At 35.9% G+C, this 72,089-nt stretch overlaps 2 protein-coding genes and 1 long non-coding RNA gene across 5 annotated transcripts; 1 reads left to right on the forward strand and 2 right to left on the reverse strand.

The window, feature by feature from the left end:
• Nucleotides 1–9,551: 9,551 nt before the first annotated feature.
• Nucleotides 9,552–34,277, reverse strand: LOC133833819 (uncharacterized). 3 transcript variants are annotated; one of them, XR_009893144.1, is made up of 5 exons: nucleotides 34,139–34,277; nucleotides 33,954–34,022; nucleotides 33,816–33,863; nucleotides 31,965–32,027; nucleotides 9,552–9,957 (listed from the first exon to the last, which is right to left on the reverse strand). It is a non-coding gene; the product is annotated as an uncharacterized LOC133833819 (long non-coding RNA). The 3 variants fall into 3 exon arrangements; XR_009893143.1 differs by having other exon boundaries at nucleotides 33,816–33,866; XR_009893142.1 differs by lacking the exon at nucleotides 31,965–32,027 and having other exon boundaries at nucleotides 33,816–33,866.
• Nucleotides 34,278–35,207: 930 nt separating this feature from the next.
• LOC133779639 (uncharacterized) lies at nucleotides 35,208–41,429 on the reverse strand. The gene is made up of 6 exons (XM_062219577.1): nucleotides 41,199–41,429; nucleotides 38,056–38,433; nucleotides 37,709–37,997; nucleotides 37,465–37,559; nucleotides 37,116–37,313; nucleotides 35,208–35,438 (listed from the first exon to the last, which is right to left on the reverse strand). The coding sequence occupies exons 1-6, from the start codon at nucleotides 41,427–41,429 to the stop codon at nucleotides 35,208–35,210; spliced, it is 1,422 nt and encodes a 473-aa protein (XP_062075561.1).
• Nucleotides 41,430–51,240: 9,811 nt separating this feature from the next.
• On the forward strand, nucleotides 51,241–54,402 carry LOC133777821 (uncharacterized). The gene is made up of 2 exons (XM_062217569.1): nucleotides 51,241–51,586; nucleotides 53,350–54,402. Exons 1-2 carry the CDS (start codon nucleotides 51,456–51,458, stop codon nucleotides 53,822–53,824), a joined length of 606 nt encoding a protein of 201 aa, XP_062073553.1. The 5' UTR covers nucleotides 51,241–51,455; the 3' UTR covers nucleotides 53,825–54,402.
• The last annotated feature ends 17,687 nt before the right edge of the window (nucleotides 54,403–72,089 follow it).

Consider the following 72,089-nt stretch of genomic DNA (forward strand, 5'->3'; position numbering starts at 1 on the left):
GGCTTGTCATAAATCTTAAAACTAGCAGGTATGGGCAGCCAAGGGTCATCAAGAACTGGACATTATTCCCATCCCCAACTCTCCATCTATAACCCTTTAAAATAATATTTTTCCCCATATGAGACTACCCCAAACTAGCGAAGCTTTAGATCCTTTCTTAGCTTCCAAGATGTCATTATTTGGGAAATAAGAAGCTTTGAAAACCCACCCACATAAAGAGGTGGGAGTCCTCACCAATCTCCAAATCCGTTTTGCTAAGAGAGCTTGATTGAACATTTCAAGATTTTTAAACCCCAACCCCCTTTCTCTTTTGGTTGGCAAAGCACCATTCACTTACACTAATGAATTTTCTTTTTGAACTCTGTCAAACCCCACCAAAATCAAGCAGACATAGTATGAAGGCTCTTCATTAAACTATTTGCTAGCTTGAAGCAACTTATTGTATATATTGGAACAACTTGAATAATTACTTTAATAATGTAATGCCATGGAAAGCCAAGATCGTTACACGGTGTGTTTATAAATGTGTTATTGAAACTATAATGGGACTAGGGTTAAAAGATTTTGGTCTTAAAAGTCACATTTCTTATAAAGAAACATTTCTTGTTTACACGGGATCCCAAAAACAATAGAATTAAAACCATTTACAAAAGATTTACGATCTAAATACAATATTAGCCATACTAAGGCAAAATATACAGTTCAGCGATCCCTGTCTTGATCCACTCCTCGGCCAAGGTGACCGAACAGCTAGCTATGTACATTCAGCCCCGCAGCTCTCCATCTCAGGACTGGTCTAACTTGCCTTTGCTTTTACCTGCACCACGTAGCACCCGTGAGCCAAGGCCCAGCAAGAAAACACAACAACAGAGCATAAGCAATCAACAGCCAATTCAATATCTCATATTTCATAAACATGTTCACAACCATATAAACATTTAGAATAACCAAGTATTCAGCATACAAAACATATCAACTCATATCATATATCAATTTACAAATGATAACTAGGGTTAGCGCCCTCAGGTCGTACCCTCCGTTATCCCACTGACTCTGGCCTGCTTAAACCAAGCTCAGTGAATAATAAGCTGTCCTCGGCTACTAGTGGCCAAGCCGCGCCCTGTGCGCAAATATTGAATACGGCACCCTTAGGCCGCTATCACATGTCCCATGGCGTAATACCATCATTGACATTATACAAATATTGGGAGCTCTTAGTCCCATCACAAACATATAACCGGGTGCAGTTTTCTTACCTTTAGATTCACTAGCTTTGTTCACTTGATTCCTTGAGCACGATCCCTCTCGAGCCCTAGCGCTCACCTAATCACAACCATACATCAAAGTCATCACCAAACCTCAAGTCCAAAACCTAGCCTCGGGACCAATCCTGAGCCCCCGGGAAGTCCTAATTCCACCAAACAGGGTGGTGGAATCAAACCCCGAACCCTTGGTCAAGAACCCTTGTAAATAACCCTAAAATCCCTTTCTGAAGACAGGGTAGCGCTACAGCGCTCATTGGAGGGCGCTACAGCGCTACAAACAGAACCAAAATGCCCTCAGCATGCTTGGCCTAGCACTACAGCGCCCAAAGGCTAGCGCTGTAGCGCTAGTCACAGACTGCCAACACCACATTTTCCCTTCCTGCGATTACCCCAAGCCAAACTTAACCAAAACTTCTCCAAACCTTCACCAAACTCAAAATCAAGCCCACTTACATGTTTAACTCATCCCAAGCATCATAACCACAAAAAATCTAACCACATGCACCTCTAATCCCAAAATTCACCATAGTCACTCCTAGACTTCAGAATTCAGCAGAACACAGTCAAAACTTCAAAGTTTAAAGTTCACAATTTATACCTTTGATGGAAATTCAACCTTAAGTTGCATCTAGACCTCCTTAGCTTGCTCTTCCTCAATCCTTAGCTCCAACTTCCCTAGAATTCCCCACCAATTCAGCTTAGACACCTTAGTTAAAAATCAAAACCAGAACTGAAGAAACTTCAAAGTCTTATCTCAAGTGGAAGGTTTGATCTTGCTAAACCCTTGCCAACTCTTCAAGCCTAACTCAGAAACCTTATGGCTCATCTTGACCTAGCTCTCCTCTGAATCTTGCTCCAAGAACCCTCAAGAAAATGGTGGAAAAATGCCCAAACCGACCTTGCCTTCCTTCCCTTCTTTCTCTTTCTTTTCTTTCCTTCTTTTTCCTTCTTTTCAGACTTCTATTGCATTCTACAAACTCCACTGAGCATAAAGCCTCAGTAATACCTATCTCTAAAAAGCCAAATGACCATAATGCCCTCCCTTTCAATTCTAAATTCTTTAATCCACTTAGGGGCATTTTAGTCATTTTACTCAATTCCCGCTAATTCCTCGAGTGTCTCTAACATTTTCCGCTTACTTTCCGATACCTAATTAATCACCAATTATATTCCTCACTATCAAAATTAACCTTAATATATTCTCTAAATTTCCTTTTATACCCCTAGGCTCGCCCCGAGCCGGGTATAAATCCCCGCCGTGAAAAATTACAGATATATCCACATAAAAATGTGGTCTCAACAGTTATCACATTTATATACAGTTATGCCGTCAATGGGCCAAAATTACAATTATACCCTTTCTACCCTAATTAGGGCCTACATGCATACTAATACACATAGTCATGCATCTCAGGTATTCAAATAGCCATACAACATGCTTTAAATCATTAAATCACATATATTCCTATTATGCCCTCCCGTCACACTAATCAAGGCCCTTAAGCCTCATTAGTAAATTTGGGTCGTTACAAATAAGAACCTCATTTCCCACCATAGAAAAGAGAGAAACTTTCCACCCTTTAAGCTTATTCCACACCTTGTTTCTTATGACTTCGAACAACTTTTTCTTTCTCCTCCCAGCAAAGGGAGGAAGACCAAGATACCTTCCATAGTGTTCCACATCTTGGGCACCTATAATCCTAGCCAGCCTTTGTTATGTTTCCCCATCAACCATGTTCCCCACTAACATCTCAAATTTATGGAAGTTAATAACCTGACCGGACGCAAGGGCATACTTTCCAAAATTCTCCTTAAAACACCTACATTCCTCTTCAGTTGCATTCATAAAAATTAGACTATCATTAGCAAATAAAAGGTGGGAGATAGTTACCTTTATTTTCCCAAAGGCGAGCACATGAAGCTCATTGTCATTCTCGTTGTCATTCTCAACTTGTTGGATCATGCAAGAGAATCCTTCAACACAAAAAAGGACCAAAAAGGGTGAGAGCGAGTCACCTTGTCTTATCCCTCGACTTAGAACCACTATTCCCTTAACCTCCCCATTAACAAGGAAGGAGAACTCCACTGAATATAAAATTGCTTATTTTCTTGATCCAGCCTCGATGGTACCCCAACTTAGTCATTACTTCCTCAATAAATCTCCACTCGACTCTATCATAAGCTTTGGCCATGTAGGGCTTTTGAGCAAGCTTAGAGCCAGGCCTTCGAAGCCAATAATGTCATTATCATGAATATTCCTCCCAGCCACAAAAGCATTCTGAGCCTCTGAAATGGTATCACCCAATGTCAATCTCAACCTATTGGCCATAATTTTATAAACAACATTGAAAATACTGATTGGCCTAAACTCCTCAATCTTTTTTAGGTTTCTCCACTTTAGGTATAAAAGTAATATGTGTATCATTCACACACCCCACATACCTATTATGATTAAGAATGTCCAAGTAGGAAATTGTAACATCCCTCTTAAGTGTCCCCTAGAATTTACGATAAAATAAGGTCGAAAGGCCATCGGTTCCAGGGGCTTTTGTGGGGTTTATCTCCTTCACTGCCCTGTCGATGTCATCTTTAACGAAGTCAGCCAACAACCAATCATTTATCTCATATGAAATTTTCTTCTTAATGCACCCAGTCACTGCCACAATGTCATCACCATTTGGGTTCGAAGTCCGAAAAAGATTGTTGAAGTAGTCCCCAATAATCTTTAGAACTATTATCTCTTCATCTTGCCAACACCCAAAATCATCTTTTAATCCCTTTATTTTATTCTTATTTCTTCTAGTGGAAGCCTTTCCATGGAAGTATTTAGTATCTCTATCCCCCCATTTAAGCCAAAGAGATCTACTCAATTGCCTTCCATATTGTTCATCTTTTTTAGCAAGACAATTGAGTTTGTTCACTTCATTTTTCAGCTTAGCCCAAGCAGAAGGATCATTCATACTAGAAAGGCTTTCAATACGCTTCTTAGAATATGTCATTTCCTTATTTAACTCCCTTTTCCGCAGCCTATTCAAACTACTCAAAACACAAACCACATTGAGCAAGTTTTCTTTTAAGCTTATAAATGTCGTATCCACCCTCATTCTCATGCCAAATTTTATCAACAATTTCCCCACACTTCTGCTCTTCACACCAGGCTTTCTTCAAAATGAAACCTAATATTTCATTTCTTTTTACCACACGTGTTCTCAGTATTTAAGCTTTTCATCTCCAACACTAGGGCCCTATAATCAGACCCCCACCAAGGTAAAACATCCACCTTAGCTATCCGAATATAACTCAACCAAGCAAAATTACATAAAGCTCGATCCAATCTCTCTATGATAGTCCCGTTTTGGTGCTTGTTGTACCAAGTAAGCTCTTCTTTATTATTACCAAAGTCAATCAACTGGCAATCATCAATAGTAGCTTGGAAACGATACATAGTTGTTGCTCCTCTCTCGTTCCAATGATCTTATTGAAATCTCTAACACATAGCCAATGACCACTTGCCATATCCTTTATCCTTCTAAGAAGATCTAATGACAACTGTCGTTTAGCATGATTGAGGTTACTATAGAAACTAGAAAACAACCAAGGGATGAAACCATAACCCGAAATAGAAGCAACTAAATGTCAACTCGACCAAGACAAAACATTAACCACAATTTCATCCATCCATAGGAGAATGAGCCCACCTCCCAATCCTACTCTATCAATAGTCCAAAAATTATTGAAACTTAGCTTGCTAGCCAACTTCACAGCCTAATGTCTAAGTAATTTTGTCTCCATTAAGAATAGAAGATCTGATTTAATGGTATCAACATGGGATTTCAAAACATTGAATGTCCAGGTATTCCCAACTAATGATTTCATTGTGATCGGTAGCCTTGCACAGCAAGGCTCACCGCTTTAGAGTTATCACTTGTGAAAGTACAATCAACATTACTAGAAAAAATGCTTCCCTGAGTTACTACCCACAATCAAACCCCAAATTAGATGCAGACACTTGGGAGAAATGGTTATCTGAGTTGTCGGCTTTCGCTCCCCCAATATTGCTTTCCTTTCTATTTTTGGTAGCCTCTACTCTTGATCTACCTTTAATCGAAACCATTTTCCTTTTCTTTCCCTCCAATTCACCATTCTGATTTGCATTCCCACTCTGACTTCTCACCCACCTCCACCTTCTCACTATCCCCAAATTTGAAAAACTTGTGGGTTTCGCTTTGTATTTGTGAATCTTTCCCTTGGTCAACAACTCCATCGTTTCTAGAATGGATATTCCTTGATATCATGTTGCATCTTCTTTTCTCCTCCCCCCTCCAAAACAATGTCGTTCCCTTTGCTTTTTTCTCATGCCACCTGTATTTGTTGCCACCTCACTCACATTTCCCATATTTCCCATAACATCTATTTTTTCTTTTCCCTTTAAACATTCTTCCTACTGTTTATCATGTTCGCCAATGACTAGCCTCTCTCCTTTCCACAGTCCTTGAGACCTCGTCTCTTCCTCTTCCCTTTGCCCTACCACCGTTGTTCTCCGTTATGACATCTCTTTCCTCTGCTTTTGGTCTTTTGTTTTTTGCATGTGTTCCCTTTCCTTTTCTGTTCGCACTAATTCTAGGATCAAAGCAACTCACAAAGGAGCTATCCATTTTAAGCCAATTCCCATACATTTCAACTTCTTCTCCATTGCACCCCATTGCTATAACTTTGTTTTCAAAACAGTCTTGTTTATCATGTCCCCATCTTTTGCAAGTGTAGCAGAGAAGAGGTTACTTTTCAAACTTAAATTGTGTCCAGTATTTCTTCCCTTCCAATGGCATATGCCTCCCCAAAAGTATCTCTTCTTTATTGGATATCGTATTTTAGCTTTGACTGCACATTTCATAAGCATTCTATGATCTTCACTCAACTTCAGCTCCATAATTTCACCAGCAAAGCTTTCCATACGTTTGGCATTGCTTTTATTGAAAGCTTTCAATGGGAACCCAACCATGTTGACCCAGCAAGGAATCCCATAACCAGGGGTGTTCATATAAACTACAAACCGCAGTTTGGCACCCAAACCACACCACCCAAACCGCACCGCCAAAACCGCCAAAAATCGTGACTGGTGAAACTATTTTTAATGGTTTGGTTTAGCGGACCGTTCAACTTTAAATGGTTTGATCATAGTTTCTAACTCTCCAAGACCAATTAAATCATATCGGACCGTGCATTTGTATAAAAAATAAATTTAGAAATGAGGGTGCAAGGGTTTGAACCTTTACCCTTATGTTGACCACAATTTCGGCCAACAGCGAGTAAACGCAAAAACGATGAAAAATATAATAGCCTTGAAGAGAAAACAAATGACACAGGAAATTTTATAGTGGTTCATCCCCAAAATAATTGGTAATAGCCTAATCCACTTAGTGTTTTCATATATATTAACCTATACTTAAGATCAGATGAACCTGAGTCAATTGAGTTTCTTAAGTATAAGTCATAAATATAGAATTTCTCTCTAGAGAATACAAAATTTCTCTCTATAAATTCTCTCCAAAAGCTTTCCTCCCAAAAGTCCCTCAAATGATGCCATGAGCCTCCTATTTATAGGCTCATGGATCGTTAAAAAAGGTCTCCCATTTTGACTAAGTCTTGAGTTGTTTTAACCAACTCTAATTAAAAAAAATAATACATAAATTAAAATTACAACAACATGAACTATTATTTCGAGATATCTGAGAAAATCCCACGGTAGTTACGGACGATTCTAGCTAAAGTCGTTATTGAGATTCTGTTGGGAATAGTGCCCTTAAAGCACTTTTAGCTCACAAATGTTTTAAATGAAATAAATAATAGAATTGAATTATTATATATAGACTATGTCCGATATTATGTTGATAATATTAAGTAAATATCATAAAATTTCAAAGTTTATCTATGTGGTCTTAATCTCGTATTGGTATGAGAAAATCGAAATTAAGATAATAAACATAAAACAGTTCGCAGAAAAATAAAGTTATGGAATCTTTAGATTAATTACTGCTAGTATGGTTCGCTAGTATTATGAATACAAGTGACCTAGATCTGGGTCACTAGTGTAGTATGACATTTTAGTGAATGTACTTTATATATAGTGATATATAGAACTGGACCAGATGTGATTTGTTAATACTTGTTTAAATAATGTTTCATAGTATTAATCAAACACATCAAACGATTATCATATACATGATGATCTTAATCCTGAGGTTGCTATGAACTCCTATATATGTCATCTGATCCTTTGATTTATGCGTTAAGGTTTGTCAGAATGATCAGGCTAAGAATAATTGTTTTGGAGACTCAATGATATATATGGCTGGGGACGTAGTTTAACATATATGGAATCTATACCTCCTTATAGATTAAATAATGGCTCTTTATTGGGTTGACTTTTGTAACTGAAAAGATTATGAGCGCTCACGTCGCAAACTTGTTGTAACACAACCTTCACTAGTAAAGTCAATGGTACTCTAGGAACAAGATATAGCTCAAAGGGTAAAACGGTAATTTTATTTCCTTTTAATTATGAACCATTAATGGAGGATTAACATTATATGTAATGATTATATCAATTGGCACTTTATTCTTTAATAAAGCACTTAGTAAATATATGTCTATAATTATCAAGAGCTCAATCTCATATTTATAGTGAAGTAATCATGATATTAATAAATATGACTATTTAATCAAAGAGCATTGATTAATAATCTACTATTTATCAAAGAGCTTTTGATTTATTGAATTTTAAAAGATGATGATAATAATGACCATCAATTTGAATTTAAAATTTAAATTTTGAAACATGGTTGTCATATTTCCTTAAAAATATTAATACCTTATTTTATGGAAGATTGATTTTAATTAAATAAATAAATATAAGAAAATTGCAATATCCCTAAAAAGGGAAATAACAGTTCACGCATGACACAGTCCAAGGACTGTGCCATGCGTGTACTACTACACTGATATTGTATCAGTGTTGTTTTTATTTTATTTATTTAATTAATTAATATTTTTAAAATATTTTTTTCAAAATTGGCAAGTTAGATATTTACCTAAATCAATTTCTATCATCATTATGATATTATTATTATATTACTATTATTATTATTAGGAATAATAAGGTAATAGAATAATCTCTCTATATATATGATATAGAATAATAAGAAGAATACAAGATAGAGATATACACAATTCAGAATAGTTCTCAGAATTTTTTGTCAGACAAAATTTTTATCATCTTCTTCTTTATTATAACCATTCTCAGACCATAATCCAAGTTCTCATGTGTTAAGAAATACTTGTGATTCCTAAAATTGCAAACTCATGTTCTCTATGTGCCCACACACATCTTGAGGTGTAGAGAACACTCTAGAAGATCGTGGTTTGAGTGCTCAAAGAATTGGATAGGAACATCGATAAATATACGAAAAGACGCAAGGACACTTGATAGGCTTCAAGAGGTAAATGCTTATGCTCTTGAATAGTCATATGTTTATGTGTTTACATGTTATATATAAATATATTGTACATTTATATATATGTTGCATGATTAAAAATATTATATGTTAATGTGTTCTGTCTGGATGTTTTCTTGTTCATATAATCTGTTTATATGAATGGATAGAAATTTTTTTGTTGTTCTACACAATGAGCCCACCACGCCTATTCCCCTACGTACTTTGTATGTTTTTCCAACAGATTCTTGTACAGCACCCTAATCTACATCTTTGCAAAACGTCTCAAAACTCATAAAAATATAGAAGAAAACCACTTAGCATATGAACTTCAGTGGGGCCTTGATAAAACATGCAAATTGGGCCCGATAGTTTAAAATAAAAATAAGTGTACTCATGAAATGTTTAAAAATAAATAATGTTTAAGTCCCACTAATAGGTTTAGAACATTAAGGTCCATAACATTTCTCTTTAAAATCTGGCACTTAAGTTGATCGTTTATTCGTTCATAGGATACCGCCAGGCCATACACACTCTAACGTCGGAACTCCTCACATCACAGCGCGTGCTAAAGAGAAACCCTATTTTTTACCTATAAGGGGGAAAGTGAGGGGGTGAGCTAAAAGCCCATTAAGGAAGTACAAGCAACATACAAGGAAAACACAATAAGAACATATCCATATCGTAAAGCTCATAACATACATCATATCCATACATCATCATACATCATAATTAAACGTCATCATCATACATCATAATCAAACATCATGATATCTCATAATCAAACATCATCATCATACATCATATTCTTTGTGATCATGACACCTCTATTGTCTATGTCACTTCTTGAGTGTAATGACCCACTAATCTAGACTTTTGGACCATTAACGAAACTATACATACAATCCTTAATAGAACTTACATTTACGAAAATACCATAATTTTATTAAGTAACTTGTAAAAATAAGAGTTACTTACAAAATAAATACCAAGAAGGATATGGGATCCCATTGTCTTTAAAAACAAAACATGATTTAAAATAAAAAGACATTACATAAATAGTGCGGAAAATACATGTAAAAAAAGACATAAAATGAAACTACATCCTCGAATCAAATAACGCTCGGCTCCTTGGCTCCATTCACCATCGATACACATTCTCTAAGCGTCCACGAATCTTACCGCCTCTTAAAGCTATTTTCCTGCACATAAAACAAAAAGGAATGAGCCTAATGCCCAGTAAGGAAAATCTAACACATAGTCATAAACATAAATTTCGTAATAAACATAAAGATATATCATAACACTTATTACATACACTTATTATAATGGCCATTATTACTTGGGGTCCCATAGACTAAACAAGTCATATGCCCATGGGATTAGTGGGGTCCTACTAGCTAAGTAGGTCATATGCCCATAACCCATTTGGGGTCTTGTTAGTCATATGGGTCATATGCCCAAGCCTAGAAACATACATATTCATAACATATTTATAACATATTTCATAACATAACACATAAGATAACATAAGCATAAAACATATAGATTCTATCCTATTTTCCTTACCAAAGTTACTGGGATATGTGGACTGAGTTGGGACTTTTGGAACACTCCTAAAACCATATATAAAGGGTGAGTAGATTTGAAGAAGAAGAAATGAAAGGAATGGAAAGACTAAACCTTTGAGAAAACATACTTACCAAAACTTATGTGCTCAAGAACTTAGATTTCCTAACCAAGATAAGAATGAGGTTAGGAGACTGAGTAGAAGACTATGAGAAGGAAAATAACATAAAACAAATGAACTAGAGTTTTGGTTTACCTCAAAGACTTGCAAGACCAATCTACACCACAATCGAAATACTATAGAACCTTACTTCCCAAAGTGTTTGATAAGCTTAAGATGATTAAGCTTATGATTTCCCCACCCAAGTGTTTAACTCTCACACTCTCCTAGCACTTGCAGCTTCTGAACTTAGAGTAAAAGGTGAATAATGGCTGGGTACTAGGTCCTATTTATAGAGTTTGGGAATGAAGGAATCTTAATTTTACTTGAATAAAAATAATAGCTTTTTAGGTGAAAATAATTTGAATAATCGTTCAGCAGAGGCTGAAGACTCGTTCAAAAGATGCTGGATTTATGAAGAGGTTGAATGGCTGAAAGGAAAAAGAATTCAAAAACATTTGAATTATGCTGAAGGAGGCGATATATCGCCTGGGCCAGTATGCCCAAGGCGACCGTGCATCGTCTCGTGTTTTCCGTATCTACGTGCTGCGATATATCGCCCCCTATAGCTGCGATATATCAGCACACGCTGATTAATTAAACACGAAATTACACATTTTTAGCTAAGTTTGAATGGAGTAAACAACCTTGACTAAGCCCTCAACGTATTCAAAGCTGCTGACTGACCCTATTGCATTCAAACTTTACTCCTTATTAAATTTAATCCTCCAAAATACTTAATCTTTAATTATCCATTCATAACATGTGCTTAAAATCCTATTGGTTGATATCTAAACCTTATAGTATAATAAATATTATTCTTAATATCAGCTATATAATCAAACCTTAGGTTAAAATTAATATTCTTAAACTATAGGTTAAACTTAGAAAGTCTATAAGTACTACTATGAGTGTCCAAATAATTCCCGGTCTGAACCAAAAATCCACAGTAACAAAGATAATACTATACATACTATAATACTACTAAATAATTAGCTAAGTAAAGTTCTTGGACTCTACATTGAGGTAACCAGTAAAAGCATAAAACTGGAAAGACCTCTGCTATAAGGTAAACAGGAGGCTCTGGTCCATCAATAACCTCGGCGCGTCCGCCCTATGAGTTACGTCATATCCTTAGTAACTCGGGTTACGTCATATCCTTAGTAACCCCTTTGTTGTGTCGCATTCAACACGCTAACAACCATTTGCTTTTTCATACAACACACAAACACATGAAATCCATTTCAAACAACACAAAGGAAAAACACATGTTGTACACACATTCATCGTAGCATTTCATGATAGATTTCAATACTTCATATTTCATGGTCCTTCATCATACAAATTCTGTCTAACTTCCTTACCTCAAGTCTAAGCAAAGCAAAATGGGAAAACTTCACAACGAGCCTATAATCATAATCAAATATTTCTCTTTAGAATCATATGTAAATTCTCGTGCCCAACACATATACCCCATGTGTGCATGGGCCATGCACACATGGTGCAAATTGTCGATTAATTCTAAACATGCACATTTTCACATAAAATCACAAAAGAATAATGTCAATTCTACCTATTATCCATTCATGGTTACAAAGTAAAAATTATATGTTTGAATAATAGGCATGTATTTGAACTTAAAAGTGCATTAGTATGCGACATGCATACGTGGGAGCGTTGTTAAAAAAGTGACGTTTTAAAACGATAATTTCTACATGCTCATTTCTAACCTCTTCAAGAAAAAATTCAGCAACATATTCTTTTTACCATTATTTATTTAAGTCTCAAAGTTGATTAAAATAATTCATTTAACCTCTCTAAATTTCTCATAAAATAATATCTTCATTTATTATTTTAAATTGCTTAGAAACAATAAAACTTGTAATTATTTAGAAATACTTATAAAATTTCATGTTTCATATTCTTCTAAATTAATAAAATTACAAGATTAAGTGTGAAAAATTATAATTTAAAGTGTGGAAAAATATATTTTTACTTGTATTATTAAAGACTTAAATTATGTAAGTGAAAAGTCCATTACTTTTAAACAAAATAATTATTTTAACTTAATAACATAAACTTTCAGCAACTATTTATTTTGTTTAAAAAATCATAAGTGAATTCAAACCAAAATATTTTCTCATTAAAAAAAAATTGCACTTGATAATAATGTGAAAATTCATAGTTCCATTTTAAAAATATCAATTTAACATATACATAACTTAGGGTAAAAATTTATTCAATATACTTACATTATTTATTTTATTTAAAAGACATTTCTTATTTTTAATCAAAATTTCCAGCAACTATTTAATCACTCAAAAATCATAAACTTGGATTAAAAACTATATTTTCTTCATAAAATATATAAAAAAAAAAAACTGTAGGTATTAATTGAGTAAAAAACACAATTTTAAATGTGAAACAAAATACCTTTATATTTACATAAAATCAACAAATTTTTTGAGGCATCACTTATGCATTTAAATTATTGTTTCATCAAATTTACTCACCAACTATACACAAAATCAGCAAGCATAAATCATCATGAAATTCATCTTTAATTCATGCTTCTCAAAAACTCAATCCATAACCTTCATGAAATCACTAATTTATCTTTTATAAAATATTCAAGACAAACTTCTTCATTTGACCAATTAACCAAGCATGTTCCTAATGAGTGTAGGTGACCAAATCAAATAAAATAAAACTACACAACATACATCAACACCCTATAAGCCAAATCCATCAGCATCATCTCATATTTTCTTTTTGCATTTTACAAGATCATGAAAGAAAACTTCACAACCCTAAACATGCCCCTAGGCCGAATCACACATAGGGTCAAACATCAATATATGTCACAAAACTTTTCATGTATTTTAAGAAACTAAAACATTAATTCTACAACAAGAGCATACAACAAGATTGATCATTCAAACTCATCATGCTTTCAAAAGAAAAATAATCATCTCTCAAATCCGTAAGTGTGATTTTCAAAGTTCAAGAGAATACAAGAACCCTAGAACATGTATCTAACATAGAATCATAAAATAACAATAATAAATATAATGTGAACCTCTATACATGCTTGGCCGAAACCCACCATCCAAACTACCAAGATAATCATAATCACCATACATCATATTGAAGTATCCTCAAAGACAACCTCAATTAACACATAGAAAGGATTCAATTAGACATCAAAACATCAAAATCCTTTCAATATAACAACAAATAAAAAACAAGGTTTAGAGATTAACTAAAATCAACTCACAAAGTTGATCCCACTCCCCCCCCCCCCCCCCCCCCCTTTGGCACCTATATAATTCGAACACCACAAGGAGAAGAAAGAAGAACCAATACATAGAATTCAGGAGATGGTATAAACTTAAGAATCAAACCAAATATACAAGACCATACCTATAGAATTCATCCTCTCCTTTTCCTCTTCTTTCTTCTTCTTCTTCTTCTTCTTCCTTTCTCCTTCTCCTTCTCTCTCTAGCTCTCATGCTCTCTCTCTCTCTCTCTCTTTCTCTCTCTATGGTCGACAGTCACCAAGAGCTCAATGCTCTTCTCTTTTCTTTCTTTCACTTTTATCAAACCTAAGGCAATACTAATCCAAATAAGAAAAGGGTAAGTTTCCTAATTGTGTTTATTTTCATTTATTTTGTTTTTTATTTGATTTTTCTCAATTAGGGGAAAAATAAAGAGTGCATAAAGATGACAACTCCTCTTCCCTTTTTAGCTAAAATCACCCAAATTAATAAGAAAATGTAATCCTCCCTTTCCCATTATAGTCACACTCCCACTCCCCTTTTGTAGTGACCCAAATTTGTTGATAAGGCTTGGAGCCTTGATTAGTGTGCCTGGAGGGCAATAATTGTTATACTGTATTAACTTATGTGAATTTAATGAATATGTGGTTAGAATGCATGTTTAGGTGAAATAAATATGCATGTGGGCCCCATTTGGTTATTAGGGGAAAATTGGTAATTAAAGCCCATTAAGGGCATAAATGTAATATATGTGATATTTTTGATATAATGGTAATATATTTGTGATGCACATTCTGAGACGGTCCTAGAGAGCTATTTCGCTAAAAGTCACAGCAGGATTAAATACCCTGCTCGGGAGGAGCCTAGGGGTATTTCGGGAATATTATAAATTTAGTTGGGGACTTTTAATTAAAGGTTAATGGTATTTTAGTAACTTGGGTAACTATAGGTAACCATTGAGTATAGTTACTTTAAGTGAGAAAGTGGTATTTTTGAAAAAGAATAGGAAAGGTCTAGGCTGCCCTTGAGGTTTAGCTAGAAAGAGAGTTAGATGGAAGGACAAATGGGTCCTTTGGCTGGGATTTAGATAACTATGGCTGAGAGAAGGTCATCCACGTTTTCCACACTTAGACAAAATTCAATTCTTGCTGAAAGTTAAAGAGAAGCTAAGAAGCAAGAAGGAAGGAAGGGAAACTCTGAATTTTGTGGGATCAAGAAGGGAGTTAAGGCTAGAGAACTTAGAGGATTGTTCTGCATATTGAGGTAAGGGAATTCTGTGTAATTATGTTGTAGAATTCAGCTAAGAATATCATGGTTTGAGAATTAAATTGTGTGTTTTGTTTGGTGAATTCTTGGGATGAATTGTGGTTAGGTTCAGCTTGAATTTTGTGAATTAAGCTTGGGATTTGATTGGGAAAGCAGCTCAAGGTCGAATCTCCACTTGAGGTAAGGGTTCATGCATCTTTGCTTGGTCGATTGCTGGTGTGGTTTAAGAATTCTGAGGGATGGTTTAAGATGTACAAGTTCTGGTTTAAGTTTTGAAAGGCTTGGTTTAAGTTTCTGAAGTTTTAAACCAAATTGTGAATTGTGGGTTTGATTGTGTGTTTGAGCTTATTGTTGATGTTTTTGAGTTGTTAGATGGTCTATGTGGGGTTTTGAATTGAATTTGGGACTTAGGTAAGTCTTGGTAATGATTTAGGAGTGTTTTGGCTCGGGGAAAACATTTGGAGAAACCCAGATTTCTGGGTTTGTGAAGGGGCGCCGCGGCCCTGTTCTTCTGCGCCGCGGCGCTAGGCTGCATCAGTGGACGGGGGCCCTTCTGGGCGCCGCGGCCCTCATAGGGTGGTACCGCGGCACTAGGCCATTTCTGGGTAAGGGGAAATTTCAGTTTTTAGGCTTTTTCCCAGGGGGCTCGGGGGACGCTTTCGCCACCTTGTGTGGGGATCCGGGAGGTCCCGAGAGCTCGGGATTGGTTCCGGGAGACGCTTTTGAATTGGTTAGTAATGGGGATGCTATTTGTATGTTGTGACTAGGTTCTCGGAGAGGCTCGGATTAGAGGACCGTGCCCGAGGGTTCAGTGCTCAAGAAGCTCGGGACACAGGTAAGAAAGTTGTTGTGCCCATAGAGCAGGGCGAGGCCCCATAGTTGTATTGCAGGGCACGACCCTATATGATTATGTGATGGGTGTAGCCCATTGACTGTGTTAGTATATGTTTTAGTTATGCTGTGAATGCATATATGTGAGTGATCGGCAAGGGTCGGGAGCGGCGGAGGCCGGGAACGGCAAGGGGCCGGGAGCAGCGTTTAGCACGCGGAGTTCGAGTTGTCGGGGTAAGACCCTAAAGGATACCTGGGATGTCCTTACGGTGTAGACCATAACCCAGGGCTTGGTAAAGCGCCTGGGACGGCTTGGCCGTATGTGTTTAGCTTGTTGATGAATTTGTTATATGCTGAGTGGTTTATATGCATATGTTATATATCTTTGTGGAGCTTTCCTGCTGGGCTTCGGCTCACGAGTGCTCTGTGGTGCAGGTAAGGGCAAAGAGAAAGTCAACCGACCATGAGTATGGAGAGTGTGAGGCGGCACGTACATGTCTGGTCTGCCTGGCTGCCACGGCCAGGGGTATTTTTGGAGGTTGTTTGTAAAGAACCATATTTTGTCGTTTAGTCGACTTTATATATATTTTGAGTTGTAAATATTTATAAACAGTATTTTGGGATCCCAAATGTTAAACATTTTGTGATCTTCAGTATATGGAATTATTTTCAAAGTTTAAGACTTTGTTTATGGTTTGATTACACATTTGCCTTAAAACCTCGATTAGCGAGTTAAAAGCACGTTTAAAACTCACTTAGTAACGGCTCTAAGGAAGTAGGGCGTTACACCTTTCCCCTTCTTTTATTTTTTTTACTCTTTTAATTAAATCAAATAAAAATGAAATAATGTGTAGGAAACTTACTGCATGAACACCATGCACATGCACACACCCAATTGCTAAGGTGCATCTCTACTTACCATGCACCTTGGTGCATTCAATCAAAACTTATTTTATTCACAAATTAAATTAACAAATAATAAAACAATTAACAATTATATTTACACAATTTCTACCAAAAAATTCAAAGAATAATAAAAATAATTTATAACACTTAACAATTAAAAATAAAACAAAGCACAAAATTAATAAAATAAAATAAAATTTTGGTGCGCTACAATATACCCTCCTTAAAAGGAATTTCATCCCGAAATTCGTTCTTACCAAATAACTCGGGGTTTCTTTCTCTCATGTCTTCCTCCAACTCCCATGTTGCTTCTCATTCCGTACTATTCTTCCACATGACCTTAACTAATGGAATCCTTTTGGATCTCAGTTCCTTGATTCCTTTTTCGATAACACGCTCGGGCTGTTCATCATAACTCAGGTGTTGCTTCATCTGTAACGGCTCATAACTCAAAACATGAGAGGGATCTAGCAGGTACTTACGAAACATCGAGATGTGAAAGACATTATGCATTTCGGCTAGTGCTGGGGGCAGTGCTAAATGGTACGCAACTTGCCATACTCTGTCCAAAATCTCAAATGGACCTATATATCTTGGGCTCAACTTCCCTTTCTTCCCAAAACGCATAACACCTTTCATTGGCAAGACTCTCATGAACACAAACTTGCCCACTGAAAACTCAATGTCCTTTCTCTTAAGGTCCACATAACTCTTTTGCCAACTTTGAGTGGTAAGCATCCTTTGGCAAATTTTATCGATCGCCTCGCTGGCTTCCCTAACTACCTCAAGACCTAATATCTGCTTCTCCCCAACTTCATCCCAGTCCAAAGGGGATCTACACTTGCGCCCATAAAGCATCTCACAGGGAGCCATCCCAATAGTTGATTGATAACTATTATTACAAGAGAACTCCATCAGGGGTAGGCATCAAGTCCAAGATTCTGAAAAGTCCAAAGCACAACACCTCAACATGTCCTCTAGAATCTGTATAGTCCTCTCAGACTACCCATCGGTCTGGGGATGGAACGCGATACTGAACTTTAACCTTGTTCCCATAGCTTTCTATAATCCCTTCCAAAATTTTGATGTGAACACTGATCCTTGATCAGAAATTATAGTCTTTGGAACCCCATGAAGTCTCACCATCTCACTCACATAAAATTTTGCATATTGGTCCGCCGAGTAGGTGGTCTTAACTGGTAGGAAATGGACGGACTTGGTGAGCCTATCCACTATTACCCAAGCAGAATCATGTTGCTTTGTAGTCCTGGGTAGTCCTACCACAAAATCCATTGCTATATCTTCCCATTTCCATTCCGGAACGTAAAGCGGTTGAAGTAACCCTACTGGCCTTTGGAGTTCCGCCTTGACTTTCTGGAATGTCAAACATCTGGCAACAAACTCAGCAATGTTCTTCTTCATTCCAAGCCACCAATACAATGCCTTAAGGTCTTGATACATCTTTGTAGACCCTAGATGTAAGGAATAGGCTGTTGTATGCACCTCTTTCATAATTATTAGACACACAAATTCTATCCTTATATCGCAGCAATTCACCGTTGGACATAATGAAGTCACTGCTACCACTTTCCTGTACCAAAGCCTCTTGCTTCATTAGGGCTTCATCCACTTTTTGTCCTTCTCTAATTTGTTCCAGTAGGGAGGATTATAACGTGAGGTTTGCTAGGCCCCCTGTTGTGAACTCAATGCCAGCATTTATAATCTCCTTTTGGATAGGCACCTCTATTATGCTCAGAGCTGAGACACTCCTATGTCCCTGCCTACTTAATGCATCTACAACCACATTGGGCTTGCCTGGGTGGTATAGGATTTCGCAATCGTATTCTTTCACTAGCTCTAACCACCTTTGATGTCTCATATTCAGTTCTTTCTGAGTGAAGAAGTATTTCAAACTTTTGTGGTCAGTGTAAATTTTTCACTTATCCCCATAAAGGTAATATCTCCATATCTTTAGTGCGAACACTACCGGTGCTAACTCAAGGACATGGGTGGGATACCATTGCTCATAGTCCTTGAGTTATCTGGAAGCGTAAGCTACCACCTTCCCATCCTGCATCAACACACACCCTAAGTCATTCTTTGATGCGTTGCAATACACCACAAATTTCCCGCCCTCTATGGGAACACAAAGGATAGGTGCAGATATCAACTTGTCCTTCATAGTCTGAAAGCTTTCTTCACATTTCTCGGTCCATGTGAACTTCTGATCTTTGCAAGTCAAGTTGGTCAAGGGTGTGGCAATCTTGAAAAACCCTCGAAAAACTTCCGATAATAACCCACTAACCCTAAGAAGCTTTGAACCTTTGAGGCATTCTTCAGCTAGGGCCAGTCTCTAATGGCCTTGATCTTTGACAGATCCACTGCTATTCCATTCTTGGGCACTATGTGCCCTAGGAAAGTTACTTGTTCCAACCAAAACTCACACTTAGAGAACTTAGCGTACAACTGATGTTCTCATAGTCTTTTTAGGGTCAACCTCAAATGCTCCTCATGCTCCTCCTTAGTCTTTGAGTAGATAAGGATATCATCTATAAACAATACTACAAACTTATCCAAATAGTCCTTAAATACCTTATTCATCATGTCCATAAATGTTGTTGGGGCATTAGTGAGTCCAAGAGACATCACTAGGAACTCATAGTGCCCGTAGCGAGTTCTGAAAGTCATCTTAGGAATGTCTCCCTCCTTTACTTTCAACTGATGATACCCGGATCGCAGATCAATCTTTTAGAATACTGCTACCCCTTGCAGTTGATCAAAAAGGTCATCTATCCTAGGCAAAGGATATTTATTCTTAATGGTGACCTTATTGAATTCTCGGTAATCGATGCACATTCTCATGCTCCCATCCTTCTTTTTCACAAATAGGACTGGTGTAATATCCGCTTTCCCGGAAGGGCAATTTCGTAATTTTTTCCACTATGTGCATTCTTGTCATTTTTTTTTTCATTTGATGGAATATTGGATATGCATGATTTCCAATGGCGATAAAATTCATGGTTTCTTATGTTTAAATATCTCATAAATTATTGTAAAATCCCGGCATGTGCATAATGCCAAATAAATAATTAATGACTCGGATTAAAGTCATTATTTATTTTATGAATATTATTATTATTATTATTATGAGTATAATAATAATATGGTATGAGTTATATTTTTTTTTTATTGTTTTGAGTTATTATATTATTATTATTTAAATGGATTAAATAATAGTAATTATAAGCAATTATGAAATGACTATAATGTCCCTATTTTTGGGATTTGTTGATGGATATTTGAGGACATTTTATGATAAACAATATCTCAAATATCTGATTAAAAATGATATTAGTTATTTTAGTTGTTTAATTTTTTTTTTAAATAAATGAAAAATCTCTAGTTTTGTGGGAATTAGAGGAAGAATCGTTCTACTATCAACAAGTTCTGTTTTACTCATTCACTTATTGTTATATCACGATCAAGAGAGTTCTGAGGGAGAGAAATCGTGGGAAGCAAGCTTAAAGAGAGAAAGAACCGTTATTTTTACAATACCTAGAGAGAGAAAGTATAATTTCGGGTTTGGGAAGCTTAGGGAAATTCTGGGTTGTTTTGATTATTTTAGATACATTATTTATGATCTAAGGAAGGATTTTGATGTGGTAAAAGGATCTAAAGAGTTGTTTTCGAAATCCACCATTTTTCACCATTAAAGTTAGAGTTTTTGCATAATTTCGGATTTGAGAGTGTTTACATGAATTATGGGTGTATGGAGGCGTGTATACAAGCTTCGGGGACTCCAAGGATTGATTTGGACGTGAAGAATCGGAGTTTAAAGGCTTAGAACGCAAAGTGCATTTTTTTGCTCCATTTTTGGCGGTACACCGGACTTGGAGAAGAAGACTTCGGAACAAGGGGTTACGGACATCTTTTTGGGCTGGGGTCTATTGTTTTAAAGTTCTGGACACAAAGGGATCATTTCCCAAGCAAGAGAAGGGTTGGAACGCAGCAAAACTCAACCCTAGAGTCGCCGTCGCCGAAGAAGAAGACAAAACCGGCGATATTTCCGGCGAACCCGATCTGGGTGTTTACTGAGGTGTTTTTTTTTGTTTTTCAATCTTAAAATTTTTTACATTAATTTTAGAGCATTTTCCAACGGGTTTCATATTTTTCTGATTTTTCTTTGAATTATTATGATTTATTGAAGTTTAAATAAAGATTAATTATGAAAAATATTTTTATTGTTCAGAAAAATATGATTTTATGTTTCAATGATATCTGTATGATTTAGAATGGCTTTTTATGTTTGGATTTAAGTTTTGATTGTATTTGATAATTTTCTTCAATTATTTGCTTTTAAATATGTGATTTAAGAAAATAAATGTCAAAAATTATTTAAAGTATTCTAAAAATTCTGAGAATTTTTCTATATAGATTCTAAGGCTCTCTGTAATTTTATTTCGAATTTTTATCATTTATGTAATTTTCATGATTTATTTGGCTTATGTTATATTTTAAATATAAAAAATATTAATGCTACTGTTCTGAACCCTAGATAATTTTTGTGTGTTACTATAGGGTGTAGAAACCGATCTGTATAGTTAGATTATATTTTTAATCAGTTACTAATTTTTCTTTAATTAATTAGTTTTTCTATAAAATTAATTAAGAAAATTAGTTATTTTTCCGAGAAAATTCTAAAATAATTTTATAAGTTTATTTTGGATTTTTAAACAGTTCTGTATGTTAGTTTGATTTTTGGGCTTGGTTGTGTATTTATTTATATTATTTGGGTTTTATTTGAGAAATTGAGGAAAAATAATTTATAAATGTTAAAAATTATTTTTCTGGTCGTATATGAGAATTTGCTGATTATTTAGGGTTTTGGAAAAGTTATTTATTAAATTTTGTTGTCATATGATAATTTTTATAAAATCATTGAGTCTTTAATGTAATTATGATATAAAAGGGTATTTTGGTAATTTTCACATAAAAAGTAATTATATGAATTCATGCGATATGTTAGAAACATCATTGTTTGTGTATGTGACATGATGGTTTGAACCTTTTGTGGAAAATTGTTTTAATTTACGTGTCATGCATGTTAAAATGGCATAGTTAAATTATTTCGATAATTAAGATTTCGAAATAAAACCTTAACGCCTATTTTATTTTTCCTAAATTTTTCGCTGTGTAATTGGACGTCTAGGAGCTAGCGGTCATCGAGGTGACGCAGCGAGTGGTTCGAGACACGTCAGCGGAAAACACACTGTTTAAGGTAAGAAGAGTGGACATCTGCGCATAGGGTGTACGTTATGCATGCAATCTTGTTTTCTTATTTGTTAGTTATGTAATTATATTTGTGACCTTAATTGTTGCATTAGGTTGACTAGCATGAGGATAGTGCTAGGGATTTTAGTTAGTAGACATGCTTAGATGATAGAGTAGGCGTGCTACTAGATTTTAGCTGCTTGTGTGAGTATAGCACTTGCAGGAATTATCTTGGGTGTGTATAACTCAGGATAATAGGATGCCACCGCGGAACTGCCGAGTATGAGTACAGCGTAGGCAGGGCAACGATGTCTCGAGGGAACGGCCGAGTGTGAGTACAACGCAGGCTAGACTAGGTGCCACCGTGGGAATGCCGAGTGTGAGTACAGCGCAGGCAAGGCAGATTACATTTCATGTCCGATCAACATGACTTGTTAGTATTTATGTGTGTGAGTGTAACACACATTATGTTAGTGTGATATAGTGTTTATATATCGTACGATGATTATTATGCTTATGATGTTTAGTTGAAAGTTTATGTTTTCTGGTTTGGGGAGTTATGTCCTGCATAGCTCTTCTTACTGGGCGTTAGCTCACGGGTACTCTGTGTGCAGGTAAAGGCAAAGCAAAGCAGTGAGTGGTGCAGGCTCGAGGCATGGACGGAACATGTTAGAGGCTGGGCTCCAGTTATTTTATGTTTTTAAATTTTCAGACTTGAATGGTTATTTTCTTTATGTTTTTGTTATTAAACCTAGTGTCCAACATTTTTATTTTTAAATAATGAGATCTCATTGTCTGCTTAAATTTTAAATAAATATTTTCTCTTAGTGTTTTAAAGTATTTATTGTTTATTATTTTTAAGTGGACTCCCTAAGTAACGTCTCGGGAAATCGGGGCGTTACAACTGGTGCCCCCATGGAGAATGACTAGGTGTTATGAACCCCTTATCCAACAATTCCTGTAGCTAGATCTTGAGTTGCTTCAACTCTATAGGTGCCATTTGATAGGCTGCTTTAGATATTGGTGTTGTTTCTGGTGCAAGTTTGATCAAGAATTTGATTTCTCTGTTTGGGGGTAAACCTGGTAATTCCTCGGGAAACACTTCCGGAAACTCACAAACGATATGAACATTTTCTGGATTCAACTCTGTTTCCTTGGATTTATCCATCACACTAGCTAGAAATGCCGAACACCCATGCTACATCATATTATGTGCTTCCAGTGCCGATATTATGGGTGTACGAAAACCTGCTACCTCTCTTTTAAAAGAAAAGTGTTCTCCTTCTTCTGGTCTGAACTCAACGGTCTTTTCCCAATAGTCAATCGCCACTCCATGTTTGGATAACCAATCCATCCCGAGTATGGCATCATAGTCTGATATGTGTAATTCTATAATATCTGTCGGGCATTCCCTACCCTCTATTGTTATAGGTGCTGACTGTACCCACCTAGTTTACAACATCATGTCTCCTGACGGTAACATTGTACTAAAACTATGCTCAAATAGTTCACTAGGCATACCCAATTTATCAATCATATTCATAGCAATATAAGAGTGAGCCACTCCAAAATCAATAAGGACTCTACACATCATACCAGAAATAGGGAGTTAACCTGTTACTACAGTGTTACTGTTGGCTGCTTCACTTTGGGTTAAAGCAAAAACCCGTGCTAGCACTAGGTTGTTGTTACTATTTTGTCTCGCTTTCCATTGTGGGCAATCTTTTCTCAGATGTCCTACATTACTGCACTTGTAACATTTGTTGGTGCTGGCCTGACATTCTCCCATATGTTGTCTCGATCATTTAGGATAGTTGGGGTGCTCAACTTTGTTGCTTTGGTGATTCCCACGGTTTTGATCATTATTGCACTGTTGCGGTTGTTATGGTGGTTATGAGTGTTGTGACTGTTGTTATTTGTGGCCGAGGGCTAGGTCTCTTATCAATGCCACTATTCCACCCTTCATTAGCTTTCCTCTTATTTCCCTCATGGAAGCCCTTGTTTCAGTGGGCCTCCCTTCTGGCAGCATTGTTATTCCATATCTGATCCTCCAAGTATTCTGCTTCGAGTGCCTTATCTAGTACTTCAGCATAACTGACCACCTCAGTACTGGTCATCTTATCGTCCCCAGCGATCATTGGCTTGAGTCCTCTCATAAACCTTTGGACTCGCAGGGCTTCAGTTGGTAAAACTTCAAAAGCAAATTTAGCCAACCTATTGAACTTCTGCGCATAGTCAGTGATAGAGAGGTTTCCTTGAACCAAAGTCACGAACTCATCTACCTTTGTTGCCAATACGGCCGCACTGTAGTACTTCTTACGAAATGACTGAACAAAGTCTACCCAAGTCATGGTATTCAGGTCACGAGTCTGTTTAACCGAATCCCACCATATCCTTGCATCAACCTTGAGTAAGTGGGCTGCACATGAAATTCTTTGGTGATCATTCAACTCCATATGATCAAAGATGGCCTCAATTGATCAAAACCAATCCTTTGCCACCATAGGATCAACTTTTCCTTCAAAGGTAGGTGGGGCTTGCTTTCTGAAATGCTCATAAACCCGCTCAAATCCATAAGCCACTGGCAGTGGCGCAAGGGGTGGTATTGGAAGCTCATGCTGTGCCACTGATACTTAAGGCGCTTGGGGCACTTGCCTGGCATGAGCCAACTCCTCAACTTTCTGCCTTAATTGTTCCCTCAACCTTGCTGTCTCTATGACCAAATCCACAGTTGGTGCAACTGGGGCTGCTGGTTGGACTGATGGCATTTCTACATAAGGAGTTGTTGTGGCCCTAGATCTTGTGGAGACACCCTTTCCTCGCCCCCCCCCCCCCCCCTCTTCCATTGCCTCCTCTTCCTCTTGTTGACATTATGAGATTCTAAGGCACCAAAATAAAATCATAAGAGAGGATAAATCGCATAATGGTTTGATAGATATTCGTGAAAAATATCATACATTCCACATCCACACCATGTAGAGTTTGCAAGAGGAAAATTATTAAAGCATAACATTCAAATTTTGTTAAAAAATTATTCCAAAATTCAAACACCTCATAAAGTGTTCAATAACCAAAAAAAAGATAAGTTCTTAAGGGTTCTTAAGAAAAATCTCATCTTATTCGTTACATTTCATTTAAGGAATTATGTGACGAACTCTAGTCCTCAACTGTGGACTCGTCCCCTGAGCTGTAGTCGAAGACGTCCTCCAAAATGTGGAAGTAGTCAAGAGCACTCGTCAATGCCCTCATCCTAGCGCTTACTTTTGGTATGGCATGCACTACCTCTTGACACGCCATCTCTCCTTCCAAATTGTGCACCGTCTCATATTGCTCCTCCATCTCTCAGTCATACTTCTTTACCATAACCGGCTCTATATGACTAAAATCGTAATTATCCATGAGACCGTAGATCGTGTACTCGATGGTGCTAAAGTCTAGGTCGTCCTGAATGAAGTCATGCCATGCCATGGCCAACTAGAGAAGGGCCTTAGGTTATATCGACAGTGCTTCCCTTAACACTCAGTATTGTTCTATGGGCCATAGTAATGCCCTTCTTTTGTTCATACTTCCTTGAATACGATAACAAACTACCACCATCGTTTTCAGCACAACAATCCTCCAATTGTTGTGATCCTTGTTGAGTTAAACCTTAGTTATCGCGCGGATCTCCTTAAGTAATTATTTCTTAGTGGTTCTAATAATAGGAGGCATCTTACTATACTGCAATTACAAAAGTACAAAATTTAAAAGCAAAATGAATAACAATAACATATAAAATAAGTACTTACGATGCGGTGAGGTGAGGTGAGATTTTCACGTCTTTAGCGTGTATGGGGAGGTCCTTGGAAACATGAACGACCGACTCTGATACCATTTGTAAAGCACCCTAATCTACCTCTATGAAAAACATCTCAATACTCATAAAAATATAGAAGAAAACCACTTAACATATGAAATCCAGTGGGGCCTTGATAAAACATGCGAATTAGGCCCAATAATTTAAAATAAAAATAAGTGTACTCATGCAATGTTTAAAAATAAATAAAGTTTAAGTCCCACTAATAGGTTTAGAACATTAAGGTCCATAACATTTTTCTTTAAAATCTGGCGCTTAAGTGGATCGTTTATTCGTTCATAGGATACCCTCTGGCCATACAAACTCTGACATCGGAACTCCTCACATCACAGAGTGTGCCAAAGAGAAACCCTATTTATTACCTAAAATGGGGAAAGTTAGGGGGTGAGCTAAAAGCCCAGTAAAGAAGTACAAGCAACATACAAGGAAAACACAATAAGAACATATCCATATTGTAAACCGCATAACATACATCATATCCATACATCATCATATATCGCAATTAAACATCATCACCATACATCATAATCAAACATCATCATCACACATCATATTCTTTGTGAACATGACACCAATAATGTCTATGTCACTTCTTGAGGTGACTAGTAAAAACATAAAACTAGAAAGACCTCCTCTATAAGGTAAACAGAAGGCTCTAGTCCATAAATAACATTGGCGCGTCCGCCCTACGAGTTACGTCATATCCTTAATAACCCCTTTGTTGTGTCGCGTTCAACATGCTAACAACTATTTGCTTTTTTCATACAACATAACAAACACATGAAATCCTTTTCAAACAACACAAAGGAAAAACACATGTTGCACACACATTCATCGTAGCATTTCATGATAGATTTCACTACTTCATATTTCATGGTCCTTCATCATACATAGCATATCATTATTCTCATAACAGACCATTCTTTCCATTTAGAAATTCTGTCTAACTTCCTTACCTCAGGTCCGAGCAAAGAAAAATGGGAAAAACTTCACAACGAGCCTATAATAATAATCAAATATTTCTCTTTAGAATCACATGTAAATTCCCCTCCCCAACACATATTTCCCATGTGTGCATGGGCCATGCACACATGGTGCAAATTGTCGATTAATTCTAAACATGCACATTTTCACATAAAATTACAAAAGAATAATGCCAATTCTACCTATTATCCATTCATGGTTACAAAGTAAAAATTGTATGTTTGAATAATAGGCATGTATTTGAATGTAAAAGTGCATTAGCATGCGACATGCATACGTGGGAGCGTTGTTAAAAAAGTGACGTTTTAAAACGATAATTTCTACATGCTCATTTCTAACCTTTTCAAGTAAATATTCAGCAACATATTCTTTTTACCATTATTTATTTAAGTCTCAAAGTTGATTAAAATAATTCATTTAACCTCTCTAAATTTCTCATAAAATAATATCTTCATTTATTATTTTAAATTGCTTAGAAACAATAAAACTTGTCATTATTTAGAAATACTTATAAAATTTCATGTTTCCTTTAAAAAATAACATTTTCTTCTAAATTAATAAAATTACAAGATTAAATGTGAAAAATTATAATTTAAATTGTGGGAAAATATATTTTTACTTGTATTATTTAAGACATAAATTATGTAAGTTTAAAGCCCATTACTTTTAAACAAAATAATTACATTAATCTAATAACATAAACTTTCAGCAACTATTTATTTTGTTTAAAAATCATAAGTGAATTTAAACCCAAACATTTTCTCATTTAAAAAAATCTGCACTTAATGATAATGTGAAAATTCATGGTTACATTTTTAAAATATCAATTTAACATATACATAACTTATGGTAAAATTTTATTCAATATACTTACATTATTTATTTCATTTAAAAGATATTTCTTATTTTTAATCAAAACTTCCAGAAACTATTTAATCACTCAAAAATGATAAACTTGGATTAATCCTCAAAGACAACCTCAATCAACACATAGGAATGATTCAATTAGACATCAAAACATCAAAATCTTTTCAATATAACAACAAATCAAAAATAAGGTTTAGAGATCAACTCACAATCAACTACAACCACATGAGGTATACTACTTGTTCGACTTTGGGACTAATCCTTGTCATAAGAACACAGGTTTTTTCTACCTCTTTCATAGGCAACCAAGGATTAAGTACCTTCATGGCATTACCCATAAATCAAATCCTAGAAAATATTGTACAAAGTAATTTCTTACTTCAGATATAAAAGCCAACAATTTGGCTTTTACGCATACGGGACCCTTTCACCAACCTCTCCCGACTAGGGAGATGCATGCTCGGGCAGAGTTTCTTGCAAACATGCGCATTGAAGAGAATGATGTTGAGCAGCTGTTCAACTTGGATAATCTTCGATTAGTAGGGTTGTTGCAAAACAACCAAGACATTGGTGTGGGAAGTACTACTGATGATGTAAATATGACCGACTAGTCAAATGTAGACACTAAAGTAGTAACTTACCAGTTCTCTCTTGAGCCATCTTCCCAGCTACACCGACCGGGTGATCTTGTCATTAGAGAACCTCTTCCTAAGGACCCTCTTCATCCCCCCTTTCCAAAGAGCATTGAACTCCTCAAAGAAGTCAGCTCATCCTCGGAAGAAGATGATGACATTTTTGATGAAATTCTTAACTCAGGTTTTTCTACTAACAGTAACCATAGTTTATCTTTTCCTAGATAACTTTGAAAATGATTGTGATGAAATTCCTTAGAGTCATATGGTCACAGTAGAATTTTTCATTTACTAATACTTAGTTCTCATTTTTGCTGACTGGGAATTTGTTTTACTTCTTTGCAGATCAAGACATGTTCATGCAATTCAACACTCCCTCTACCTAGAAGAGGAAAATTGGTGAAGGTAGCAGCATGAATCCTCCAAGTAAGGTCGCAAGGACTGTCCTGACCGACAAGGGAGGCCATCCAACCAGGCTACTACTCTTCCTCGCTTGACTCCTCCGTCTATTCCACCTCCTTCCTCGAAGAGACCTGCCCGACCAGCTGCCTTAAGTGAGCCCCTTTGCATTGCTGGTGAGTACGGCATAGAGTTGTTCGACCAGAATCTTAACCATGAAAGGACAACTCAGACCTTTGAAAATCTACCTTGATAGAGCGTTGAAGTTGTCCTTAACACAGGCCTTACAGAAGTAATGAGTGTAGGTATCTTATCATAACAAGTGCACACTTTCTTATTGTAACAACCCTCAAAACATACAAGACCTAAACATGCGGAAATCTAAACTTTTACTTTAATTCATTATACCAAAACTCCATATAAAAACAACTTTTAAATAGATCATGTGCGCACACTTTTAGTTTTAGCAAACATAATTACAACTACTCTTTTACATAATTAAAGCAAAACAAATGTCATAAAAGAAATAACAAGCTCCCAACGTTTCTTTTCAAAATTGTGTTCCATCAAAACCTCCCCATATAACCACCCAAAAATACTAATAGGGTTTAGTGCCTTGGTTAGCGTGCCAGGAGGGCATAATTGGATATATGTGTGTTTAATTGGTTAAATGCATGACTGTGTGGCATGCATGATTTATGTGATTATGTGAAAATACTATATGCATGTTTATGAGTATTAGATATGCATGTGGGCCCTATACTGCTTATAAGGGCATATTTGTAATTTTTGCCTGTTAAGGGCATAAATGTGACTATATGTGATTATTGTTTGAGACCACATTATTATGTGGAAATATCTGTAGTATGTGGCTTGAGACTATCCTAGTGAGCAGATTAGCGGAACAGTCACAACAAGGTTTAGTACCTGGCTCGGGAGAGCATAGGGGTATTTTGGGAATTTAGAGAATATTTTGGGATTTATTGAATAATGAATAAGTATTTGGTAATTAATTGGACACGGCGGGATTAATTGGTAAATGGTAGGAACACTTGAGGAATTAGCGAGAATCGGGAAAATGATTGTTTTACCCTTAGAAATCATTAGAGGGCTAAGCAATTCAATGGGCAAATTGGTCTTTTGGGGTTAAGTTAACCTTGACACTTTAGAGTTTACTAGAACTAATAGGAAACTAGAGGAAACCTTTCAGCCCTCTCACTCTCTCATACACGTTTCTACTACAAGGCCTGGCCTCTGTCCAAGGGCGGGTCGCGACCCTTAAGGGCAAGTCACGGTCCTAAAGAGAAAATAAGGGGCAGCCAAGACTTTTAGGCTCAGGGATTCAAACCTAAATGCTCGAGACAAATTCTACTACCCTGTTTAGTAGGATTCGAGGTCCCAGAGGCTAATATTTGTTCCCTAAACATTTATTTGGATTAAAAATTGATAGTTACCCATTGTTTTTGTGACTAGGATTATCGTTAAGGCTTAGGACTGAGGATCGTGCTCGGGACCGCTCTTTATTTATTGCTCGGGATTCGAGGTAAGAAAACTACACCCATGTGGTTGTGAACGGGACTAAGGTTCCCAGTAATTGAACATATGTATTGTGTGATTGTATGGTTGTTATGTATTATATGAAAGTACGGCCTAAGGGTGTTGAGGCTGATGATAAGCGTACTGAATGCAGCTCAGCCTAAGTGAGCCGAGATCAGCTGGATAAACAGTGGGCTCAGCCTAAGGGTGTCGACCCTGAATATTTGTATTACTGATTAAGATGTATGCTTGAAAATACATGTTTACCGTTGTTTAGCTTCATGCTTGTACTCTGCTGAATAACTTAATTAGTTGGATTAAAGTTGATTGTTTACTACTGTTTCTATATGTGTTTGTTGTTATGGTTTTCTTGCTGGGCCTTGGCTCACGGGTGCTACGTGGTGCAGGTAAAGGCAAAGGAAAACTGGACCAACCATGAGTTGGAGAGCTCTGGGGGCGAAGTGTAAATCGTCAACTGTTCGATCGTCACGGCCAAGGGAAAATTATAGGAACAGAGCTCCAAATTGTATTTACCACTTATACCCTATTTTTTGGATCCCATGTATCAAACATTTTTTTTAACCATAACCTGTTAGTTGACTTTAGGATCACACTTATCTTCAAATGACTTGAATAGCAAGTCTCGCACTATTTTAAACACACAGTGTAACGGTCTTGGCTATCCAGGGCGTTACACCCCAGGTCGGGCCACATGTACATATCCACAAGCAGACTCTGGCGCTCACTGCTCCACTTTGCTTTTGTACTTACATACAACATGAAATAACTAGGTAAGCGAAAATGCTTAGTAAGAATAGCCTTGCACACAAATATACTAAACCCAGTAACAGATTTCCCTAAGGTAGTTACCACTACCGATCATAGGGTATTGGATAAATTCCAACCCTATCATACAATCCTCAATAATAGTCATAACAAAAAATCAAGCACATTGGTTCTGCCCAACAACCAATGTTCATACATATCAAAACCACCTGAAATTCAGAAATTTCCCAGAGCATCCAACATAGATAACCATATCGAATAATAACTTTTGTTGTTTCTAACAACCAAGTTCACACTTAACACAATAACCTGTACTTAACAAATTCCCATAACATACATTATATCACTCATATCGTAACATCCTACACTCGGAAGATTCTCATAATATTCTATTATATTTAGCACACATCATGACTAAGCAATTAAATTATCAACAAGGGATCCGGGCCACAACCCGGTTCCAACATTTATGTCCTGGCTCCAACCCAAACTATATTACCATTGTCCTGGCTTCAACCTAGACTATATACTTACCATGTCCTGGATCCAACCCAGACTATATTACCATTGTCCTGGCTTCAACCCGGACTATATACTTACCATGTCCTGGCTCCAACCTGGACTATTTTACCATTGTCTTGGCTCCAACCCAAACTTGTCCTGGCTCCAACCCGTACTATATTATGCTAAGGTTCTGGCTTCAACCCTAACCTACTTACAATTTAGCCACAGAATGCTAGAGCATTGCAAGATTAGGCATTAAGCATACCCTGGTCTTAATGATCCAAACAAAACTAGTGTAATCTACTACTACAAGCATACACTAGTATATTCATGTTGTAGCCAAGAAAGAGAAAAGCTAACTTACTTGGAGTCATTAGTTCCCAGCTAGATCTTTTAACTCCGTTCTCTGTTTTTCCCTTCGCGGTTACTGTAATTAATACAGTGTACTCGGATTAAACTATGGCATACTTGTATAGCTAATATTCTATGATAGCTATATTCAATAAAGTTCTCTTAGAGACTCTATACTAAAAATTTATCTTATACACTTTACAGTGTATAAGACCAGATTCCGCTTTAATCAATTTATGGCTTTCCTGAGAAAAATCATCCTTACTGAAACATGCTCTCTGTGCTGTGCATTTTAATATTCTCTCTTTAGATTACTCTCTCAATCGTATTATGCATATTTTGGTTACTTATAAAAGAAGTTTTAAACAACTCTTAATCTTAGAAAACTACCAACTTTTTACTCAAGTACGGAGTTTACCGTTTTCCATTCATTACCCAAAAATACCGTGTTTCAACCTTTTACAATTTATTATCCGCTAATGATAACACTTTTCGATTTACAGTTTTATAAAACCAAACTCCCATTTTTACAATCTTTAATCCATAACCTAGGATCTCTATTAAGTCATTTTCGAAAAGAAAGGGAAATTGGACCCTGTGTTTAGAAAAAATGAATTCTCACTAACCTTAAGCTAATTTGGGATTTGTTAGATATCCAAAACTTTAGCTATTTTTTAAAACAACTTCATTTCCAATTCTGAATCTAACTTTTTCTCTATTCATTTTAGCGTGATAAAAATCTCGCTTTTAAGCTCATATTCTATGTTAGGTTCTCTAACCACAACCCTTTAAAATCTCGTTCATGTATTATGCGTCATAATGATGGAAACTAGGCGAAATCTCATGTCAAAATTCAATGTAGGTTAGGAGAACTAACCTCCTGAAACTCGTTTTTTGTTAAGGTTCGAAATTACTAATTTTTTCTGTTTTTAGGGAAACTTAGAAAAATTACTACTCTCAAATCGTGACATATTTTAATCTAAAATTTTACCAGGGTCTTGATACATATCTTAAAACTTTTCTCACCAAGTTTCATAATTTTTGGGATGGAAAAACCCATTAAACCATTTAAAGAAATCTGGGCAGTGCCTGCTGCCTAGGAGTTTTTCTCAGATTTTTAGGGTTCTTTGAAAACTTATTTCTCTTACACCGTCGACCAATTCTTTATTAAATTTTACCAGAATCTTTAATCATATATAATTTAGTTTCTCTAATAATTTCATAATTTTTAAGATAGGAGAACCCATCCAAAAATGTAAGACAATCTGGGCAGTGTTTGCTGCCCAGAAATTTCATTTTCAGATTATTAAGGCTAACTTTGAAAAACCATTACTCTTTAACCATTTTTCATTTTCCTCTAAAAAATTTCTGTAATTCTTATACATATTTAAACTAAAATTTTACCAAATTTCATCATTTTTGGCTCAGTAAAATGTGTTCAATTTTCAAAACAATCTCGGCAGTGCATGCTTCCCAAAAAATTTCCAGATTGCATCATGATGCCAAAAAGGTCATAACTTAGGTTTGAAAATACTTTTTTTTTTTAATTTTCCAAAGCCTAAACTCAAGAAATAATCTAGAACTATGAAACCATATAAAATATTTTGACAAAAAGAGGTAGTAGGGTACGATCTAACCAGTTGGAAGTGAGACCATGAAAACTTGGCAGCATGCATTTTTACACATTCTAGCAAAACTAAGCACAACTAGCAAAACCCTAGCCACATCCATGCATGCAAATTAACAAATCAACCAAGCTAACCCTCAAGCATAAAATAAACTTCAAAAACTAACAAAATAACCTATACAACCAGACCTAACATCAATAATAAAAAACAACTCAAAAACTAACCAAAAACGCTACCTTTGTAGTTCTAACTTGGAGATGAGATTCCTTAGCTTCTCAAACTTCCTCCTTGGTTCCACATGAATATTTTTTAAAAAGTGTTAGGGTAGAAGATGGAGATGAGTGGAAAAATTACCAAAACTCTAAAATCCTTACCTTTGTTCTCACTAAAACATCAAAAATCTTCAAACTTTGAGATTCTCCTAGAACCACCTCTCTTGAACCCTAGAATACAAGATCCATGCCATGCATGGCCATTAGATCTCATGCATGCATATCCACCCCTTAGGGTTTCAGATTTGAAGAAGAAGGGAAACAAAGTGACAAGGTTTCGAACTTACTTGTACACTAGTCTTCCTTGAGCTTCTCTTTCCTTCAATGGAGAGTGAGTGCCTAAGCTTGAGGAGATGAAGGAAATGCAGCCATGGAGGTTTGGGGAGCTCTCGGTTTTGGGGAGAGAGAATGGATAGAGTTCTTTTTGTTTTCTTGAGGAAAAAGGAAATTTAAAAAATAATAATAATTGGATGTGTAAGAGGGAAATGATTGGGGTTTAGCCAATAAGTGGGTAAGTCTCTTACTCTTCCTAGGGTAGGTGTCATAGACACTTGAGTACCCTAGGGAATAACCTAGCCGCCCATCACACCCTCTCTCCACCTTTGGAAATGACTGAAATGCCCTTGTTCCTTTTAACTTACTTTTAATGCACTCAAGGGCCCTTTGGTAATTTCACTTTCTAATTTAACAAAATTCTTACCCTATAGTTTTCAAATATCTCCAAGCTAAATTAAATAAATGTGAACAAAAATAAAATTTTGTCACATAACACATAATTTTAGTATTTTATTCAAATTGACCAAAATGCCCTTAGAGGCTTGTGCAAGAATTTCCATTCTTAAGCCCCATAGATTGGAATTTTATCCTCAATCAATTTTTTTTTTAATTTTATTGGCTTGACTATACAATCTCAGTTGCCAAATATTTTTATGCCATAGTATTCCTCATTTTACCTAATCCAAGATTTTTCTGTTATTAGGGTTTGCCCCTCAGTCCAAGACCAATTTTCTTTGCATAGGCCTAAACCCTTTACCAAATTAGCACAACGACTATAAAATTCACGAAATAACATAATTTCACATAATATTATTTATCGAAATAATATGTCACATAATTCTTCACCTGCTCCAACCGGGTACTAACGGTGTTCAAAACACGGGATGTTACAATACCTACAATTTATAGAAGTTTCGTCCCCGAAACTCAAAGCAGATGGGAGTACCGCTCCCGCATCTCGGCTTCCATCTCCCAGGTCGCCTCTTCAATGTCGTGGTTACACCACAACACCTTTACCAAAGGTATTAATTTGTTCCTTAACACCTTATCTTTCCGATCCGAAATTGCGACCGGTTTTTCCTACTGAGGATCTATGCTAAGTTCATCGTAAATTAGCACATGAGTGGGGTCGTTCACGTACTTCCTTAAGGTTGACACATGGAATACATCGTGAATTCTAGAGAACGCGGGCAGAAGGGCTAGTCGGTAAGCCGCCTTTCCAATGCGTTCTAGAACCTCAAACGGTCTTACGTACCTAGGGCTCAACTTGCTCTTTTTCCCGAACCTCATAGCTCCTCTCAGTGGAGCTATCTTTAACAGTACCTTGTCCCCAAATTCAAATTATAAAGGTCTCTATTGACGATCGACATACTTGCGTTGGCGATCTATAAAGGTCTGTAACCTCTGAGGAATCGACGTAATGTCTTCCGTAGCTTGGTCTACCTCTTCTGATCCCAAGAATTTCCTCTCACTAGTCTCATGCCAATGGATTGGGGATCAGAACTTTCTTCCATATAGTGCCTCATATGGAGCCATTTTTAACAATTCATGATACCTATTGTTATAGGTGAACTCAATTAATGGAAGTTTTACACTCCACGAACCTTGAAAATCCAACACGCAAGCTCTCAGCATATCTTCCAAGGTCTGAATTGTTCATTCGCTCTGGCCATCCGTTTGTGGATGGAAGGCAATACTAAACTTAAGTTTAGTTCCCAATTCCATTTTTATTCTTCTCCAAAATGCGAAGGTAAATCGTCCATCACAATCAGACACTATAGAGATGGGAACCCCATGCAATCGCACTATCTCAGCAATGTACAAGTCTGGTAACTTATTCACACCGTGTGTTGTCTTAATGGGTAAGAAATGAGCAGATTTTGTCAATCAATCCACAATAACGCAGATTACATCGTGCCCCTTTGGAGTGCATGGTAACCCGGTAACAAAGTCCATGGTGACCATTTCCCATTTCCACTCAGGGATCTCTAGTGACTGCAATAACCCTACGGGTCGCTGATGCTCCACCTTGGTTTGTTGACACGTCAAACAGTGTGCCACGTACTTCACTACATCTCTCTTCATTCCTACCCACCAAAAGTATCATTTGAGATCTTGATACATCTTAGTGGTTCCCAGATGCATAGCGTAAGGAATATTGTGAGCCTCATAAAAGATTTTTTTCTTGATCTCCTCATCATCAAACACGCATATTCTGCCCTTGAAACCCAACACTCCATCCTTCGAGATGTGAAACCCTGGTCACATGTCTTTCTTAGTCTCATGCACCAGTCGCTGGATCCACGGATCTGCAAGTTGTCCCCCTTGGATCGTTTCCATGATCGTGGGTTGCACGGATAACTTTGCCAATCTTCCCACTACTATCTCCAAATCCAATTTGGATATATCAGTTTGTAGTTCTTGGGGTATTTCTTTCACCAAAATTACATAAGCCATTGGTTGCCGACTCAATGCAACAGCTACTTTATTAGCCTTACCTAGGTGGTACAATATATCGTAATCGTTGAACAATTCTAACCACCTTCGTTGTCTCATGTTTAACTCTTTCTGGCTGAAAAATATTTTAGACTCTTGTGACCCGTGTATATGTCGCAGTGGATCCCATAGAGATAGTGTCTCCAGATCTTCAATGCGAACACTACCACTGCTAACTCCAAGTCATGAGTTGGATAGTTTTTCTTGTAATTTTTCAATTGTCGAGAGGCATATACGATCACCTTCCCATGTGTCATCAATACTGCTCCGAGTCCCTTACCTGATGCATCACTATAAATGGCATAACCCTCTGTGCCTTTTGGGATAGTGAGCACTGGAGCAGTTGTTAGTCTTGTTTTTAACTCTTGAAAACTCTGTTCGCAATTTTCTGTCCACTTTCTTGCGGGCCAGTGCGGTCATAGGCATAGCTATTTTGGAGAAACCCTCCACAAAGCGCCTGTAATACCCTGCCAGACCCAAGAAACTGCGAACCTCTTGTGCATTCTTTGGGGCTTTCCATTGTTTCACAACCTTGATTTTCGCTGGATCGACTGCAATCCCGTCTCTCGACACAACGTGTCCTAGAAAACTCACTTGAGTCAACCAGAATTCGCACTTGGAGAACTTGGCGTACAACTTTTTCTCATGCAATCGCTGTAAGATTAATTCTAGGTGTTGAGCGTGTTGTCCCTGGTTTCATGAGTATACGAGTATATCGTCTATAAACATAATCACAAATTTGTCTAGATACTCACCCAATACCCTATGCATATTATCCATAAGTGTCGCAGGTGCATTAGTGAGTCCAAAAGACATCACCATGAACTCATAGTGGTCATACCGAGTTCGAAATTTGATCTTGGGAATATCCGATTCCTTGACCTTCAACTGGTGGTATCAGGATCTCAAGTCGATCTTCGATAATAATGATGATCCCTGTAGTTGATTGAATAGATCATCAATTCTAGGCAATGGGTATCGATTATTGATCGTTACTTTATTGAGTTCGCGGTAGTCTATACACATTCTCATGGAGTCATCTTTCTTTTTCACGAATAGCATCAGGGCTCCCCAAGGAGAATGACTTGGTCGTACAAATCCTTTATCCAGGTATTCTTGTAATTGTGCTTGCAGTTCTTTAAGCTCTACTGGTTCCATCCGGTATGGTGCCATTGAAATAGATGTGATGCCTTGAATCAACTCAATCTCGAACTTGACTTCTTGGTCCGGGGGTATCCCTAGAAGATCCTCGGGAAACACTTTCGGAAATTTGCACACCACTGCTACCTCAGTTGGTTGTAGCTTAGACTCCCTATCCTCATCTATTACGTTCGCCAGGTAGCTGATACATCCATCGTCCAGTAATTTCCTAGCCTTCAAGGTGGAGATTATAGCGAAATTCTTCTCACGGGTTGTGCCTTGGAACACGAACGGTTTCTTCCCCAGGTGGGTTAAAAGTCTCCTTTCTTCGTTTGCCATTCACCACCACCCCATATTTGGTTAGCCGATTCATACCAAAAATAACATTGTACTCATGTAAATCTAAAACTAGCAAATCCACGGTCAACTCCCGACCTTCTACCCAGAATGGTATGACTCTAAGCCAAGACCGTACCATCATATCCTCCCCCGAAGGTAAGGATACACAACATACATTTGCCATAGGCTCAAGCTTCCTATCTATCTTATCAACATAAGATACAGTAATAAAAGAATGGGATGCACCAGTGTCCATCAATGCATATGTTGAGTTATTAACCACAGGAAGCTGACCTGAAACCATGTCGGAAGTCCCATAACCTTTATCTCCCTAGATGAGTGCATAGACTCATGGTGCAGTTCCTACTAGATTTGGTTGGTCATTTCCTCCCTTCTGACTATGAGTCGGGCAGTGCCTCAAGAAATGACCCGAATTTCCACAGGTGAAGCAGTTTTTGTTGTTGCACTCGCCTGGGTGGTGTCGATTGCATTTGCTACACTGTGGCCAATAGTTGTTTTCTCTCCTTGGCTGCTTGTTGAAGTTAGAACTTCGACTTGGTGGATTCATCCCTCATTTATTATTTCCACCATTAGGAAACCAAGAGTTTCACCAAGAGTTTCCTGGAGTATTGGTCTTCCCCATACTTCGATTGCCTCTGGATGAAAACCTCCCAGAAGATCGCTCTGGTTGTTAGAGTATCTTCCTCAGTCATTTGGAACATATGCTCGTTCTTCAGCTCTGTAGGGTTCCTTATTTTCTTGTACTAACTAGGTTTCTTGGTGGATTGCTCGCTCTACGGCTTCATCATAAGTGTCCGGGCTAGTCTTCATGGTGTCCACGAACTGAGCTATCTCTCTTTTTGTAACGCCTTACTTCCTTAGAGCCGTTACCAAGTGTGTTTAAAATCGTGCTTTCAACTCGCTAATCGAGGTTTAAATTCAAAACGTGTAACTAAGCCATAACTAAAAAGAAAACATTAGAGAAAGTAGTTTTTCATAGCTAATCATAAAAGTGTACACTTGGGATCCCAAAACATAGTTTAGAAAATATTTACAATACAAAACTGATCAGAGTCGACTAAACGACAGAATCTAAGTTCGTTTACAAGCATCTCCCACAATCCCCTAGCTGTGACAGCCAGGCTGGCCAGACATGTACACGCCGCCTCACACCAGCTGTGCTCATGGTTGGTTGATCTTCTCTTTACCCTTACCTGCACCACAGAGCATCTGTGAGCCGAAGCCCAGCAAGAAAACCCATAACAGAAAACATATGCAATACATAAGTCAAACATATAAACAGGCCACCAACGGCTAAACACATACGGCCTAGCCATCCCAAGCATTTACCAAGCCCTGGGTTCGTGGACCACGCCATAAAGATATCCCAGGTATCCTGTTAGGGACTCGCCCTGGCAACTCGCACCCCATGTGCTCAACGCCGCTCCCGGCCTCTTTCCGTTCTCGGCCTAGCACTCAACGTGCTTGACGCCGTTCCCGGCCCCACGCCGTTCTCGGTCTTCACCATTCTCGGCTCTTGCCGATCACACATATAATATTAAATATGATATACCAACAAGTACAGAATTCAAGCATAAACAGATAAGGAGCCACGCTCTACAATTCTAGTATATAGGGCCCTGCATGTCATTTCCATTCAATATATTGGGCTCAGCCCTGCACGCAAGCTTTATGGAAACAGGGGTTTTCTTACCTGAGTTCCGAGCTTCCTGAGCACCGACGCCCCGAGCACAATCCACTAACGTGAGCCTCGCCGAAACCCTAGTCACAACACATAACAATATTCGTCCATCAAACTCTAACCCAACAAATAATCTCAAACCATAACCCTAACCTCCGAGACCTTGAATTCTATCAATCCAAATGATAGAATCCATCCCCAGCCTTACCCTTTAAGTTCCTAAGTCAAAAATATCATTAAAATCCTCACTGACACTAAGGGCCGCGGCCCCACCCTCTAGAGTCGCGGCTAGCCTCAAAATAGAGGCTAGCTCTCCACTGACCCCTACGCGGGCCACGGCGCGCCTGAATTTTCTCAACCTCCCATGGTTGTGCGCGCACGCGGGCCGCGGCGTACCCCTCCTAGGGCCGCGACGCCATACGACGAACCCAGATTTTCCATCAGTTTTTCATCCTTTCTTCAAGCCAATTCCTACCAAATCTAAGCTAATAATCCCAGATAATAACACCTTCATTCCAGCTCAATATTAACACCAAAACTCAACAGAAATCCACTCCAAAATACAACTAGAACACCCAAAAACAGCCTAGATTCTACCCACATGCAAAGCTTGAAAACTTAGCTAAAACTTGAACATAACTTCCATGAAAAGCTTACCTCTTGCTGAGCTTAATTCCTGTGATGATCCTCAAATTCCAAGACTTCAAGTTCCTAAAGTATCCCAGCTAAAATCCCTTCAATTCCTTGGTAATTTCTTTAGGTTTCCTCTTGAGTGTTGTCTTAGAGAGTGAGAGAGAGATAAGCTTAAACTAACTTCAGTATGAAGAGAAGTATGAGTCAGTTTCACAAGTTTCTAAACAGTTCCTTTCTTTTATTTGTTTTATATAACTTAAGTCTAAAGATTACCTCAAGGCTCGGGGTACCAAAACGTCCCCGAGGGCAAAAATGGTAAATTCCCCAAATATTCCCGCCTAGGCATTCTATCCTCAAATATATCTCCGAATATTTATTTCTATGTCCCGATGATCCCATAACTCAACTAATACCCGAATTACCCCTCGACTCACCCCGAGTCCGAATCTCAACCCCGTTGTGACTCTTTGGCCAACCGCTCCCCAGGACTGTCTCAGATCGAGCTATACAGACATATCACACATATACAACATATATTTCATTTATCACATTTATGCCCCCAATATCCAGACAGGGCCCACATGCACATTTAACTCAATTAAACATGCATCATAATCATATATACACACAAATTCACATATAAGCATATTAAACCACTTATTGCCCTCTAGGCACACTAATTAAGGCCCTAAGCCCGATTAGCAGATTCGAGCCGTTACACTTTTCAACCCCTTCATTACCCGGTTGGCTTAAGTGTGTACCAGATCTGGAGCAAATCTTGAGAGTTGGTTAAACTTGCGCACGTACTCTTGTACGCTAGATGACCCTTGGACTAGGTTGGCAAACTCAACAACCTTCCAATCTATCACCGTCTGGTTGTAGTACTTGGCATTGAACAGGATCAGGAATTCTGCCCATTCCATCTGTCCACCGTCATGCCCCTTCCTAGCAATATCCCACCAGATGCGAGCGTCCTTCCTCAACATATACATCGCACAGATTACCTATTCCCTTTCAGTAGCCACCACAAAGTCAAAGATTCTCTCCATCACGCTGACCCATTCCTCTGCCATCAGGGGGTCCGAAGTTCCTTCAAACACAAGTGGATTTTGCCTACTAAACCATTTCGAGATAGGTTTCAGTTGTTCTGTTCTAGATGCATTAGCTGGTGGGTTTGCTCCCACCAGTGGGTCTTCTTGCGCCGGGAATTCCTATTGTTCGGGAATGTCTTCTAGAGGTACTAGGGGTGTGGGGTAGTGTGGCGCTTTCGGGAATCTCCACATCAATGTCTCAAACATCTAAGTGTTTGCTGCATTCTATTCCTGCACAGTCCTTCTCATATCCTCTATCTGAGTTGCCAAATTTAGTTCCAGTTGTGCTCTTTGTCCTTGGCCTCTCCCTTTCCCTCAACCCCTTCCTCTACCTCGGCCACGACCTACATCTTGGTCAACAGCTGCTCGCTCGACTGGGTTTGGTGGATTAACAGCTCGACCTCCCCTGGATTAACAGTACTTACAGTGATTGTCGGTCTATCTTGCAAAATGTACATGTGGATTTGTCTACAAAATCAGCTCAAGTCGAAATCTAATACAACTTGTAACAACCCTCAAAACATATAAGACAAAAACGTGCAGAAATCTAAACTTTTACTTTAATTCATTGTACTGAAAATCCATATAAAAAAACTTTTAAAAAGATCGTGTGTGCACACTTTTAGTAATAGCAAACCAGATTACAATTACTCTTTTACAGGGTTAAAACAACACAAATGTCATAAAAGAAATAACAAGCTCCCAACGTTTCTTTTCAAAATGGTGTTCCATCAAAACCTCCCCAGGTCAAGCCACATGTACATATCCACAAGCAGACTCTGGCGCTCACTGTTCCACTTTGCTTTTGCACTTACCTACAATAAGAAACAACTAGGTAAGCGAAAAAACTTAGTAAGAATAGCCTTGCACACAAATATACTAAACCTAGTAACGAATTTCCCTAAGGTAGTTACCACTACCGGTCATAGGGTATTGGATAATTCCAACCCTATCATACAATTCTCAATAATAGTCAGAACTATAAATCAAGCACATTGGTTCTGCTCAACAACCAATGTTCATACGTATCAAAACCACCTGAAATTCAGAAATTTCCCAGAGCATTCAACATAGATAACCATTTCGAACAATAACTGTGGTTGTTTCTAACAACCAAGTTCACACTTAACACAATAACTTGCACTCAGCAAATTCCCAGAACATACATTATATCACTCATATCGTAATATCCTACACTCAGAAGATTCTCATAATATTCCATTATATTTACCACACATCATGAATAAGCAATTAAATTATCAACAAGGAATCCGGGCCACAACCCGGTTCCAACATTTATGTCCTGGCTCCAACCCGGAAAATATTACCATTATCTTGGCTTCAACCCAAACTATATACTTACCATGTCCTGGCTCTAACCCGGACTATATTACCATTGTCCTGGCTTCAACCCGAACTATATACTTACCATGTCCTGACTTCAACCCGAACTATTTTACCACTGTCCTGGCTCCAACCCGGACTATATTACAATTGTCCTGGCTCCAACCCGGACTATATTATGCTAAGGTTCTGGCTTCAACCTGAACCTACTTACCATTTAGCCACAGAATGCAAAATCATTGCAAGAGTAGACATTAAGCATACCCTAGTCTTAAATACCCAAACAAAACTAGTGTAATCTACTACTACAAGCACACACTAGTATATTCATGTTGTAGCCAAGAAAGAGAAAAGCTAACTTACTTGGAGTCCTTAGTTCCCAACTGGATCTTTTAACTCTACTATCCGTTTTTCCCTTCGCAGTTACTGTAATTAATACAATGTACTCGGATTAAACTATGGCATACTTGTATAGCTAAAATTCTATGATAGCTACTTTTAATAAAGTTCTCTTAGAGACTCTATACTAAAAATTTCTCTTATACACAGTGTATAAGACCAGATTCTGCTTTAATCAATTTACGGTTTTCCTGAGAAAAATCATCCTTACCGCAACATACTCTCCGTGTTGTGCATTTTAATATTCTATCTCTATATTAATCTCTCAATCGCATTACGCATATTTTAGTTACTTATAAAAGGAGTTTTAAACAACTCTTAATCTTAGAAAACTACCCACTATTTACTCTAGTATGGAGTTTACCGTTTTCCATTCTTTACCCAAAAATACCGCGTTTCATCCTTTTATAATTTATTATCCATTAACGATAATACTTTTCAATTTACGGTCTTATATAACAAAACTCTCATTTTTACCATCTTTAATCCATAACCTAGGATCTCTATTACACCCTTGATCACTTGCTACTTGAGCGAATCTGTTCGAGTAGTTAATTACTCGCAAAACACATAGAATATATGGAAAATATCTGAGTTGTTGAACACTGCTTGAACGTACCGACCTGTTGAATATCGTCCGATTTTATCAACCAGTTGAACATTGTTCGAATAATTAACACACATGCATATTTGTAGCAAGAATCGACCATGCTGCACATAGTCTCTTTTCTTACTCGTAATATAAAAGTGACAAAACGTGTCTAAAAACGAGTCTTAACCAAAAAATAGGCGACCGATCAGTTAATGACCAGCCCCTTAACACACTTAAATAACAAGTTGAACACTTTAAACTAAGCTACCACTTTGAAAGTGGTATTTATTGATAATATATCCTTAAATGCTCGTCATTCCAGTAGTTCCTGCTCAATGTTCATTCAACCAAGAAAGTTTGTAAGTGCCGGGAGGAGAAACTTGCTTGATCTGGTAAGGTCCCTCCCAATTTGGTCCTAGCACTCTAGTTGTTGGGTCTTTGACAAACACCTTTCTCAGGACCAAATCGTCGACTTGGAACTTTCGATCTTTCACCCTAGAATTGAAGTAGCGAGATAATTTATATAATAATATACCCTATGTGCCCCCCCAAGTGATCAAGGGTTAATTACTCATGAAACACATGGGAATATATGGAAAATTTGTGAGCAGTTGAACACTGCTTGATTTTACAGACCAGTTGAACACTGATCGAATCTACTGACTAGTTGAACATTGTTCAAGAATGTCGAGCAGTTGAACACTACTTGATTTACCAACCAGTTGAACACTACTCGATTTTACTGACCAGTTGAGCACTATTCGAGTATACCAACCAGTTGAACACTACTTGATTTACTGACCAATTGAACACCGCTCGATTTTACCGACTAGTTGAACACTACCCGATCTTACTAACCAATTGCACACTGCTGGATTTTACCGACTAGTTGAACACTGTTCAAGTATGTCGAGCAGTTGAACACTACTTGAATTACTGACCAGTTGAACACTGCTCGATTTTATTGACTAGTTGAACACTGCCCGATTTTACCGACCAGTTAAACACTACCCAATTTTACTGACCAGTTGAACACTGTCCGATTTTACCAACCAATTGAACACTGATTGAATCTACTGACCAATTGAACACTGTTCAAGTATGTCAAGCAGTTGAACACTACTTGATTTATCGACCAGTTGAATGCTGCTCGATTTTACCTGCCAGTTGAGCGATGTTCGAGTATACTAACCAGTTGAACACTATTTGATTTACTGACCAGTTGAACACTGCTCGATTTTACCGACCAGTTGAGCACTGCCTGATTTTACTGACCAATTGAACATTGCTCGATTTTACCGACCAGTTGAACACTGCTCGATTTTACCGACCAGCTGAACATTGTTCGAGTATATCGAAAGGGCTAACACTCCTATGGTCGATTCATCCAGCCCAGTAGGTCAATTTGTCAAGCTCTGCACCACATTCGCTAGAGCGTCAAGATGAGCTTGAATAACTAATGATACTTATGATGTTCTAGCATCTTGACCTCCTGGTCGGTCATTCCCAGCATACTTTCGTCAAGTATTTCTACTTGATCGTCATGGAGGACAGGACCTTATCCTTTGACCAGGGGGGTCTTCTTTTTGTTGCTGATGACATCTCACAAATATCTCCAGGCAGCATATCCTCCTAGTCGGTTGAAAACTGTACATTTTTTATTTATTTTTCCTTATTAGATAGTTTATTGCGCAGGACTGGCTCCTTTCCACTATGCTGCTGGCCGGGATGTGGCAGCAGTTTTTTAGGGCGAACCGGACGGTCTTCTCCTCTTTCTCGTTGGTCATTGCCCTCTCGATCTTTTGAGTGGTCCGTCTGATGACTGTCAGCCTCATCCTAACCATGTTCGTCTTTGTACCGGGGAGTTTTCTTATCTCGAGGAGCCTTGGTCTGGTTGTTCTTGGGCGAGGCTTGCTTACTACCCGACTGGTGAGTTCCTGACCGGGAAGTTTCTGACAGGTGGCTTCTCCAAGGAGTTCTAGAATTTTTTCTTTGCGTTGATGCAATTCTAGTGCGGACGTTGTCACCCACCCGACCAGACTGATTACTTCGACTCAGGTCCTCGAGAGTTTGTCTTCCCAACAGGGGACTTCCGACCAACATTGTTGTTTCAAGCTCCCTAGGTAGCACTTCATGCTGTGGCCTGAGCATTGGCTTGGGCCAACTGGGTAGCTGCTTTAAGAGCGAGTGTTGCCTCATGATATCGTTGGTTGGCCTCCTCTTTCCGTTGTCTAATCTCTTCGCTTCTTGCATCCAATCCCATTTTTACTGCTCGAACTCGGCCTTCTGTTGGGCATTGAATTGCATCATCTCTTCCTGAAAAAACCCCCATGGCTTCCTGGAGTTGTTCGACCTCTGGTGTTATCTCCTCAAGAGTAACCCTAGTTTTAATTTCAGGATTCTCAGGTGCAGCAGGATCTTCTGGTCTAATAGTTTCCTTTGCAGTCGAAGTGATGGGTTTCCTGGGCGCCATAACAAGTAGCATGGTAACTTTAGTGTGCTTTTTCTATTCAGGATCTCAATGAAAGCACCAAAATGTTGACCACAATTTTGGCCAACAGTGAGTAGACGCAAAAACGACAATAAATAGCCTTGAATAGAAAATAAACGACACAACAAAATTTATAGTGGTTCATCCCCAAAAGAATTGGTAATAGCCTAATCCACTTCGTGTTTTGATATATATTAATATATACTTAAGATTAGATGAACCTGAGCCAATTGAGTCTCTTAAGTATAAGTTGTAAATATAGAATTTCTCTCTAGAGAATACAAGCTTTCTCTCTCTAAATTCTCTCCAGAAGTTTTCCTCCCAAAAGTCCCCCAAATGATGCCATGAGCCTCCTACTCATAGGCTCATGGATTGTAAAAAAGGGTCTCCCATTTTGACTGAGTCTTGAGTTGTTTTAACCAACTCTAATTAATAAAATACTAAAAAAATTCAAAATACAACAACATGGGCTCTTATTTCGGGATATCTGAGAAAATCTCACGGTAGTTACAGGCAATTCTGGCTAAAGTCGTTAGTGAGATTCCGTAGAAAGGTTACAGGGCAGTTAGCTCTTGAGATTCTGACATATCTGGTCAGCTACACTCCTTTATTTTGACATACCTGGTCGGCTATGTCACTCTCCTGACATACCTAGTCGGTTATGTCTCTCTCCTGACATACTTGGTCGGCTATGTCACTCTCTTGACATACCTGGTCGGTTATGTCTCTTTGCCTGTCACACCTGGTCGACTATAACTTTTTCTAACCAGGTAAACTTATACTTGCCACCCAAATCAACATTTTGTTTGACCAGAGTGAACCATCCATGCCATCATTGGTTAGTGTTTTTCCCGATCAGTGATGTAACAACATGTAACGCCCTCGGTAACCAGGATCGTTATACTGTGTGTTTAAAATAGTGCAAGACCTATAATCTGGTCGTTTGAACTAAAATGTGTTTCTAAAGCCATCTGACAGGTTAGGGTTAAAAGATTTTGATTATAAAATGATTGATTTCCATTAAAATACGAGTTTGATACATGGGATCCCAAAAATAAGATTTACAAGGCGGAAACGACTCTCAAAATTTAATACAGCAATAGCTAGTCTAAATGGCAAAACACAGTTTAGAGCTCTAGTCCTGTAATTCCCTCGGTTGTGATGGTCGAGCAGCTGTCGATGTACACTCCACCCCCAGAGCTCTCCAACTCATGGTTGGTCCAGTTTTCCTTTACCTGCACCACGTAGCACCCGTGAGCCAAGGCTCAGCAAGAAAACCATAATCAACAAGCATAGACAGCAACAAGAGCATATATCAAAACTCCATCAGTTCAATTAGTCAACAGAATACAGGTATTAAGCTAGGCAACGTTAAACATATACTTTCAAATATATAACTCAATCTACAACACAAATATTTAGGTGTCGGTGCCCTTAGGCTGAACCCTCTGGTTATTTAGCTGACCCTGGCTCGCTTAGGCCGAGTCCTCTGATTATATAGCTGACCCCGACTCGCTTAGGCTGAGCTGCGTTCAGTACGCTTATCGTCAGCCTCGACACCCTTAGGTCATACTTTCATATCCCACATAACAGATATATATTTCACAAAACACATATGTTCAATTACAGGGAATCTCAGTCCCGATCACAACCACATGGGTACAGTTTTCTTACCTTGAGTCCCAAGAGATGGATTATGAGTTGTCCCGAGCATGATCCTCAGTCATGAGCCTTAACGGTAACCCTAGTCATAAGCAATCATGGGTAACTATCAACTTATAATCCAATTAAATGTTTTGGAAACAAATACTAACCTTTGAGACCTCAAATTCTACTAAAACGGGTAGTAGAATTCATCCCGAGCACTTAAGTTTGAATCCCCGAGCCTCCTTGAGCCTAAAAACAAATCTAGGCTATGGCTACCTAGGCGGGTCGCGACCTAGCCCTAAGGGTCGTGTTGCGCCTCAAGTCAGAGGTGCAACCTCTGCTATTTTTTTTGGGGGGGGGGGGGGGGAGGCGGGCTGTGACTTGCCCCATAGGGTCACGGTGCACCCTTAAGTCAGCAAGCCTTCCCAGGGCATTCTAGGAATGCGGGTTGCGACGCCCATGAATTGGGTCGCGGCATGCCCCCGCAAACCCATAATTCCCTGGGTTTCCAGCATTTTTCCCCAACACTCAGCCCCAAAATCCAACCTTAATATACATTCCATTCAAAACCAAGTTCAAATTTCCAAACATTACCTCAGAAACAACATCTAAAGCCTAGAATATTAATTCAATTTTCCCTAAACCCCAAATTCAGAAGCTAACCCAAACATTTCTAAACCTATCCAAACTCAACCAGAATTTAGCATAATTGGGCTTACAATCTTACCTTGATGATGGTGATAATGACCCTGAGGTGCACTTCAACACTCCTAGCTTAATTCTCAATTGATTCCACCACTTCCAGCCCCAATTCTAAACTTTTCCTTCAAACTTCAATGCCTTAGAGAGAGAGAGTGTGTGTGTGAGTGAGAACGTGAGAGTGGAAGAGAGAGGGAGATATGGGACTTCTAACACCTTCCCATTAACTCATGAAGGTCAATTCACTTTATCCCCTAACTAAATGGACCAAAATGTCCCTGAAATCAACTTAGCCTCCCATTTGCCGTTAAGGGTAAAATGGTCATTAATCTCGATTCTCGCTAATTCCTCGAGTCATCCTACCAATTCCTAATTAATCCCGTCATGTCTAACTAACTACCACATACTTACATGTTACTCGATATATCCCAAATATATGTTAAGTTTCCCAAAATACCCCTAGGCTCACCCCGAGCCGGGTATTAAACCCCGCTGTGACTATTATGCTAATCCACTCACTAGGATCGCCTTGAGCCGTATATTGTAAATATATCCACATAATAATGTGGTCTCAACCATTTAACGCATATAATCACATTTATACCCTTATTGAGCCAAAAATTACAAATATGCCCTTATAAACACTAACATGTCCACATGCATATCTAATACTTATAAACATGCATATAAATATATTCATATCATCATATATATCATGCATGCCACATATTCACGCATTTATATCAATTAATCACACTTATATCCAATTATGCCCTCTTGGCACTCTAACCTGGGCACTAAACCCTATTAGCAGTTTTGGGTCGTTACACAACAACTCTACCTAGTAGGTCATCTTTTAACCTTTGCACTTCTTCCGGTTAGTACATTCATTGACCATTAATGTGCTACTTGATATAAATGTAATGCCACCTATCACTTCAAATTGCCACGTCATTGCACTTAAATTTTGGGGATAACACGCTAAAATTTTGGGGATAACACCCTGAGTTAATAGAAAGTCTATCCAACCATCCAAGCCTAGCAATTTAATTGTTAAGAATACATTTTCAATAGTATTTAATACATGCACAAGTTTCCAAAACTCAAGAAGAGAATTGTAAAGTCCCATATTGTTTAGAAAGTAAAAATTTATCTATCCCTCTTCTATAAAATGATTCAAAATTCTTACACTTCCAATAACAAATATACTAAGCTTCTTGTAGACTTTTTATGGTCTTAAAAGTAAAGCTAAAATTATTATTATTCTTAAATATAATTATTTAGTTAATTATTTTATAATAAAAAAAGTTTAAAATTTTAATATTTTTGTTTTATGGTTATAATCGAACCAAACCATACCAAATTATTTATTTATGGTTTGGTTTGGATTTTTATTTTTAATGGTTTGGTTTTTCATTTTGACAAAACGACATGAGCAGTTTGGTTTTGAAATTCTTCTAAACCGCACCAAATCAAACCTTATACATCCAGTCCCATCAAGTTTAGCATCTTCCCACTGCTCTGAAGTAGGCCACTCCTCCTCAATCATAAGGCCACCTTCATATAGCCACAACATCTTTTCGAGCAACATTTTCATGTCATGACACATTCAAAGGTTAGCCCTACAATGGTGCTATCCTTATCATTTCTCAAGATCTTAACACTTCAGCCATGTTTTAGTTTCCAAATTCTCCCAAACACAATTCAAACAAAGCTCCCATTACACCTTTGTTTGGACAACACCCAACCAACTAATGATTTTGTCCCAAACTCAATAATCGTCTCTTCCTCTATACGACATTCTTCCTCTTGTTCCATCTCCACATGCTCCATATTCATATTACTTGTCTTAGCTATTAGCTCTCCAACCTCTTCCCCTCCCGCCATTGCAAGGGAGAAATAAGACAAAAGCTCGGATACTAAAAAAACCAGAATCACTAGGAACTATACACTCTCTCAAGAGAACAAAAAAAAAAAAAACTATATTAATATAGATTATAACATGTATATATTAGGCATGTGTCCATACTGCTTGCTTTCAAAATCAAGAGATCATCTTTCCAAAAAAATAAAAATAAATCAAGATATCATCTTTCCGGAAAAAAAAACCATATTAATTTATCTTGTGGAAATTACATATTGTTTTTAAGGGCTTGGAGGAAAATTTTGAGACAAAAAAACATTCATGATGAGAAACGGACCCACAACGGTTCAAAATGTTTACTCTTGGTCGTGTTTTTTTTAGGGAATATTATTCTTGTAATAAAGAAGGGTAAAAATTCATTATTGAAAGGGTAAAATCGCACTTATAAACAATGTTGGGGGTTTGGTCCAACCAAACCTCGAAGGTACTACATAATTAAGTAAAACGCACGATTCGTATTAACTTAATTAATAAACGCACGGCTGAGATCTACCCGTAACAGACGACGATAAATAAAAACTAGGTCAGCTACTGTGAGAATTGACTAATTAAAAAAAATTACAATAAAAAAATAAAAATATATATAAAATAAAAATAATAATATGTACATATTACAAGAATAATTTATTCCGGCCGGAACTCCATCTTTTAAAAAGAACTAGACTTCGGCAGGTGTGAATTTTTGGTGCACATAAATTTGGCTGCCTTGCGAGAAACGATACTGCAAAACCCTTGGATTAAATTGAATAAACGAAGAAACATTTCTCAGAGACTAAAACACAAACACTTTCGAGGCAACACCGCAGTGAAATAGATAGGTAGATAGAGAGAATGGTGCTATGGGAGATCACATTGGGGACGGCCTACTTTCTGGGTTTGAAGCGTACATATAAACTGGCTCTCAGGATTCAAAGACGCCTCATTAGTCCTAAACGTCAAAGGGTTCGTCAATTTGTTCAGAGGTAATCTATTACTCTCGATCATAGCTTTCTAGTCTGTGTATTTATTCAGTGAGATATGTTTGCATTTCGTTTGTTTCTGTACTATTGAAGATGGGTGTTTTATTATCTATAGAATATATATCATTCTATGGTCACAAACCTTGACTTATATCTACACTCGCATGCTAATGTCTGGGTTCTTTTTGTTGGATTTATTGTGAAGAAGGCTGCTCATAACTTTGTTGAGTTTGAAACATGATTATCAGATTGGGTTTTGGTCTTGACCCTTTTAAGCTTTTGTATATTAAAGTTCAAAAAGGGGACTAAACAAGCAGATAACGGAATAGGATGAATGATTGTAGCAAATTAAATTAGGTCGACATTTTACGAATTGTGCAATATTGTAGTTTTATTTATATTTGTAATCAACTAGTGACTATGTTAGCCTACGGTTTTAAATTGAAATTGAGTGAAAATGTAGTGAGTGGATTAGTTGCTTGCTTCTATGATCAAATTGACTGCATTACTGTGGGAGGCTATTAAAAATTGATTTGTTATTGCAAATTTCAATTGACGGAAGAGAATTTTGTTGTAAAAGGATGGATTAACTCGATTGATCAAGAATTCATTGAGCCAAATTACAAAATTTTACATTCCTATTGAATTTTGGTTGAAACCATGAACAGTTCCCGTAGCTTCTCCTTTTTACGAAGATATGTTCCTTCTTTTTACAAATGAATATGATTGACCCCCATTGCAAATAGCTGAGATTGTTTCATCAAGCTGAGTTAAGTTTTCCAGGTTTCAAATAGTATGGATAATCTGTTCTAAGATTTTACACCACCGCTACATTTCTATGTACTTTAATCCCAAGTCTGTTAACCAATTAAATGGGATTACTACTGATTATATGAGATTTTGATTGAACAAGCCTTAACTTAAAGGAGGCGGGGCCAATGAGTCTACATAGCACCCACCGGCATTTATGTCAGGTCGGGAAGTTTTTTACAGGCTAAAAGTAGAGTAATGTGTGATCTGTTGTCTCGGTGCTGTTCTTATATTGAATTATTTAGACTGTCATGAACCATTGACTAGGGTTATATTTGTTTAAGGCAACAATAAGGATTTTGGTTCTGACAAATGAAATTGACCATGTGTTTTAATATTGAGTTATGTTTTTATTCTTTTTATTCAATCATCTGTCAATCCACTTTCATTGTTAATTATCATGTCATTCATGAACTTATTTACCGAGCCTATATACGTTCTAAGACTACAATTATGTATCTGAGTCTGAAGGATGAAATTGTCGATGTCTGCAATACTCTTGCATTGTAATTTATCATCACTCAAATTTTTAAGCGACTTTAAGGTCTGTAATATCATCATAATATATGAATATGTGTGTATATATATAAATATATTCTAAAATAGAGGGAATGGAGTTAGCGTTTTTGTTTGTCACTTGGAACTGCCTTTTTGAACTGAGTAATAGGATTATTCTACATGCTCTAAACGTTCTTGGCAAAAGTAGGTCTAATCTAGGGATGTTTATTCATCCTTTGAAGTGCTTATGATGTTAGTCCATTCCCAGCAAGATATGATAGGGGATTGCTCGTTGTTTTCCCCCCCTCTTTTTGGATGAATATCTAGCTCATCGCCATTTTTTGAAGTACAAATTAAATCTACGAAGTTGCATGTTATCAATGTGATTTGAATACTGCTTACTGAAAATTTGGTGTATGACTGCTATGGCTATAATTAATTTGTTTGTTTCTTAAAAGACGAACCCGTGCTGTATTTGATGTTGTCCTCAAGGTTCACCACAATGTACAACAACGGGAAATAGAAGTTGGTCGGAATCTTGGAAATTGGATTTTACGATGGCTTGATCGAATGAAACCATCAGCTCAGATCCGTGGTCCTCACCTTGAAAAAACGTCCTCAGGTGCCAGCTCAAGCATGAGCATGACAAAGCAGGCAATAAACTCAAAGGCGAACCATCTCAAAACTCCAGGGAACAACCAAACATCCAGAAATCCAGAATCTGAGCGACATCTGTTTACCTCATACAAAAATGTGTGGCCTAAACCCTTTGCAAGCATTACACAGATGCGAGTTACAAACCCTGTTGGTACTATGACCCAGTATCGGAACTTGTTTGTCAAAGGCACTGGTGGATTAAGATCAAACTACATCGGAGGTGGGTTTGAGGGAGTTATTCGGAAGGATATTATGCAATGGATGCATCAAAATTGAATGTGTAAGATAATTTATGTGTTCTGCTTTGAACTATAATAAGTTTTGAGGTGTGCCCGTGTATACAATGCAGTGGACCTGAGAAGCTGATCGGTCAGACTTTTTTTAAGGCTATTCTCTGTTTCACAGAGACTGTTGTCTCTTATTTTCTTCTGACCTTATATATCTTAAAGAAAGTTCTTGGACAGGTTTTCTTTGGGTTTATGATAAGAAAGGGAGGTGTTTGTTTTCTAACCACCATAAAGGTCCTGCAGTTTTAGAAATCCAGGGGTGTCTCAGAGAAGAAAGGCAAATTGGTAATCGGCATATTTCTTGTTTCTTTTTGCCGTTTTTCTTCCCTGGTAAACTCATTATCTGAACTTTAGCCTGGTTTTATTTATTTTACCACATGAAGTTACTAGGATAGTTCCATGCTTATACATTTGTTATTGAGTTGATAGTTTTACCTTTACGGTAAGTCTAAATTTGTCAACTTCTTAAAGTCAAGGTATTTTTTTATACGTTGGATTGGTATATTGCCACCTAATCTAAACATGCTCTTTTAAATAAGTAGCAATAAAAATTTGCATGTTTACTCATTTTTGTACATCTTAATGAAAGATGTATCACAACAATTGGGTTGTTGGATTTGCTTGGATATGAGAGTTTTTGGGACTTAATAATAAGTAACTTTATTTTTTGTGTAGACATAGTTTTTGTTTAGCTTTGACGCCCTACCTTTTCAAGTAGATAGTTGGACTTTTTACTTTTCCAACCCATAATGTCAATGAAAGGAAGATAATTACATGTGATTCAAAGAAGCACAAGTACCAAAACACAATCCTATTTAATATTATACGAGTTTCTTAAAATAAGCTAATAGTTGGACAAGGAAAAGAGAAGCAACAACGAGAGTACAAAGGAAGTGGCGATGTTATTAGACTTTTCATGTAGCTTATTTTTTCATAAGCGACCTGAGAAAAAGAATACATAACTCCCAATTTGTAGAAGTTTTAGTTAATTTAGATTTTTTTTTTGTTTTTTATTTATTCTTATGATATGTGTTAATACAAAAAATGATTTCTATCATTATCTACTTTATTATTTTCCCATTGCAATTGGAGTTTAATAAATGTGCTATAAAGAAACCTTAAAAATGATAAGTGAGAGCAAGGAATGAAGGCAAGTATTGGAATGTTGTAGCCTCTATAATATTAAAAAAAAATGTAAATGCATTCTTGATAAACAAATTTAGGCTTGGTCATTGGGTAATACTGTATACGGATAGTGTTCATTGAATTTAGAGAAGAGAAAAAAAGAAGATGATGCTACGGAATGATCCATAAAAAGTACCTTGTATTGCTACTGACCAATAATTCTTGCTTATATATTTTTTGATTGCCTCAATCTAGTTGGACAAGCCTACATTGCTAAGAAGCATATATAATGCATTGATACATTTATATAAAAATACTAGGTTTGGTTGGAAAAATAAAAAACATATTTAAATATTTTAAAGGTAACATAATTTTCTAAACAGTAAAATGAACTAGTCTTATTCCTATTTGCAAAACAAACAAAAAATGACACTGATGATTTTGTATTTATTTTCTTTAGTATTATAAAAAAATTGAATATTAGTCAAAGAAATTAAACATATATATTATATATAATTTTTAAATTCAAAATGAAAATTCTTTTATATTTTTTAAATTCTAAAATGGCCCTCATTATTATGTTTTGTATAATAAATAACATCGCAATTTTATATTAGAAAAAATTAACTTAAATAGTCAAAATTATAAGATAACTTGATTTAGCAGCTCTTTCCAAAAATCATGAATGTAAATAAAAAACACATTTCTGGAATAAGCTTCGCATTAGGTGGTCTTCGTAATAAAAGATGTCATATATGGACCATTTTTTGATAAAAAAGACTAATTTCAAAGTTAATATATTTTCTAAAGTTACATTTTGAAAAATGATAATAGTATTAATAATTTTTATTGTTTTCAGAATATAAAAAGTGTTTGGTTATAAGTTATTTCTAGAAAAAATCAATAGAAAAATTATTAATTATACTTTTGTTTCCAAAATTTTTTAGTTTAAATATAGAGTATAGAAAATAAAATAGATTATTTTATAAATTTAATTATAGTGAATAGAATTTGTGGAGGCATATTTTAATGATTTGTAATTTTTTTTTCAATAATAAAACTTTGACAAATATATTAAGTGATAAATTTAACTATAGTAAATAGTATTACTTATATATTCATCATTTAATATATATTTTGAATATAGTTAACCGATCATGCATATTTGAATACACATTATAATTAATTGTATTTATGTTGATGTTAAGCACAAAATAACCTTACCAATGAATAGTAACTAAAAGATAAAATAATTTGACCAAAAAAATTTTGTTCCTTCATTCTTTTATAAATGTTATAGATATAGGGGCTTTTTGGTTGCATCCTTGGTATTTTCGACGTGCGCATAGTTATAATCTTAATTTTTTATGATGGTGTATATGTAGTGTGATTGTTGTCCTCTCTTTATAATCTCAATCTCTCTCTCTTCCTCAGTCTCCTCCCACTATCCTTGCCGCTAGCGCCGCCCACCGTGGCTCTCTCCCTCTTTCTTTGGTAATATACTAGGTAAAAGCAACATGTAATGCAATTTTAATTAGTTTTATTTAGAAAATGTATTAATTTTAATAATGTTTTATAATTTTCGTATAACTTTTAAATAAATAAATAATGACATGTATTATAAAAGAATGATATAAATATATAAAAATAAATAAATCAAAACATTGTCTATAGATTTTAAAAAATATATATTATGTAATCATTTTATTTAAAAAAAAAATAAAAATCTGTTAAACCAAGAATGCATCAGATACATACTTTTTATATATAAAGATATGTGCACTCTAGCTTTAAATTAAAAAAAAAAATTCTATTTTCTTTTAGAAAAAATATAGATGAAATTCAATATAATAAATATTAAAAAGTTCTAAATTAAAACTATAAATTTAAAAAGTTTATTTTATCAAATTTTAATTATTTAATTTAAAAACATTTAAGGCTAAAAATAGTTATATAAATTTATTGCTAGAGCAGTTAAAATAAAATAATTTCTCATAAAAAAAACTAAACTGTAAAATAAAAAATTATATATTATATATATGTTTGAATCAATAAAATACATTAAATGATCAAATAAATAATTAATAAAAAAAGAAAATAATAATTTTAAGCATATAAATATTTTTCGATTATAGTTTTGAAAATATAACTGATAGAGCAATTTAAAAAATTCAATATAAAATTTTAGAGTATATGATAAGAAATTATTATGACTCATTTATTATATTTTTATTTTATTTTTCAATTCATTCACCTTATTTATATGAATTTATTAATTTTTTTATTTTTTAAAATTTATTTACCTATATTTAGATGACTTTAGAGAACAATAAAAAAAATTGTTACATCTAACAGAAAATAATAATTTTGGTTAAACACACATATAATATATGAAGATGTATATATAAATATATATTTCTTTTTAATATATATAAATATATATTTTTTCCTTTGCATAATATTTCTTTTTTATAAAAAAGTGTGTAGATAACGAAATTTTTTTCTTTTAACAATTTTATTTTAAAATTCTATCAACTTTAACAAATTTCATTGACTTGTTGTTAACTTTAACGCTTTCATTTAAATTGAGAGTTAAAGATCTTGAGGTATATTTTTTTAATTTTTATGATTAACCTGAATTGGAAAAATCTCAAACTTGATATTTTTAATTAGAAAATATTATATTTGAATCGGAAGAATCTCCACTTAAGAAGTATTTCAATTGTTTTTTTGGAAAAATAAATAATATTGATTTGCGCGAATCCCAAATCTAGGGCTTCCATTATTTTAATTAAAAAATCTTTTATCTCAACTTTCAATTTTTTTTTAAGAAAATAAATAATATTGATTTACGTGAATTGAAGAATTGGAAATCTAGGGCTTGATATTTTCAATTAAAAAATCTTTTATTTAAACTTTTTAAATGAAGAGTTTTTTTTTAAAAAAAAAATCGTGAGTCTAGAGTATTGATTGTGTGTAATCAGTGCATTCAGTAAATATTCTCTAAATTTAATTAACTCTGTTAAGATATTTTTAAACAAAATTAAATTAATTTTTTTTTTATAAAAAATATCTATACTATAACATCACTCTTGTATAAGAATAGAGATATCATATCCCTAGAGTTGAATTAGAAAACATTAACAAGGTAAATCATTATTGTCACACAAAATTTCAGCAAACTCAATATTGTTATATTAATTAAATTGCTTTACTAACTATTTTTATCTCAATTCAGGTTGTTAATTTACGCAAAGTATCAAGATAAATCATTATTGTCACACAAAATTACAGCAAACTCAATTTTAATTACATTGACAATATTTTTTTTTATCAAGAAGAAAATGAACTTCATTGAACAAAGCAGTCAATACAACTGAAGGGGCAATTCGCCCAAACAACAACCAACCAATACTGTACAAACAAATAAAAGAACCAACTAAACACCCCACTTAATTACATTGAAGTTTCCCTATAAAAAGCTGTTCTTGAAGAGAAAACTTCCTATTTTTAACTATGTATAATCGGTACTGTACTATATTTATAACATCCTTTGCTATACAGTCATCTGCCAAAGAATAACCATCAAAGATACACCTATTTCGGTTCCTCCAAATATTGTAAGTAACAATAGCCACAATATTGTAAGTAACAATAGCCACAAAGAATAATCATGTCTATCACTACCAATCCAAACAACCCAGCTTTTGAAATCACTAGGCCAAGCTTTAAACCCCATCCAAGCAAAGATGGAAGTAAGAATCATCTTAGAGAGGCAGCACTCAAAGAAGAGGTGAGTGTGACTCTCATTGTGATCGCCACAAACAGGACATAATAGGCAGTCCACCTTTATGTTAAACCTGAGCATGTTATCCCTAGTGAGAAGATGAAAACTAACCACCTGCCAAAGAAGAAAACGTTGCTTAGGAATAGTAAGTTTACACCAAACTGCTTGATGATATCCCACCAGTTGTTGATTTAAGGAGCTGTTGTAGAGCTTCGAAGCCTTAAACCTGCCTGGAACCCCAGCAGCAAGGACCTCTGCCAAACTGAATTTTCCACTTATATTGCATAACTTCCTCCAATACCTACTGCAATCAAGTTTCAGGTTGTAGTTCCAGAAATTAGAACCTTTCAAATAGACAGAATTGATCCATTTGACCCATAGAATATCATGCTTCTCAGATATGGCCCATATATATTTAGCTAAAATAGCTCTATTCCAACTAGCACCATCTCTGAAACCGAGACCACCATAGGCCTTAGGGAGGCAAACCTTCTGCCAAGAAGCAATAGGAATCTTGCTTCTGTTCCCAGAAATTCCCCAAAGAAACCCACGGCAAAGTTTCTCTACTTCCTTATCATTACTCTAAGGTAACGCAAAGATACTCATCCGATAATTACGAAGCCCAAATCAAACTAAGTGAATAAGTTGCATTCGGCCAGCAAAAGAAAGATGCCTGCTAGTCCAAGACTGAAGCCTCAATTTGATTTTTTGAAGAATAATGTCACAATCTTCATGTCTCCACTTAGTTGGCCGCATAGGCACCCCAAGATACTTAAGCGGAAAAGATCATTCAGGGAGCTGAATCTCTTGAGCGATATTCCTTCTCTTAGTAGCATTGACTCCTCCAAAGAAAATGTGAGACTTACTAGCATTAATAGAGAGCCCTATAGCAGCACTAAACTCCTCAAGAACCTCTTTGAAAACTCTAACAACAGAACAAGTTCCCTTACAAAATAAAATCAAATCATCAGCAAAGCACAAATTAAGAAGTTTACGACTTTTACATGCCTTGGGTTTGAGATTATAATGACTTGAAATAAAAATTATTAAAAAATCTAGATCTAAGTATTAACGTGTTACTTTTCAGAGGCAAGAATAGGTCGGTAAAAATCTAGATCTAAGTATTTAATTTATGCATTGTTAGCATTATTTGTAAAAATGTTAAGTATTAAGGTGTTACTTTTCAAAGGCAAGAATAGGTTTGGTAAAAACTTTAAATTTTTTGTATTTATATTGGCTATTTCTATATGTTGTGGTTGCTTATGCATTTCATTGTTAGTAAATTTTGAATTAAATAAATAGTTCTTTGTTCAATCTCTATTTCTAATTAGTTTTCTCTGTTTGTTCTTTTTATTACTTAAGAATACTATTTAGTTTCTTTCGTAGATTGAGTACTACTCTCTCATTGGTGCTTTTTGTTTACCTCAATTTCGTAGATTGATGTTCCTAGTTCTGTTTTGTTTTATTGTCTCTGTTTTAATTTCCAATTTGCTTGTATTTGTCCGTTCATATGTACATATGTTTTTCAGTCTTAATTTCGATGGATACAGATAGATTTTTTCCTTTGATTTATTTGGTTGATTCATAAGTTTTTGTTCTTCTTTTTTAATGGCTGCAAGATTTTATTTTATTTTAATTTTGTAAAATTATGTTAGTCTTTGGTATATGTATATGTTTCAAACATCATAGTTAATCTAATCAATGGTAAAATTTATAGGTTGATCTTCTATTTGAGGTAGTATTGCATCTTATAAGCTTGTTGAACAAATTTATATGGTTTTTGAAAGTATCATTAATGCTTGTAGGTTCCTTGATAGTATTTTATATACTATTTTATTGTTTTACTATTTTATAATTGTATTTGATTATTAGTTTTAACATTTATTATCATAGCAATTAATGGTTTTTAATCTTTATTTACTATTTGATTGTGTTACTATTTTAAATTAACTAAATTCATAAACTAAAAATATTTTACTCACATAGCATAATATAGTAATTCATAACTGAATTTGTATAAGACGAATAGAGTAATTCATAACTGAATTTGTATTAGATAGTACCTTGTGATTTGTGTTTCGTTGAACTTTATCTTATATGAATTGACTGCAGCGATTTGTTATTCACTACTTGATTTGAGATAGAAAATGATTTTCTATAAGATGAATATGGTAATTTATAACTGAATTTGTATAAGATGGTACCTTGTATTTCGTTGAACTTTATCTTATATGATCTGACTGTAATGATTTGTGATTCATTACCTGATTTGAGATAAAAAAATAGAATTACTTTAAGATGAATACGGTAATTTATAACTGAATTTCTATAAGACGGTACCATGTGATTCGTATTTTATTGAACTTTAACTTATATAAATTGACTGCACTAATTTGTCACTCACTACCTGTTTTGAGATAATAATAATTTTATATAAGATGAATAAAGTAATTTATAAATGAATTTGTATAAGATGGTACCTTGTGTGAACTGACTGTACTGATTTGACTCACTACCTAATTTAAGATAAAAATGGATTTTGTATATGATTAATAGAGTAATTCATATCTGAGTAGGGTAATTTATATAAAAAAATTGAATTTGCAATATTGTCAATGTATTGGAGACTTACCAGGAAGCCCAACTTCAAGCTCAATCTCACCCTTGAGACTACAACTTTCAAGAGGTTGTGAAGGCAGTTGCTGAAGTAAAAGTACCATAGTTTCTTAGCTCAAAGAAGTAAAAGTACTTGGATAAGGAAGGGAGATATGAATACTTCATATTTTCATGCTTGTTTGAAAAAGCGCAGAGCTAAAAATTGTATTGCAACCTATATTACTGAACAAGGCAGATTGATAGATAATTTTCATGATGTAGTCTCTCACTTTGTGGAGTATTTTAGAAGTTATTTGGGTAGTCTGAGTTCAACTACTGGTTGGATTTATTTACGTTGTATTGAGATGGGTACCAAGCTTTCGGTTGATCAACAACTTGTTCTTTTGAAACCCTTCTCTCATAAGGAAATTCGAGATGCTCTATTCAGTATTCCCATCACTAAGTCCCCGGGGCTTGATGGCTTTAGTTCAGGATTTTTCAAGGCATTATGGCAGGATATTGGGGGTGAAGTTTGTACAACAGTTAGTCAGTGTTTTGAAACTGGGAATTTTCCTTCTGAGCTTCATGAAACTACTCTGTCTTTGGTCCCTAAAGTTTCTAATCACTCTCGAGCTATAGACTATAGACCTATAGCCTATTGTTCTACTTTATACAGATGCATTGCCAAGATTTTGTGTTCTCGTATGGCCTTAGTTCTTCCTGATCTCATTCAGCCGAACCAAGGAGCTTTTATTCGGGGTACATCCATTTCTCATAACATTATGATATTCCAAGATCTTATCAAGAATTATGGGAGGACTTCTACTTCGCCTAGATGTGCTATCAAGATAGACTTAAGTAAATCTTATGATATGGTTGATTGGCAGTTTCTTGAGGATCTATTAAAGGCATTTGTTTTCCTATGAAGTTTATAGGATGGATTATGGTTTGCTTGAAAAACACATCTTACTCTTTGCTTATGAATGGTAGAGTTCAAGGTAGGTTCAAGGGTGAGAAAGGGCTGTGTCAGGGTGATCCCATGTCTCCTCTTCTGTTTGTGCTTATCATGGAGTATCTTACTCGGAGCCTTCAACTAGCAGCTCACAATTCTACATTCAGATTTCACCCCATGCTAAGTAGCTCAAACTAAACCAAAGAACAACTTCAAATACATGGAATATTCAAACAAATTCCAGCCAAGAACAATTTCATAGTAAGAAAATTACCAAAAATTTAAAAGGTTGGTACCTCATAAGGCTTTCAACAAAAGAAGGCTTTCAACAAAAGTCTCTTTGACCCAAACCAAAGCTACCATTTTAGAATATGATTAGAAGACCTAAGCTGTTTTCGAGGTCCCTAGCTCTCGCCTCTACCACAACAAAATAGAGATACCAACAAAAAACAAAAACAACAAATTTACAGACACGGAACAAAAGAAATAACAAAAACAACAAAGTAAAAAAAAATTAAATCAAATATAGGGAAAATAATATCTAGCCTTGCACTTGCTCCTCCATAAGTCACCAACTATAGACAACCCTGCTTCAATTAGACCCCATGTAAAAATAAATTAATTTTCCAACCAATACATATACATCTTATATCAATTTATCAACTTTCACTTAACACAAACAAAATAAGCAAAACATGAATGATTTTAAAAAAAACCACAAAACTATAAGAATATCACAACAAAAAGGAAAATTTAAAATTTATTAATACCCCGTTGCTCACCAGAATCGAACCAAAACTAGTAGAAATCAGAAAGCCAACGCCAAAGATTTCACAAACCTGCAACCCCAAAAATGTTTACATTAGGGAAAAAACATAATTAAATTGTAAAACTATTTCAACAATACTCAAATAAAAAATTAATCACCCAAATGAATGGGAGTACATGCAATAAAATAAAAATCCCAACCCATGGAAAAAAAAATATTATTTTTCAATAGGGAAAATAATGAATAGAAGAACATTCAAAATTGAAAACCCTATGTCCAAAAATTAAGCACACCAGTCATACACACAACATGAACCAAAAACTGTTGGATTAGCTTATACAGGATCTTTATTTATTTTCATGCATATCTAATATTAAACAAATTAATACGAGATAGCCTAAAACATGTATCTAAAATTGAATTCAAAGATAAACAAATAATAGAATACTTACAGTATACGCAGCGGAATTAAAGAGTCCTTCCTTCAGTTTCTCTAACTCTTGTATCCTCTCTGTCGCAGAGTATTATCAAGAAACTGAACCGATCTTCTATTTTCTTCACAATCTTCCAATGTATCCTTAGAACCACTTAGACTAGTGTGGGCAATTCTCAACACATGAGATAGATATAGAGAGAAGAAGAGAAAATAACAAAGAGGCTTAGAAAAGGACTTGTGTTTAGAGAGAATCTAAAACTATCAGAAAATCTGACTTGTGACTTATCAAACTTCTGTTTTGACTTCTCTCTAAGCACTCCTTTTATAGACTCAATTAGGCCATTTAATTTAATTAAAAAATCAATAAAATAACAGCCATTTTGAAGCCCTAGGTCGAAATTATCATGGGCTATAGACCCATGAAATTTCCCATTTGATTATAAGCCCATTAGACTTAAAATCAAGGCCTGTATTATTTTCTATTGATTTAATTAATTAAATAATTATTTAAATCCTTTATCAAATTAATTATTTATAATTTGAACCTTGATTTAAACTTATTTATTAATTTAGATACCAATTTATCTTAATTAATAAATCTGCCATAATTTCTCTTTTCTTCTCAAAATTACACAACTCTGTGAAACTATCCAAAATTGACGAGGTCAACTTTGATAATTCTAATTGATAATTAAATCAATTAATTGAGACTATCTAGATGATTTTATCCAAGGTACAATGGGGACCATGGGCCTATGAAATCAATCTCCAATAAGTTATCATAAATCTAACAAATAAATTTACTAACATATTAATTTCTCGTGACTCCACTATAGACTCGGAATTGCACTCTTGAATTCATAGAACGCTCTATAACAAATATAGACACGCTATTAATTATCCATTGTTACAACCATAATTGTCACTCAATCCTCTATAGACGGTCTACAATGAGATAGGACTAAAATACCGTTTTATCCCTCATTGTATTTTATCCTTAAAACACTTAGTTCCTTGTGAATGATATTTCAGTAAACTAATTTAATTACTGAAATGAGATCTCTATCATTTAACACCTTGAACCAAACTAAAAGGAAACCATCGTTTCACTTCTTCATCAGAAGCTATAGATGTTCATATCTATGATTAACACTCCCACTCAATTATACTACTGAGTTCCCAAGATGTAAGTATGGGCTAGTCCGTAGGGTAAGCTGGTAACGAACAAGTCAAAGAACTCAAATAATACAATCAGTTAGAATACTAACCACTCAGAATTGAGATTGAATTGACCTATGGTCAACTATATGATATGACTAGAATAGATAATAACGGTATGTTTACTTATCTTTTCAACTGTCAATATCGGTCCTGTCCGATGTAACAAATACATCCGATCTTATCTACTTTGCTAATGTTCTGGAAAGAAAATAACACTGTAATGTGTAAGTAGATCATATCGTAGATTGGCAAGTCAGTGTAAATCCGGTGCACTGACTAATCTTAGGACTAACTTATTTTAAACATATAATCATATTTATATTCCACTGTGATTACGTCACTATAAATAAGATTAGCTATATGCTCAGGATTTAATAGAAGTTTATATTAAACAAATAATCATGAAAATAAAACATGTGAGCAAAGTGATTGACCAAGTCAAAAAATGATTTTTATTCTTTTATTGATAATAAAATGAGATTACAAAGAATTTGGGTTTTAATTAGGGCATAAAACCCCAACAAACTCCCACTTGCACTAATTGAAACTAATGCCTTAATTCTACTAATCCCATCTCCTTGATATGCTTATCAAATGTAACTTCTGGTAGTGTCTTTGTAAACGGATCCGCAAGATTGTCTTCAGTTGCAATCTTCATAACCTTCACATCTCCCCTGGCCACATATTCTCGAATAATGTGATACTTCCTTTCTATATGCTTACTCCTCTTGTGACTTCGAGGTTCTTTTGAGTTGGCTATCGCTCCTGTATTGTCACAAAACAACACAAGCGGTTTATCCATTTCTGGAATAACACCAAGATCCGAATAGAACTTCTTTAGCCAGACTATTTCCTTAGCTGCTTCTGACGCGGCTATGTACTCAGCCTCCATGGTGGAATTTGAGATTGCAGACTGCTTTACGCTTCTCCAAATCACAGCTCCACCCCCAAGAGTAAACACCATTCCAGAAGTAGACTTTCTGTCATCGACATCAGTCTGAAAATCTGAATCGGTGTAGCCTACAGGGTTCAGAACACCACCCTTGTAGACTAACATATATTCCCTAGTCCGTCTCAAATACTTCAGGATACGCTTAACTGCTATCCAACGTTCCGGTCCTGGGTTTGACTGATACCTGCTCACTACTTCCACTGCATAGCAAATATCTGGTCTAGTACACAACATGGCATACATCAGACTTCCAACTGCAGATGCGTAAGGAACTTTTCTCATTGCATCTTCCTCTTCAAGAGTCTGGGGAGACTGCTTCTTTGAAAGATGAATTCCATGGCGAGACGGTAGACGCCCTTTCTTGGAATTTGTCATTGAGAAATGTTCAAGCACTTTATCAATGTAAGCTGCTTGAGATAGAGCTAAAAGTTTGTTCTTTATATCCCTGATGATTTGGATACCTAGAACATAACTTGCTTCACCCAAATCCTTCATCTGGAATTGAGTGCTCATATTCTTCACATCTGATAATTTCTTAACATTGTTTCCAATGAGTAAGATATCATCTACATAAAGAACCAGGAATACCACTATTTGATTTGCCTTCAGTTGGTAAACACAGGGCTCATCAATATTTTGTTCAAAGCCATAGGTTTTGATTATTTCATCAAACCTAAGATTCCAGGAATGAGAAGCTTGCTTAAGTACATAGATGGACCTATTCAACTTGCAAACTTTTCCTTCTTGTCCAGATACTCTAAATCCTTCTGGCTGATCCATATAAATGACTTCGTCAAGCTTTCCATTAAGAAAAGCTGTCTTGACGTCCATTTGCCAGATCTCATAGCCGAGAGCGGCTGCTATGGATAGGAGGATGCGAATGGATTTGAGCATGGCTACCGGACTAAAAGTTTCCTCATAGTCCACGCCTTCTCTTTTCTTTGGGTATAACCCTTTGCCACTAATCGAGCTTTACAAGTCTCGATATTTCCATCAACACCTCGTTTCTTCTTGTAGATCTACTTGCACCCAATGGCCCTAAAGTCACTAGGTGCTTCCACAAGATCCCAGACAGAATTTGAGTACATGGACTCCATTTCCTGTTTCATGGCTTCGAGCCATAGTTCCTTTTCAGGGCTAGCCATTGCCTGTTTGAAGGACAACGGATCATCATCACTAGTGTCACCAACAACCATATTGGTTTCACCATCCAAACCATAGCGAACTGGGTTCCTAGAAACCCTCCCACTACGACGAGGCTTCATGACTGTTTGCTCAGGAATAGTGGTACTTTCTTCATTTAAATCGACTTGCGTCGGTTGTACATGAAGAGTGGGAATTTCATCATCAACTTGCGTTGATGACGATGGAACATTGGTTGGAGTCAATTCTTCAACCATCTCCTCTAAAACTACTTTGCTGCGAGGTTTAAAGTTTTGGACATAGTCATTTTCTAGAAAAGTAGCATTTGTAGAAGTAAACACTTTCTTTTCTGAATGACTATAGAAAAGTCCACCCCGAGTACCTTTAGGATAGCCAACAAACATGCAAACTTCAGTTCGCGGTTCTAGCTTTCCCTCCTTTTTCCTCAGGACGTGAGCGGGACACCCCCAGATTCTATAATGGCATAAACTAGGTTCACGACCATTCCAGTGTTCTAAAGGTGTTTTGGGGATTGATTTTGACGACACGACATTGATAATGTCATTCGCGGTTTCAATTGCATGTCCCCAGAACGAAGTTGGTAGAGTTGAGTAACTAAGCATGTATCTAACCATTTCCAATAAAGTTCTGTTTCGGCATTCCGCTACACCATTTTGTTGCGGAGTACCTGGGGCAGTAAGTTGTGATAAAATCCCAAGTTCAGTTAAATGATCTTGGAATTGCATATCCAAATATTCTCCACCCCTATCAAATCGCAAGATCTTTAACGTTTTACCTAATTGGTTGTGAGCCATTGCTAGGAATTCCTCAAACTTTGAAAATGTTTCTGATTTCCTATGCATTAGGTAAAGACATGAGTATCTAGAGTTATCGTCAAAGAAAGTGACAAAATACTCAAAACCACCCCTGGCTTGTATATTCAAAGGTCCACAAACATCTGAATGCACAAGACCAAGTGGTTCTTTGGCCCTATCACCCTTTGTAGAGAATGGACGCTTGGTCAGTTTGCCTTCTAGACAAGATTCACAGACAGGTAATTCACCTAAGGTGAGTTCCCTCAAAGGTCCGTCCTTTGTAAGTCTTTGAATCCTATCATAGCCAATGTGACCTAGTCTCAAGTGCCGTAAATACGTCATATTATTATTATTGGTTTTTTGATATTTATTGGTCCTAGGTTTAGCAACTTTGAATAAATTATTGTTAAGAGCGAGGGGTTTGTTAGGTCGCAAAATATAAAGCCCGTTTTCCAAACATGCAATACACAATTGTGATCCATTGAAGGAAATAGATATATTAAAACTTGTGAAAGTCATAACAAATCGTTCTAATTGCAACATGGAAACTGAAATTAAATTTCTACTAAAATTCGGAATAAAAAATACATCTTTTAAAATTAAAAATTTATTTCCGAACTTCAGACGAGCTCTTCCTCTAGCTTGGACTGCAACGAACGCTCCGTTCCCAACTCTAAGCTTTAAGCCACCTTCGTTCACTTCCTCCCACAATTCAAGAAGTTGTAAAGAGTTATAAACATGGTTGGTAGATCCAGAATTAATAATCCAAACGGATTTATCATTCTCTAAAAACACATGTTTCCAAGATAAATGAACTATAATCATTACCTTTGTTTTTCACTACTAGAAACTTAGGGCAATCTCGTTGCCAATGCTCATTCTCTTTGTAGTGAAAGCACTTATCTTTACCTTTCTTGTTTTTCTTGTTCTTCCCCTTAGGCGTTTGTGCACTTGGTTGTGCACTCGTATTTGCAGCCTTTGCAGGCTTGGGGTTGTTTATTTGTCCACCTTTCCTCTTGTTTCCAGCATTCGAAGACGAAGCGTGGTTAGCTTCAGCCTTAGCTAGATGAGCAGCAACATCAGTAGTCTTATTTTCACCTCCTTTACTAGGTCCACCCATGACAGGTTCAATAATCTGAAGCTCGTTCATGAGCTGCGTCAGACCATAGTTGAGTTGAGCACAATGTGCAGACACGGTGTCATCTGAGAATGTACGGTGCCATCATGAACGTGCAGAGACGGTGCTATCCAAGCATTTACAGTGCCATCACGAGCACTGACGGTGCCATCACGAACGTATGGACACAGTGCTCGTTCTGGGGATTCCTCAATCATGAAGAATTCAGAGTTGTCACCAATCAACTCTATGTTGATATTCTGCTTCCAATCAAGGAAGTTTTCTCCAGTGAGTTTCTCCATTGAAAGTTGAGAAAGGATGGGAATAGACACAGACACTACTTAGCTTAAAACTACAAATTATCAATAAAATATAAATCAATCACATTTGCTCAATAAAACTTCTATTCACACAAATTTCAAGAAATAGCACAACACATACCAAAATATGTAAGATATGAGAAAAAATACCAAAAACAATCATATCTCTATTTCTTTAGGTTTTTAACTAATCTATGATACTCTGTCCCGGTTGGCGAGAGTAAAAAATACCACTAATTAAATAGAGTTGTAAACTCATTTAATAATGGACACCACTATTAACAACCTACTATTCGATCAAAATAAGAAAACAAAATCTCTTATTTTATGAGCTAGACCCACGGTTTCAATAATCATAGATTTAGTCCTAGTAGTCACCGTAGGGGTGAGTCTAGTAGAATTTGATCTATAATTATTTATCTTTCAAAATCTAACCTTGTCAAAATAACTAATGAACACCTTCCGTAGGGGGACGAATCAAAGCGCCTCGAGGCCCCATTAAGCTATTGACTATGTTAAACCAATGGTGGAGATCGAATAAAATTCTTAAAATAAGCTCATTATAAAATTAAAAATAGTATTTTTATTATTTATTTTTAGAAAATTAATGACTATGGTTTCCCCAAAAAAATTAAACAGATTAATTTTTTTTAAAACCAAAGTCCTATAATTTCTTATTAATTCTAAAGTGTCACATTGAAACAAATTCAATTAATTTAGAATTAATTTGTTGCTAATCAATATTTAGGTTTAACTAATATAATGAATCTATACAATTAAGTCCAACTCAGGTAAATGGGCCTTAACAATTGGGCTTGTATGGAGGAGGGCTGGTTCCAGTATGTCGTTCTCACTACAAAGGCCCCCTATCTTCCATACAAGGTCCAAAAGACAGGAATTTAAACCTTCATTTTATTAATTGTTATTAATTGATTAGGCCCATTATAGTCATGCAAAGCAAATGGGCCTTCACAAGTGGAATCACCCACAAGAGAGGAATTTAAACTTTACATTTTCTAATAGGCCCAAATAAAACCTATCATTTTATGAATATTTTATTTGGAAAAATACCATATATCTAACAAACATATGGGCCACTATATGCATCTAAGCCCAATTGCAAAAATACCACATGTAGTGCAAACAGACATGTTATAATTGGATGGGTCTAATCATGTTACTATATGAGCAATTCTATGAATTTATGCAAAAATACCACAATTTATTTCATTTGTAAAAATACCACAATTAATTATCTAGAATTTATCAAATTTTTTTTTCAAATTAATTAAATTTTTACAAAAAATAAGTCAATTTAAATGAAATTTATCAACAATTAACAATAGTTAATTTAAATTTCATTTATCAACAATCAACTTGGTTTTAGGTTAATTTGAAAAAAAATATTAATTTAATTTAAATAGGATTTATCAACAATTAACCAAAGTTAATTTAAATCCGATTTATTAAAAAAATATTTTATTAATTGGCTGAAAAAAAATGATATTTTTCAAAATTTAACCAATTTAAATTTTTAAATCAATGTCTAAACTATTTTAAAAAATATCTTGTGTTGTTACAACTATTATCTAATATTTTAACCATTTAAAAATAATAAAATACAAATAGTTATAAGAACCCTAAAATATCTCAAAAAGTTAAACAAATTCAAATATCCATAAAAATATCTAACTAACAATGTTCAAATTTCAAATAATTTAAATATTAAAAACTATAGAATAAAAAGATATTTATATTTTCAAATAAAGATTTAATAAAACAAAATCAAGAATTTAAATGAAAATATCTTAAATATCTAATATCATAATTCTAATATTTAATATATTAAAAGATTTAAAATTAAGTTGTTAGCCTATTTTTAAATTTGAATTTGAATGTTTGTAGAAAATATCTAATTATTTAAATCCCAACTAACAAAAATATCTTTATTTAAAAAAAATTAAATGATGAAACAAAAAAGATATTTTTGGTTTTGATTATAAGTAATTTATTTCTACAAATTTTAATTTTTTAAAAAATATTTTTGAAAAAAAAAAAATTGGATGAATAGTACCCGTGGTACTGTTCACGGGTGCTGTTCATCGTTCTGGTGTGCGTGGGCGCGGGGGCGCGCGGGTGGTGCGCGCGCGCATGGGAGCCAGGCCAAATTTTTCCTAAAATTTTTTTTGAGTAATTTTTCAAACCAAAACCATTTTCTAATTAATTTTTAATATGTTTTACACAAAATAAAGCATATATAAAAATTAATAGCATAGAAAACACAACAAAATAACCTAAAAATTGCTAAAATTCACATAAAATCAATATGTTCATAAAACACATGAAAAACCATCCAATTATTCAAACATATCATATAATCCAATTTTAAACACGTTCATGCATGAAAATAAATATTACCAAAGGTTCTGAGGCCAGTTGTTGGATTAGCTTATACATGATCTTTATTTATTTTCATGTATATTTAATATTAAACAAATTAATACAAGATAACCTAAAACATGCTTCTAAAATTGAATTCAAAGATAAACAAATAATAGAATACTTACAGTATACGCAGCGGAATTAAAGAGTCATTCCTTCAGTTTCTCTAACTCTTGTATCCTCTTTGTCGCAGAGTATTATCAAGAAACTGAACCGATCTTCTATTTTCTTCACAATCTTCCAATGTATCCTTAGAACCACTTAGACTAGTGTGGGCAATTCTCAACATATGAGATAGATATAGAGAGAAGAAGAGAAAATAACAAAGAGGCTTAGAAAAGGACTTGTGTTTAGAGAGAATCTAAAACTATCAGAAAATCTGACTTGTGACTTATCAAACTTCTGTTTTGACTTCTCTCTAAGCACTCCTTTTATAGACTCAATTAGGCCATTTAATTTAATTAAAAAATCAATAAAATAACAGCCTTTTTGAAGCTCTAGGTCGAAATTATCATGGGCTACAGGCCCGTGAAATTTCCCATTTGATTATAAGCCCATTAGACTTAAAATCAAGGCCTGT

Source organism: Humulus lupulus, chromosome 5 (genome assembly GCF_963169125.1).
Source record: "Humulus lupulus chromosome 5, drHumLupu1.1, whole genome shotgun sequence".
Taxonomy (NCBI): Eukaryota; Viridiplantae; Streptophyta; class Magnoliopsida; order Rosales; family Cannabaceae; genus Humulus; species Humulus lupulus.

Bases quoted from the DNA above. Each gene is read 5' to 3' on its own strand.
- LOC133777821 (XM_062217569.1), top strand. From the start codon at position 51,456: ATGGTGCTATGGGAGATCACATTGGGGACGGCCTACTTTCTGGGTTTG. The intron at 51,587-53,349 runs GTAATCTATTAC...GTTTCTTAAAAG, and splicing joins GTTCGTCAATTTGTTCAGAG to ACGAACCCGTGCTGTATTTG.
- LOC133779639 (XM_062219577.1), bottom strand. From the start codon at position 41,429: ATGTATATGTTGAGGAAGGACGCTCGCATCTGGTGGGATATTGCTAGG. The intron at 38,434-41,198 runs GTACACACTTAA...GCACTCATCTAG, and splicing joins CAAGATTTGCTCCAGATCTG to GGAGATAAAGGTTATGGGAC. The intron at 37,560-37,708 runs GTCATTCTCCTT...AATCAACTACAG, and splicing joins TAAAGGATTTGTACGACCAA to GGATCATCATTATTATCGAA.